We start from the raw sequence: 72089 nt of genomic DNA, 5'->3' as shown, positions 1-72089 counted from the left end.
TTTTCTGAACAGTATAGAAAGGGGGAGAACGAGGGGTCATCCATGAAGATTGCAAGAATGTGGTGAACAAGGATGTTAGGACTATATTAGGTTATGAATGGGCGGATTGAGTTGCCTGAGGTAGTTGCGAATGAATTTAATACTACTACTACTAATAATATAAACAAACGACATTTGTCATATTCTTGACGTTGCTATAGCAACCAACCATTTGAGTAATCAAAATTGTTAAAGCTTTTGGTTTCTTTTACTGTTATAAACCACTATGTATCAAGAATAGCGATTTTCATTAAAGCCACTTTAATTTCATTACGTGTTCCGTAGACGAGAAGACGTTGAAATAGAATGTCTACTTAAGATCTTTTATTTGCTATTCGCTTGTTCAGAGACGCACTTTTCAAGTCAAAGAAATCACCTCGCTAAGATTTCTTTCCCCAGTTAATTATTTAAAAAAAAAAAAAAACCTTCCTAAAAAAAATTCCCTCTTGTAGTTTTATCTAGTAATTGTATTAAACGGTCTCTCTGTCAGCAGTCAATCTCCCATGAACCTCCTCGGTGAGCATGCGCACTTGTTCCACTAGCGAGAAGTCAATAATGGCAGATTCATATCTTCGTTAGCGAATAGAGATTGTGTTTACGATAAACGTCAAATATCACAGTACACATAACAATTATGAATTCTAACACAGAACCATTGAAATTATTACAACTATCGGAATCTAGTAAGTATAATAAATCACATACTGTCTGCATTTTTTTCTTTAACATAAATTTATCATCGGACACATCGCAAATGCCGATCATAACTAATTACGTTACGAAAGCGAAACTGATAAAATTTTAATATACAAGAGAAAATTGTAAAAATATTCCTACTTATTTGTCTTTACAGAGATCCAAACATTCCTTCAGAACAAGGACAAGCCCTTAATTCGAATTGGCCAATTTATTCCAAAGACCGCAAGGAATACCTGACACTCAACAACAACTTCGAAGTGGGAATTGGTCCGCGCATCAAACCTTGCACTTTCTGGCGCGACTATCTACCTACGCTGATGAATATAACACGTAAGTTTCCTTGATGTTAAATGTATTTCGAGAACATAACAGACACACTATGTAAGATTTGGATTGAACTTTTACTAACAAACTAAATTAATCCTAACTTCGATTTTTATTTATTTCTATTTTATTTTATTCAGGAAGTAACGACGACTGAAGAAGTTTCACAACTTTGAATGATGGGAGAATGTTGTGATGTGGCGCCATCTAGGTTTTGATGTAAAATACTAGTTGGAATATTTTATATGCCTTTAATATTTCTTAATTAGTCTCTGTAACTGAAGAAAACAAATGAAGGAAGTTGCTCTAGCTTCGTTTATTTTTCTTATGCTATTCACAATAAAGGCATCCCAACAATAAATAGACTTTGTTTTTATTTTAACTTTCTTTTTATTTTTTTTTAAATAACAAAAATAATAGATTTTAAGTATAATTTATGAAGAAATACCTAAAATAGAAAATACACATACATAATGTATAATAGCTTGAGGTATAATTCTATTTATATTTTGAATTTAAATGTCAATTCAAAATTGAATCAGTCATAGGCTAATGATAGTAGATTTCTGGATGACCTCCAGGGAGAAACAACGAGATCGGAACAGTGATATCAGCTGAGTGATCCTAAGACGAGGGCTGAGATCTCTCTTTTAAAAAACGTACTAAATCAAAGGGACGAATAACAATATCGAAACAAAAGAAAAAAGTTTTTGATTCCAACATTCATGTGCACCTAGTTTACAGTAGAAACACCTTTTCCACATTACGTAAGCAAAGTTGGTATTAGATCCAACATGTAATCATTATATCATGTTCAATATTATGATTCTAATATATTAACAAGTACATACCATGTTCTGTGAGCCCTCATAGATACAGTTACTCAATTTTGCTGTGACTCTATCGAGCTAATTTATATTCTAGTAACCAGTATGGCTATGACCCTTGGTTACACACATGAAAAAAAAAATAATAATAAAAAACTCACTAACTTCCTTTAAACATTTTTATAAACTATGAAAACTATTTGATAATGTATTTTATTTTGCTTGTGTATATAAGAAAAATATTTCTATTTGTAAATAACAAAATAATCAGCCAAAAATAAATGCAAAAACAAACCAACAGAAAATATGATAGTAATACTTGAATTTTATATTTTAAATATCGTGTGTACGTGATGAGAATAATAAACTTTGTATTACATTCTAAATACAGAACGTATAAAAATATTGAAAGAAAAGTCTGTTTAATTTAAGCCTCAGTTCTAGTAAAGTACCAAATAGAGTGGAAAGAGGGGAAAATAATTCCACTGCACAAGGAAGGCTCCAAGACTGAGGTTGCAAATTATAGAACACTCAATATATCGGAGTGGTGGTTGTTAAGATTTTGGAGAAATTGGTAAAAATTAGAATTCAGGACTGGGTGGACAGCAATATGATACTTCATAAGGGGAAACATGGTTCTGTGAAAAGTAGGTCTTGCCTTAGTAACGTGGTTACTTTCTATAATAAAGTAACAGTAGAGTTGGATAAAGGAAATCCTTACTCACTGCTACTGCTGGACTTTGCGAAGGCATTTGACAAGATTCCACACGGAACTCTGTTGCATAAATTAGAGCAAATGGATATGGATCTGAAGCTGGTGATTTGGATTGGAGTATGGCTGGTGGATAGATACAAAGAGTGGTTTACGGAGGAGCTGAGTCTAGGAGAAGGCAAGTGACTAGTGGTGTACCTCAAGGCTCAGTGCTTGGTCCTCTATTATTTAATTTGTACATCACTGATATTCGGAATACTTTGGAAGGAAATATCCACTTGTTTGCTGATGATGCAAAATTGGGAAGAGTGATAGTCAATTCAGATGATGTAGATATCTTGCAGGATGGCTTAAACAGGCTGACGGTATGGACTAAGGTAAATGGCTGTCAGTAATGTGGCTAAGTGTAAGGTGATGCACTTCGGGAGGATGAGATCACATGCTGTTTACTATATTAATGGAACTGAACTGCAAGAAGTTGACGAGGACTTGGAACTTGGGAGTTATTGTGGGCAGAGAACTTAAGTTTAAAGAGCATATTGTAAAGATTGCTAAAATATCACATCAAATTACATGGTTGTTGAAGAACACACTAACAAGCACAGATAAGGAAGTTATCGTTCCACTTTATAAAGCATTAATAAGACCACATTTGGACTATTGTGGACAGATCTGGTCACCTGGATTTCTTGGTGATGAAGAAATGGTGGAGAGGATTCATAGGCGAGTTACAAAGATTGTTGCAGGTCTGTGGGATGTTTCTTACGAGGATAGATTGAAGATCTATGGGCTCCAAAAACTAACTGATGGACGTAGGAGAAGAGATATGATAGAGGCATATAAATTATTAAAGGGAGTTTATAGGATTGATACTGATGACATTTTTAAGACCAGTGCAGGAAGGGAGAGAACGAGGGGCCATCCCTGGAGATTATGTAAGAGTGTGGTTAACAAGGATGTTAGGACTAGATTTTTTACTTCGAGAGTTGTGAAGGGGCGATGCGTTGCCAGAGGTGGTTGTGAATGCTTCGTCTCTGAATGAATTTAAGGAGAAGTATGATAGATATTGTGTAAATAATGGTTAGTGTGTCAATGTGGGGGTCTCCCGTGATGAGTCTTTTGACTCCATGGAGACACCGTTATAATAATAATAATAAAAACACAAAAGAGAAAATGCAGAAAAATCATCTTTATATAAAATTATTCGGTTATTATTATTGTTATTATTACTATTGCATTGAGTGTTGTAATACAGCATAGAACACTCAACTGTACGCACATTCGTGCTATGTAGTTAGCTAGTTTTAATAAAATGAATATTATGTTTATAAAAATTTAAGGAGTCAGCATTTTGTACTGAGAGAGAGGAACGGCGACTAATTAGTAGGTTTCAAACAAAAAAGTAAGACTAATGAATCTAAAAAAAAAAGTCCAGACTGGAATACGAAATTTGTGTACTCGAACAAGCTGAAAAGGCACACATGTCGGTGATTTGTGTGTTTACCTAAAATTTATTTTTCATTTAAATTTCGTAAGAATTTCAACTTTAAAAAAAAAAATACTGGAAATTCGTAATTATGTTTACTTTTTAAATTAAATTTTTTTTTTTGCTTTGAGCAGAGTTCTGACGATGAACATATTTATTGTATCGGGATTCAGGGGGCGCTTAATTCGTTTTTTATATATCTGAGTAGCCTTTTATATTTGAAGAATGAATGGAAATTTATTTATTTTTCTTTCTTCTCTGTGATTGAACAGCATTAGACATGAATAACTGGATTTAACCTAGAAAGAAGGGAACACATCAAGTTCGTTTAAAATGGAAGTATCATTTTGATATATAAGCTGTTTTTAATCAGTTATTTAGTAGTGAATCCTTAGCAGATGTGGGGCTATAGCCTTAAAGGTCACAAAATTGTTCTGTCTGTTGTGCAGTCAGTTCTCTTACGGCTTATTTCTGGAAAATTCTTGTAATCATTCCATATGCCGATCTGAAAGCAACTGTGGACGGTGGTGAAGTGAATTTTTCAAAGGACCGGCTTTCTGCACTCCAGATAAACAGGGTTCAGTGGAGATTCACGAGAAATAGTTCCTTCTTCTATCATCTAAATCATCCTATGTAGGTAGCCTGGTATCATTAGGAGAGCCTTCCGTATATCGCTTGTTGCTTGTTGTTGATATCACGATAATAGTTGTTAGGGGACAGGGGTGCATCTGGAGCGCCTACCATTCCTTCAAATAATTTTCAACCCTTCGATTAAATACTGATGGCGCGATGCAGTTTTATTTCTGGTTCTAAAATTTCTCGACTACGATGTTTGGTAAGACAAATGCATAGTCAGAAATGAAGTGGAGAGTAGTGTAAAAATTTAATCTCTGTATTCATCGGAACGATACAGAGATTAGGACTCTTGGAGAATGAAGGGTACCAGTGTTAGCAGAAATGAAGCCATAAGCGGTATAATACATGACAATTCAGCGATCCAGGATATGCTAGTAACATGTTCGAAGAATGCTCGCCTGGTGCAAAAATTATTTTAGCGATGAAGAAAAACCAGAATGTGAAGGGATAGCAGTGGTTGATATTAATGATCTGAGAAGCGTCGGGTGGCAATGTTAGAGATTGTGCAGCAAAAACGTTCCTGGTTTTGACAATGCAGAGTTAAGCAAAAGAACGGTGATAATGAATATGATTGCAAGAATGAGTGTAGGATGGTGTGGACGAATGGTCTTGCTAGATGGAACAGGTGGCAGAATGACCAAAGCGAATGATATTGTGGAATCTTAATGGATACGTGATTAGACTATTTCATTTTGGCAAGTCGAGTCTTATTCCAAAGGGATGGAAAGCGTTCGCTGATTAGAAATAAGTAGATTTGGAAGAAATTTCAAGCAGGCAGGGCCGTGTGTGGGCAGATCCTGCCAGCCTACACACGGTTGGCGTAACACAAGAACTTCTCGTCACCTTCGGCTGGGAACGATTCCATCCTCCCCCACATAGTCCTGACCTCGCGCCAAGCAACTTTCACCTGTTCAAACATCTGAAATCTTTCCTTGGTGGCCGGCGGTTTGAAGACGACGACGAGGTCAAAGAAGCTGCCAATACATGGTTTGCGTCACAATTGGCAATCTTCTACGACGAAGGTATACAACTCTTGATGTCCCGTTATGATAAGTGCCTGAACAAGGGCAGAAATTATGTAGAAAAGTAGAGAAAGATGTCTACTCTAATTTCCAATAGTTTTTTTTGTAGGTATATTTTTGTTTCTCTGACAGCCCATCGGAACTTACTTTCTGGACGTCCCTCGTATATATTTATATTTCTGTATATTTGTGTATATTATGGTAACATTATATGATATGGTATACAGATATGGTAAGTTTCTAAAGCATTTGATAGGATATCACACGAAAGGCTGTTGCGTAAACTGGAGAATATCCGAGTGGAATATAAACTCTTGACTTGGATCAGAGGAATTTGAGAAATAAATATAAAAAAGTGATGTACAGTTGATGTGAATCTGCAAGATTTAAAGTGTAACTCAGGGTTCAGTCATTCGGCCATTATTGTTCACATACATTAACGACATCAGGCAGGATCTAAGATTGGATGTGCAATTATTTGCCGATGATACGAAGATAGGCAGGGCAATCAGGAATGCTACTAATATTCAGCAATTACAAAATGATTTGAATAGACTGGAAATCTGGGCAAACGAAACTGGCTGTCAGTTTAATGTTAGTAAAGTTATGCACTTTGACGTGATTCGAGTTCCAGCGGCACATACAAACAAATCGGCCCTTCAGAACACACGCAATTTACAGACAAAAATAGCAGTGGTGGTGGTGGGCGGTAGATGGCGTTGATGTAGGTGATTGGTAGTAGAGACTCTGTGTAGTAGTGGAGATGGAGAGTTGTACAGTTGGTGTCCTCCTGCGATGAGTCTTCGGACTCCTTGGAGGTGTCACGAATAATAATAATAATAATAATAATAATAATAATAATAATAATAATAATAATAATAATATATTAGCGGGGATATGCTACGAGAAACTGAAGCAAGAGGCTAGGGATCTTGGCCTATTGATAGATAAGGAAGTCTTATAAAGCTTTGATAAGAGTATTCTACACCTGTATTCTTGTGCGCAGATTTGGTCTTCAGGGTTCCAAGGGGATAAGGAAGTTCTGGAAAGGGTGTAAAGAATCCGGATTATAGGATTTAGATTATGAGGACAGATCGTGAGCATGTGGATGCAAACCTTGGCTAACAGGAGAAAGATATGATATGATAAAGGTCTACAAACTTTGAATGGATATTATAGGATATGAACTGATGAAATTTTTCGTAATATGGAAGGTGGGGAGAGAATACGGGGGCATCCATGGAAGTTAAATTTATCTGCAGTCAACAAAGGGGTAAGAGGTAGGTTTTTCTCTCAGATTGCAGTGATTGAGTGGAATAATTTGCCTTTAGGGATAGTGAGTTCATCTAGGGTGAATGAATTTAAGGAAAGATATCAGAGCTGGTTTTGGGTGATATATAGTCGCACTTGACTCCCTGAAGAACTCAGATAATAATAATAATAATAATAATAATAATAATAATAATAATAATAATAATAATAATAATAATAATAAAATTAGCATTAAACGTGGAATTTTTCAAGGTGATTCCTTTCCGCCATTACTCTTCAACATTTCTTTGATATATTTGTCTATGATTCAGAAGAAAACAAAACTTGGATATGAAATTCCTAAATATAATATTAAAATTTCCCATCTGTTGTACATGTATATAAATGACTTGAATTTATATGGAAAATCGGCCCAGAAAATAAACTCTTTACTGAACGCAGTTCGTATTTTCAGTCAGGATATCAAAATGGAATTTGGTTTAGATAAATACGTAATTTTATCTATTAAACGAGGAAAAATTAATGACACTAGGAATCTTAATTTTGATTAAGAGAAATATATAAAAGCAATTTCAGCTGACGAACACTATAAATGCCTAGGAAGATTAGAAGCCAATGACATTCTCCACTCGAAAGTTAAACAACAGGCAGCAGCAAAATACACCAAAAGAGTTAGAAATATTCTGAAAACAAAACTCAATGGATTGATCACAATTAGAGCAATGAATTCTTGAGCAATTTCAGTGATCCGATACACAGCTGGCATAATAGATTGGACAAAAGAAGACCTGGACAAACTAGACCGCAAAACTAGAAAATTAATGATTGTGCATCATACATTTCAACCACGAAGTAATGTTGACCGGTTGTACCTACCAAGGAGAATAGGTGTGCGGGAAAGTAGGGAGAATAGGAAAAAAAAAACGCGTTTTTTTTTTTTCTCCGAAGTTATCAGAATCAGTTGGAAGTGACATCGCTAATAGATAGCCGCAATGAGAGCTCACTTATCTCCACTAGGGCAAGCGGACATCTTCTGGAGGAGGGGATGGGAGAGGGGGAGGGGGAGCATTGCAGGGAAGACCACTGTCACCCTCTGGACTACCCTTTCACCAATACCACCACCTAATGGTATATTTTTTTTTGCATCCTAACAATTTCGGACATATGAGGGAGAGAACTAGTCACATGCTCTAACATCAAAAACGCTGTTTGAGGATAAAATACTTAACATAATAAGGACAAATAATATAGAATACCCTTCGAACCACAGAGATAAGGTTTGCCCAATGATGTCACAAAGTAAGATAATCTCACATCAACATCATATCCAACAGTATGCGGAAACATGTCTGTGAGTCATCTGTGCGAAAGTTTCATTTTGGAAGGAACGGTCAGGCTAAGGGTCAGGTAGACAGTACTATAAGGAAAAACAATCGAGTCGAGTACCTTTTCAGTTACGGCAATTCGTTCATCCAGTGCAGCTATCGTATCGTGTTGTGGTGTTTTGCGTCCAGTAAAGTAAAGTCTGTTTTTACATGATCTCTGATTATATAAAAATAATCACAGTCTAATTATGTTATCATTTTCGCTATGTTCATACATCCTTTTACATGCATTATTTCCGGAGCTACTCAGTCAGGAAAAACAACCTTCGTGTTGTCTCTCATAGAACATTGTACAACATTAATCAAACCACCACCGGAGCGAATAGTTTACTGTTACAGTGAAAATCAGGATAAATTAAAAAAATTAACCAACATAGAATTCGTGAATGGTTTGAAGTTACCTGAATTTGATTCTAATGTGAGAAATTTACTCATAATCGATGATTTGGTTCACCAGGCAAAGGACAGCACGGAAATAGCTGATGTTTTCATAAAAGGTTCACATCACCGTAACCTAATTCTACTGACACAAAATTTATTCTGTCAAGGAACACATTTTCGGACAATTTCTCTCAATAGCCATTATGTTATTGCTTTTAAAAATCCCCGAGACTATTTACAATTTTCTTATTTAGCTTCCCAAGTATTTCCAGGACAAACGAACGTGTTAGTTCAGATTTATAAAGATGCAACACGCGAACCCCACTCATATTTACTTTTAGACTTTAGACAGGAAACATCTGATATTTTACGCTTAAGGTCGCGGATCTTGCCAGGAGAAGAACCCAATACAGTGTTTATTCCTGAAAGGCTGATAGACTCAAACGATATGAATATCTCATCAAGTACTTATCTCATTCCTCTCTCAAACAAGCAAATGACTTTAAAACATTGCACCTCCAGCCAAATCATGACGCTGTGTGAAATCTGCAAAAATGTTATATCTGGTGATATTCCACTAAATAACCACAAGAAGTCACACTAAGGGGAAAAAAATAATAAGAGCACTAAGCAACAAATCGCTTCCCTTCATTACTAGAAGAAAACTGGTTTTACAGCACGGCGGAGCATTAAGTTCCCATTATTAGGCAGGATTGTTGTTCCTTTATTGAGTTCACTTATTAGAAAATAAATCATATGTTTAAAAATTTTCTGCTCCTCCAATCACCAGAGGAACGTGAACTGTACACACGAGATGATGAGATGAGTGCCATTTTAAAAATGAGAAATAAACATCCAGATGAAAAAGTAAAAGCATACTTAAATACCTTGCAAAAGTATTTAGGTTTGAAAAATCAATTGGTTCACACAGAAGGAGAGCAACAGGAACACAGACTGTCACATCCGGAAGCTACACTGAGCAAACCGAATACCCAGACCCTTTCCCATCAGCCATCAACATCAGCCAGTCCCAGTGAGGAAAATGCTTCCAGTCCACGCCACGCCCGCAGGAGAGCCCAAATACCAAGTTCGTCTTTTTATCTCCCCAAAAGCTACTTGGGAATAAGAAACTGATGTGGAAAAAATGGTAAGTGAAAAAAAACATTTTTAAATTATTTTTCAATTTCAGTAAATGATCTGTTGCAGCATTTGTGACTACCATTTCATTTAGCCACAAATCCTTAGAATAACATTTGCTAATAATATTTTGCATAGAAAGTCCACGACATCTCAATATTAAAAAATACACACAATGCAAACCACACGCGACAGATTCCTTAGCTTGTACAGGTACACTATTATAATGCCATTGATTAGTGTTGATATTCAGAAAGTTAACAATATCGTTTTCGGGTGGACGACCGAAGCTATCGAAAAAATAATCGCCGTGTTTGTCTTTGATATAGATAGCTTGCCAATGTTGTTCTGGCAACCAGGTCGGATCTGTGTTCACGAACGAACATCGACTGTCGTTGTCTAATCGGATGTTGTGGCAATTTATCACGAGCATAAACTCCTAAACCCACTTTTCTCGTGGTGGGTTCTAACTCTAGTATGCTTACTAATTGTTCAGTGTTCATAGTCCAGTAACACAGAACGATCCTTTGTTACGGATAACGTACACTCAAATTCTGCATAAAGAACCACTGTGATGTTTTCAGGAAGAGGTTGAGCAAATTTAACTTCCAGTCGCACACTTCCTCTTCTTAACAGGCTGACATGGGGGGCAACGGCATTTTGATCTGGCGATAAGTCAAATCCACAGAGAACGTTTTCCTTTACGTATTCCTCATAAGAAATGTCATCACCACAGTCTCTGTTCCATTTGCCTAGCGATGTGAACAGTGATGTAACATGTAACATCTGCTGTAATGCTTTTCTTTGAAGTTCGGAGTCAAAGGTTGCGAAGGATACTGAATACTGTCAGCTGTCACCACAAGAAAATTCAGATTGAAATGATAAAAATTAAATGGATTTCTGTTGAAAGTGCCATTAAATCCATCACTAGCGACCAGTCCAATAATTAATCTAGATGTATTTCACCTAGATATAGATTGTCTCGTGTGGCATCTGATATACTCTTGGGAATCGAAAAATAAGACACTTGAACTCGATTGATGGGATATACCATGTTTGACTTGTTTAACACAGACAGGTGAGCCAGTTGAATCTTTGGGTTTGTTTTGACTTTGCGGACAAAAAGTGTAGCCTCTTCAATTTGCACTTTAGCCTTAGCATCAGTATTTGCAGTCAGTAAACAAAATTCGGAGAACTGCGAACCAAACGAACACGGACAGAAATATTGTTGATCAAGTACCGGTCTTGATGCATGATGTCAGCGTGTATTCGCCCAAGCATCTTGACACTTTTCGATTGGTTAATTCGAGCTTGTCGTCTACGCACCCCACATTCACTTTTAGTAAACATATCACTAACATTAGCCACATCATCTTTAACAAATAGTTCATTTGTCAGTTGACTGTTTTTAGCATCTGTGTCATAATTTAGCAGGTTTTCAATATAAGCCCTATAAGGATACGTGTCTGATGCCACATTCACTAGTTCATCTTGGAGAAAAAAGTCAATTTGACTGAACAGGGAATGGAAAAAATTGTTCACGACACCAACTGAAGAATCTTCAATAGGCTTACCATCATTGTCAGTGATGCGCACATGAACGCGTAGGTATGATTTTCCCAAATCCAAGTATTCTTCAGATATACCTGGTTTGCAACATTCCACGGGACCTCCACTGTCAGTACTGGATATTGGTTGGTAGGTGACATAAGAACTTCTTTCCACACACAAGTTGACACGAGGGTGGTAAAAAAGATCTAACTCTAACATCATATCCTCAGCCAAAGATGTCATCTCGCTTGCGCTTTTTAGTATTCGTTTTCTTCTTCTTGCTTCCTTGACCTCTCTGAAGTAATCGGCTCTGAGCCTTTTCAGCTATGGTTTTCCCAGCTTCTGATGCTCTGTTTATAAAGGCTCGCCGTACAAGTACCCCTTCCAATACATCTCCTATCATATACCGACCGGCTTTTAAGGCTTGACGACCGACAAATTGAGCTGCAGGTTTTAAAAGTGGACTTAGAAAGGAGAAGGTACTTCTGAAAATGCTATCTAATCCGTACCCACGCTGTATTGGGGCCCCGTAAACACTTGAGTCCCACCTGCCAGTAGTGTGTAATATCTGAGATAATCAGTCATCCTTCAATTGTCGGAAGTGTAATTTAATTATTGTCTTGCCGCCACGAAAGTGGAACAACTTGCCGCTGTCAGAACGAATTTCAATGCTAATTGACTGAAATGTTTATTTTCGTAACGGATAATAATCAGCGTGAGCAGAAACGAAGGAACACTTGGTGCTGCACTGAACAACTCGTAACAATGGTTCACATGCATTACCAACTATCTGTTCTTGGATTAAATCAGAATAAACAAAATATGCGACTACACCCCCCTTTATATCAACTGGATATTTCCCTGTGAATGTACCTTTCAGTTTAACACCAATCTGATTAAAACCCAGTAGCCCAACCCTGGGGCCTCGTTTGGAAACAACAGGTTGTAATCTTTTGGGACTGTCAGAGAAATGGTGTTGTTGGGGTTTTTTTCCCCAGTAATCACAGAACTCGCATCAAACACTGCTTGAAGAAGTTCAGAGGGTGAATTGTAACTGCCATGGGGAATCTTATACACTTTGTAAAATCCTTCTTTAGACTTTTCGAAAACTTTATTTCCTGTGATGTTGTTGTTCTCGATATTGTTGACACCTCCCCCAATTACACGTATCATATGAAACTCATCGTAGCCGGAATCGACGTTATTAAATTCTCCCGGGGAAGATGAATTTCGGCGAGAGCAACTTCCCATTTACCTTTAAGTCTGATCTCGTGTGGTAATTCCACTTGAAATTTCGTTTGCGTGTTTGTAGGAAACATTTTCATACTGGCATTACTGGGGAGGGTTAAGTAAAACATCTTCGCTACGAACCCAAGAATTATACGATGAGGGATAACCGAGCCACTTAACAAAATACTGAAGCTTTCCTTTCTGTTTGCGCTGCTTAAGTACTTGTTTGATTAGATACACGTCTTCCGGAAGTTCATTGGGCATATTAGCCTTTTGCACTTGAGCTTCATAGAATGTTCCCTCCACTATCTCTCTGTCCCGACTGTGAACTCTATATACTACAGGGTTTCCAATTATAACCTGAGCAATAGTGAACAATTCTCGTGTCCAGTTACCCCAAAACCCTTTTCTAAATTTGTGGGGATCATCACTTAAAACCACACAATCGTCTACGTGAAATTTTGATTTGCTAGCATCATCTTGGGTTCTGTACAAATATTTCCAAACACGATCCTCGTTTTGTAGGTTAACTTCCAAAGGAGCCATACCGATAGTGCGGTGTGGTGTGAGATTATAAGTATATGTAGAAGGATCGGAAAAACGTTCGCATAACTTTTACTTTTAGTATACGTCATCCATTTGTCGATCTTTGTTTTCAATGTTCTGATAAATCTTTCTGCAATGGGTGCTTTCATTTCGCTCCTGGTCATGTAGAAATGAATATTATGATTCTTAAATAATGCACAAACTTTCTTGTTGCAAAACTCTTTTCCTTGATCAGTGTTTATGTAACATGGCACTTCTTTAAAAATGGACTCGAAAGCATTAACAACAGCGTCTGCTGATTTCTTCTTCAGTGTTCGAACCCACGCAAATCGGGAAAAACAATCAATGCACACAAGAAGGAAACACACGCCCCCATTCTCTTTTGCATGGGATGACATATCTGCCAAATCACATTGAAAAGTGCGTAAAAGTGTCGGGACTTTGATTTGATTGCGTTTAAACTTTCTTCTAATGGGTTTATGTCTCACATAAGTAGGTTGTGTTGCTAACCAACTTTTCACGGTTTAATGTGGCAAATTTATATGTTTCTGTAAAGCTTTGATATTTTCAAAACTAACTACTGTATTAGGATTATAGTAATCTACTAACTTTTCCATCAGTATCAATGTTTTTTTTTTTTGCAGCTGAAAATCAAGAACCATCACGAAAACAACCGAGTGTATTTATACTAGTGCTATTTTTGTTAATGACCTGTGAAATTTATATCTTAGTATGGGAAGCCGTATCAATGTTAGCCAATCGCTCATGTCTCATCAAAGAAATGTTACGACAAGAAAAACACCACAGACAGTGGTGATGTCTGTAAATTCCTATTTTTGCATATTATATTGTAAATAATATCTGTGCAATAAAATGTGTAAACTTAAATGAACAAATGGTGTTGATGATGTGTTATGCATATTTAAGTAAGATCACTTTGGAAATCACAGTGCATTCACACACAGTTTATTTATTTAATGAACTTTAAGATCTTAAATTTAGACAAATCAAAATATTCGGATGAGTTATAAATAAAATATGAATTAGAATATGAATTATAGAATAAAATATAAATGAGCTATGGGGGGGAAAAAAAGGAAAAAAGTGTGTGTTTGAGTGACACCAGCATATAATTAAATTATTCAGAAAAGCTCGAAACGCTGCCGCCACTAGACTCTACTCTACTCTAAGAATTCCCACCCTTTAACAGGAAAGAAATACCCCAAATTACATTTGAAAATTAGTACTACCATCTATAGACAACCAACACAAAACTTGACAATGATGGATGTTTGTCGCCCTGGGAAAATTCCAAGATATCTTATCTCAAAAACATCGCCCACAATTCCATAGGCAAACCAAAACACCATGTGATATCACAGAGAGACATATATTCCCCAAAAATTTCCAAACACAAAAAACGTCACGATTCCTTATTGTTGTCTTTTCCTATCCTCGTTCTAGTTCTTATAGCAAGCTTACCACTAATCTTTACTTATTTTTCCTTTCTCTCTCACATATGCACATAAGTCTTTTGTCTCTTATCAAATTAATTTATTTCTTAGGATCTCTGCAGTCTTATTGGCCTCTCTATGTTCTAAACGTCAATTTATCACACAACAATCTGATGGAGTTCACCCTATAAGTATTAACACATTTATTTTTTTTGCTGCGCCAGCTAATACTTAGAATAGAAAGGATTCTTGCTCAGGGTGACCCCTTCAGAGAGACAATGATAATTTGATCAAGATTAATCTTATCCCTCCGCTTGGTTATTTCTTTCTCACAGTCGTGGCTCGCTTAATATATTTATACTCATGGGTTTATCCTGTTTAGTTCGTTAATGATTTTATGAGCGGTAGTTTTGAATTCATATAACATAAGCAGATCTGGCAAGTGAATGAAACAATTTAATGCGCTTTAAGGTGATACACAATAATACAATTCAAGCAGGTTAATACGGTAGCACTCAATTTAGTTCAAAGGCTCTAATTAATTTGTACTAATCACACATACTAAATTGCAAATAACACTAATACAATCATAAAGTATAAAATTCATAGGCCATCATCATGCCATTCTGATACACGTGACCATCAGTTAACACAATAGCACAATTTACACATTAAGTGTAACATAATCAGATATCTACTCGCCCTCGTGGGCAAACAAATCTTAACACTGTTTCGGACCTATGCCTAGTTGTAGGCTACTCTTACAGTCCCTTAAGTTCAGTCCAATATAAATGTTCTCAAAGGGAATTCACTCTCTTCTATAACTGGAATTAGTATTTCAAAAGTCTACATTACCATCTCTGTCCTTGAATTCTTAAGACTTGTTCCTGCCTTGTCTGGTCAACAAGGCCTTCAATATAGTCGCTTTAGAGGATATCATCCGTATCTGTGCGAGTAGAATCTCCGCGGGAAAACTGGGAGGTGGCACGGTCACGTCGCCTTGAATGGACAGTTTCAATTTTGTTCCTCCGTCGCACGGCAACGCACAGCGATCCTAGAGCACGGACATAGCTTGGCCCAATACGAACGCTACGACAGACGAACTAAATGCCTTCCGCGACTGGCCAGGAATCTTCACTGACGACGAGCTCGACCACTGTCCGAGAGATCAGGAACCAGGAATCCAGGAAAAAAGATTTGGAATCGTGCTTGCAAGGCCTTTTTGTTTAACTCTTTCCTCTCGGCAAGAGAGGAAAAGTTAAACAAAAAGGCCTTGTTCTGATCTTCAGGATTCGTGCCAACTCGGTCACGTGTGCTAACGTTGGTTACCTTAGCTCCCTCTATTTTTTTTCGCACGTGTGTCTGCCTTCCTTTCTTGGAAGACGCTTAGGTTTCCTTTTCCAATACTTCTCTCCCTCCTCTCTCTCTCATAATGCAGGATGGCAAAAGTGACCCTTGAACCTTGACTCATAGGCCTTGCTAATTTAGTACTAGAGACTGGCTTTTTCAAATGGATTTGCCAGCTTACATGGATCTCTATATCTGGTTCACACTTCATACAGATTATATATAAAATATAAAAGCTTTCTATACAAATTCATGAAATTCTTAAATTTTAAGTGTTTTCTACTTGTAAACAGCTTACACTTATCCTATTGTCAACATTCCATATTCTCTGCCTTAGTTGTATTTAAGGTTGTGACCTGAATAATTTACATTAAACATTTCTTAGCCTATTCAGGACACAACATTATCTCTAAACATCACACACAATGCTTTAAGTGAACCAAACACATCACGTGAAGTCCCTGACAGATGACGGGCCCCCAGCGAAATTCCAAACATTTCCAAACTTTATCTTATCACTATCTATCACCCATAATGCCATAAACAAACCATTTACTTATCTACAAATCATAACAATACGCATCCAAGACAGACGTTGCTTCCCCATTCACCTCTATTTTGTTCATAGTGTCCCACCAATCACGACACGAATGCTTATCCACTAATATCTTCCTTTTCCATTCAAAACAATAACGTCACTTATTTACAACTAACAAATTGCGTCACTTACCTACATCTCATAACAATACACGCCTACGTCACGATTCCTTATCTTATCTTGATCTTGTGAGAAGTGCACCACCAATCACGACACGAATCCTTATCTCTAATCATCACCCATAATTCCATAGGCAAACAAAACAAACAACGTGATGTAACACACACAGATGCTCCTTCTACATACTTATAATCTCACACCACACCGCATTATCGGTATGGCTCCTTCGGAAGTTAACCTACAAAATGAGGATCGTGTTTGGAAATATTTGTACAGAACCCAAGATGAGGCTAGCAAATCAAAATTTCACATAGGCGATTGTGTGGTTTTAAGTGATGATCCCCACAAATTTAGAAAAGGGTTTTGGGGTAACTGGACACGAGAATTGTTCACTATTGCAGGGGTTATAATTGGAAACCCTGTTTTATATAGAATTCACAGTCGGGACAGAGAGATAGTGGAGGGAACATTCTATGAAGCTCAACTGCAAAAGGCTAATATACCAAATGAACTCCCAGAAGACGTGTATCTAATCGAACAAGTACTTAAACACCGCAAGCAGAAAGGAAAGCTTCAGTATTTTGATAAGTGGCTCGGTTATCCCTCATCGTATAATTCTTGGGTTCGTAGCAAAGATGTTTCACTTCTTTCATTCCATAATTTATAATGTTTTAACTGTTTTGAAAGGGGGTTATGAATCGAAGTCATGACTCCTGCTTGTGCTCTTTGGTCTCTGTCAACTCCACTGTATATCACATTAAAAGTTTCGGTTCTCAAGGTTCCTTTTAATATCTTTTTTGTTTCAGTGATTACTGCTATTTGAAAATTCCTTTCATTTAATATTTGATCTAATTCTATTTCTTTGTACGCTATTCCTCTTACGTTCCAGTTTGCTATGTGCATTATATTTTGTCGTTTCCATTTTTGTTTTACCTTTTCCACAGATTCATTCCGATCACTTTCCTCTGTCGGCTAAACAGTAGAATAATATTCTCCATGTCAGGTGACTAGTCTGGCGATGGATAGTCCAGTTGTAATGCTGCTACTTTAAAGCTTCTGAACTAGCCTTTTTCCAAATTTAAATCCATAGGAGGAAGACGGGATATTGAAGGGGAAAGAGTAGATTATAGTAGACGTGTATAGAGGGGACCTAGATATAAGGCCAGAAATGGAAAGATCTCATGGCCTTCGAAGACTCTAATAGCATAAGGATAAAAAAATACAAAGAAATGGCTCATAAGGCCTTATAGGAAAGATTAAAGTGAATGGATCTTCCTCAAAAGTAGAGGAAGAAAAGGGCAGATCCAGTTAGGGGACCATGGGGGTGTCACTTCCCTTACAGTCAAGATGATTGCCCTTTATGGCCGTGTTGGTCCACGAGTCCTTATTTCGGACCACCTCACCATATATCAATGGCATCGTCTGCCCATTTAGGTTGGGTGTGCTGTCGTGTGGCTTATGCAACCCACGTTACAAACTTCATGTCACTTTGACAGTATGATGACATTTCTATCGATGTATGAAAGTTTTGTGAGTGCGTAGCCCATCAGTGCTCATCTTAATCGAAGCGGAAGCCGCAAACATACGTTAAAAGCTACTAGACGACAGAGAATAAGGGAACGACAGACACCCAGATGTAAACGAGAAGTGTCAATATAATTTTAAATATGGAAAACATAAAAGTCAATTGAACAATAGCTAAAGTTAAAAGTCTTTAAATGTCTAAAAGATGATCATACTCACAGAGCACATTTCCGTATAATTTCCCCGATTAGTGAATCTTCAGAGTCATTATGACTTCTCATAGGAAGCTCTTGCTTAGCCAAATAGCACACAACATCAATTCATCTTTTTAAAATGTCTCCATTTTTCTTTACCTGTCCATTATAATGAGGAAGTTTCAGTTTTTCTTTGTCAAGGAGAGTGTCAATTCTTTGTTTTCTAAACATCTTGAGATTTAAAAATGATTGATGAACATGTGACTGGGAGCGCTCATGTTTTTGCACTGCTGCAGTTAAATGGTCAAGGTCAGATTATTCATGCTTATTCCAAATGCGTTTCTCTCTGGCGAATAATAAGCAAGGTCAACAAAAAAGTCTTGACTGCACTTCGCCTCCAGTTAACCATTCTATAGTACGCCCACACTTTGTAGAGCTTCGCTTGGATTTCTGCGAAGAATAGTCGATTACTAATTGGTCGCCAACATGCGAAATCACGTGCTTTCCGACCTCTAATAATAAACAAACTCATCCCACGAAACGCGTTGATTACCCTATTATCGGAATGGATTCTCCTTTTTGTGACATGCGCACAAGTGTCGAAGGATCTCGAATCTGTGGGCGTACTAACTGTACTGTAATGTGAAATAGAGACGTGTTTCATATACTCAATTTTTGCATCTTTGTGCGTGCTCTATACATTTTGGAAGGGCAGAACGAGGCTTACCTCCTTCGACGACAGTCATACAATCTACAAAAGTTCTGGCAGAAAAGGGGACATTTAGTAGATCGTCAACACTGTTTCCCAATGTAAATATGGACAAACAAGTGATAAATTTAGGGAAATTTATATATGAAAAACCACGTCAGTTCACACTTCACGCACGCAAAACAGATGAAACTCAGAAAAAAAAAAAAAAACTTATTATAAATGACAGTCCGCGCGGTTAGCCTAGTGGCTATGCGCTTCGCAACCATATGCCTGGGGAAGGAGTGTCCTAGGTTCGATTCCCGTCGGCGACGTGAGCAGCTGAAGGATCTTCCTCAGCCATAGCCAAGTTAGCCAGTCTTGGGCGTGGACAACAGGGTTTTTTCCCCAGTTTATTCTGGGGTTTTTCATCCCGCAAAGCAGGAAAACTGGCCTTGAGAACTCAACACTACAGGCCATAGGATACACCGGGGCATAAGGCTGACCACCTTATCCTGTAAAAACGGAGTGAGGTCCGATGATCAATGGACCCTTGACACCGCAAGGTAAAGAGGGTATAATGAAGATAAATGAATGATTATAAATGACAATGATCAATAGGATTGGTTGACACAATAACCAATCACAGCCACTAAGTGCCATTGTCTCTGAGCTCACCCAGCCTCGCCTTCTGAGCTGTTTATAAATAGAGGTTTAAACTATTTTAAAAAATACTAGAACGCTAAGAATTTGACTTGCTGCGCCCTCTCTGCATATTTTCAAAGGACTCAAAGGTGTATGTATTTTGAAAGCACACCCGGACTATTAACGCGAATGTGAGCAATGTTTACGAGTCAAAAAGTGCCCTCTTCATGAGGGCAACGAAGCATTAGCATATTGTGTTTAATTTAAAAACAGTTAGGAGAATCTTTAATGGGAATAAATGCAAAAATATAATATCGTTAATAGTGATAATTCGTGAATGAGCACCGCACACTTATCCCACCTGAAATATTCGCTCCTTATAAAATCCGCAACCCAGGAGGAGACGCGCACGCTCTCTAAAGGTTTTACAGGATCCCCCGAAAGTCAGTTGTAATTTGAAAATAAAAATTTTCAAATTACTGTGGTAAATGAAATTGTTAAGTGAAATACTTTTTTTAAAAAAATTCGATTTATGCGGATGAAGTGTTTGGAGTTTATCCTTGTTTCCCTTTAGGGCAAATCACTGAACTGTTTTGAAATGCAAACTCAGTAAAGGAATTTAAAAAACAAAAAAAGTTGTTTCGAAACGAAACGGGTGCAATAGGCGCTTGTCACTGAGCCCTTGTCGTTGTTCTGAGTAGGATGGCTATTCTTCGTTGGAAACATACTTACTGTCACGTGATATGTGAGGTCACATGAGGAATAGTAGCCAATAGCAGCTAAATGAAAGTTCTTCCTGCTGCTAATGGAGCTGTTGCAGGAATGTATGTCACTTTTACTGGAAAACGTGAAATGCGGTACAAAATTCCAAGAACCAAGTCACTTTCCTCACTTCTGGTAGTAATATAAGTTCCATCAAAATATCACGGGATGAAAATATTTGCACTTGTTCAGGAATTATCGCAGAAAGTAAGTTACCTGTTGGAAGCCTAACGAAGATTTACTGCTAGTAAGTAGAAAAGTTTGTTTAGAATGCTTTTACACATGCAGTTGGTTTTGTTCAATACTTTGACCTGAAGTTATACAAAAAAAAAACGTCACAAGATGCAAATCCGTGTTTCATTTGCTATAAAATAATAATTTTATTATTATTACTTTCAGTAAGTTAGAAAATTTAATGATCTTTTTAGTTATCTTACATTAGCTACTTAGCAAGGCCTTTTCGAATTTTCAGATATTATTTGATTAATTTTCTACTGAAGATGCCTTTCATACTCAGGCGCAAATTATACTACAAAATGATAATTTACGTGAGTTTATTCCGATATTATACTTTGTTTAAATATGAATATTCACGGATGAATGTTTCGATATGTATTTCCTTATTGAAACACAAGTTGCATTTCTGCGAGAAGGGGTCAAAACCGCCGCCAAAGTGTATGAGGACACTGGGCCGTACCTGTAGTACGGTCCTTGAACAACCCTTTCGTTTGCGGTTGGCAGTGGACCTTCTAACAGGACTTAGCCTCCTCATACGAGCTGAGGACCACACAACAGTGCTTAGAGGCGAACGTGAGCGACCACCTATCACCATCTGATTGGTCGTCTGGAAGCCCTGAAGTGAATTAATCAGACTTCAAATTGCGGTCGGAGCTTGAAAGAGTAGCCTAAAACGACACTCCGGCATCGCCAAGCTAAAGGTGCGTTTGGAGCGAGCAGTGCAGTCAGATGTTGTTTCGACGGGATGTTGTGTATGCACCATGCATATATGGCCTAACAGGTTTCAGGAACGCGTGCGTGAAGGTAAAAGGGAGATATTTCTAACATTGAATGCTGTTCTATGCACGTTATACACGTGGTTTGGATGTGTCAATGATTTATTGATAGATTAAAAGGTTTATGTGCTGAAATTCAAGTTGCAACAGTATTTATGGCTAAACTAGCCATTTTCAAGTGTTAATCTATTGCTTGAAGAGCTCAGTCTGTAGGGACAATGTGATTTTTTTGAGATTGGAATCCTATTTCGGAAGCAAAGCCCTTTTATTTATAAAGGTTTCCTAACCGGAGGGGGGGGTATAACTGATTTTTTTCTCCCTGGAAAGTTTGATTTCACATCGAGCGAACTGGCAAGAAGAAATATGCCAAAATATATTTCTATTTAAAGCATGAGACTAAATATCGTTCCTATTATGATGAATGCGTGGAATCCGTTGTTATATTTGATAGGTCGTGAGATCTACGCACCGCAGCTGAATGACGGCATCGTTCGTATTCACACATTCACGCGGGCAGGACACAGATTGTATTTGGTACTAGTCCTTGAACGGGAGGGAAGTAAATGAAAATTGACCTTTAGGTTTGCCTTCTGTTTGGCACGCGGCGAATCGTCACGTGTACTTTTATGCAACAACGAAGGTCATGTTGGCAAGATAAACACGTTTTGCTTTCTGCTTGTGAAATTAAGAGAGATTTAATCGTTGTGTAAAGGTGTGGGTATTCTCTAAGACGGTCCCCTGGAGGAAGCTCGTTTGACTTGTTTCCAGGTGAAGCAAGCTACTCTTATATCTCGTGTGTAATTATCTTTGTTTATTTTATTGTCGACAGTGCCATTCTTAATTTTTCTGTATACTCGGGATTGTAAGCATTCGAGACAGTGCATTGGCAAAAGATCCAGCAAGGGTAATCAAATAAAACAAGCTTACTGCTAACTTGTAAGAGGTTACAAGCAGGGCCGTCGCCAGATTAGATAGCGCCCTGAGGCAAAGAATTAAATATCGCTACTGATGGATTAGAAGACAAAAAAATAAGAAAATCTCCAAATGCTATTTTGTTTTTATTACAAAAGAAACATTAATGCAAAATGATTACATAATAATATTCATTAAATGTTTGCTCTACGGGGATATCTCACAATAAAACTGTTTCTAAGTTCTTCTAAATTTAAATTATAAGCTATGTCCCCCTCTATCGAAATAATTTCTAGACTAACCACCCTTTCTTGAGTCACTGCTGTTCGCAAATAATTTTTAATCAGTTTATGCCTGGAAAAACTTCTTTCCGCACTTTTCTTGTTAGAATTGTTAGCGACGCCGTCTACCACAATATGGCTGAACGAGCACGCTGATTAAGCCATGCCGTGAGGCAGGCTGCCTCTATGCTACACCCTGTCAACGGTGCTGGTTACAAGTAATACATTCATGACAAGGAAATTACTTCTCTTGACCGACTGAATCAGCGTAACACACATTTATCTGCGAAACACATATTTTTCCCGTAACTTTAGGATGTTGTTCAACAATTTACAATAAAGGAAAAGGTTTTCTCCTTATTTCTAATCTTATTTAGTTCTTTCAATTCTTTGTATATAATCATAGCCATATCACTTTTGCATATCTACAACTCTAAAGTCAAATTCACGCTACCTCCTAGTTGTAAGCACAAATATCACTTATACTAATCTTATCAGTCTACAATTAAAAGAAAAAAAAACATTAACAAAGCGTGTCCACGTTACATTCACATGAACAAAATCTCATTCTGGATTTCCTGCCCATGTTCCTTTGCTCTTAACTAGGCTTGCAGACGATTCCAACTTCCTACGCCTGTTTTTACCCTCGCTGGACGGTCACTTGGTTATTATCGGGGAGAACTCACATCCAAGGGGAGGGAAGGCTTGTCCTGGTAACATCTGATGATATCGGGGAGATATCCTGTTGACAGAACCGCTACGATCTTCCATCGGGTCGCTAGGAAATAACTGCCGATCTCTGTACGTCCTCGGGTAGTCGCCTTCTCCTCTTCCTTTCTTGCATCGAAGCAGTACCCCCCCCCCCCCACACACACACAGGTACGGCCCCAGTCGGCACTGGATACTCTGAAAAGGAAAAAGAGGGTTTCGGTTCCCTCTCAGTACCCTTAAATATTTGGAGCTTCCTCGATTGTCCCTTGGTATGATGACGTCACTTCGCCTCTCTCCTTATATGTAATGTGTGTGTGTGTGTGTGTGTGTGTGTGTGTGTGTGTGTGTGTGTGTGTGTGTGTGTGTGTGTGTGTGTGTGTGTGTGTGTGTGTGTGTGTGTGTGTGTGTGTGTGTGTGTGTGTGTGTATATACAGGGTGTTCGGGATAAATTTGACAGTTTCGTAAGGAAAAAGAAAATCTTCTTTGTATCTATTAAATTTAATGAATTGACAAAAAAACATTACAGGCAGAGTTAATTACAATACTATCAACAAGATTTACTCAAAATAACCACCATTAGCATCGATCACAGCTTCAATTCTGCTTCGGAACCTCGAACAAGCTGATGCTACAGTCTCCCTGGGAAGGGCCGCAAAAACTGTTTTAATTTTATCCATTAACTGGGCTTTTGTATTACTGGAAGTGCGATTGGTGTCTTTTTCAACTGCGCCCCATACAAAATAATCCATGGGGTTAAGGTCTGGGGAGTTTGGAGGCCAAACATTTGGACTGGTGAAGTCGTAGAAATTTTCAGACAACCATTTTTGACTTTTCCCAGAGGTGTGGCAAGGGGCCGAATCCTGCTGCCATACATACGGCCTACCATTGGCTACCCTTGTTATCCAGGGCTTGACTACAGTTAGCAACTCCACGAACAAAGCCCGAATTCCAATGCCAGGGTTCTTCAACACCTGTTCCTGCAGATTTGCGAGGAATTCTGCTGTACGAACGCAATCAGATCGTCTGCTAGGGATCTTTCTTCTTGCTACATCCTCGTAGTCACCATTGCAAGTCTCTAGTTCATGCCTGATTGTTTTTACTGTATTCAGGGAGCATTGGGCAGCAGTCGTAATATCCTTATTTTGATGGCGGGCACGAATCATCATGATACAAGTTATTCGCTTCCATGATTCAGGTGGGTTCCAGCTATCCATCCTTTCTGACATCTTGTATATGAATGAAGAATGGTCCAAACTTTTAAATGAAGAGAAGTGTGTGTTAATACATGTAACTTACGGAAAAATATAATTAATTATAAATATGTCAAATTTATCCCGAACACCCTGTATATATGTATACACACAAACACACACACACATATATATATATATATATATATATATATATATATATATATATATATATATATATATATATATATATATATATATATATATATATATATATATATATATATATATATATATATATATATATATATATATATATATATATATGTGTGTGTGTGTGTGTGTGTGTGTTTGACACCCGTAAAACCGAGCAAGATAACTTTAATAATTTAACATATCGTGAGAGATTTTACACTTGCACCAGATGCGCAACACATGACAAACATATCCAACTGTGAATGTGCTAATAAAGTATGTTATTCTTATTAATATACTTTTATTTCTTTATGGCTGTTTTTATTTCTATTTCTGACATTGACAAAGCAGTTCCAATTCCCGGAATTCTAAAGCTAACTCTCGTGCATTATGTATACACCCAAACACGAATAAAGGAGTGAAATGAGTCATTGAATTGGCACTAATATATGTACTACACTTGCTTCCGGCCAAGTAGTTTGGTTTGTCTAACTACATACTGCCATTTCATTACAGAACGAATATTTTCATGAATAGCAGGATAAAATAAGAAACTTTCTTAAAATGTCAATGTCTGATTTTTTTTTATATAAAAAAAATATAATCGACCAAAATTATATATATATGATAAAGAAATACGAATTAATTCATTTCTCAGAATTATTGCATAATCACGTGAAACAAATATCCTCATTCTATTACGCCATTCTGTTTAGCACGATTCAATAACATCTCAACTCGTCACCCCCAACCTACACATCGTGGCCCAGAACACCAAGGTGACATTAATATTTTGGAAGGTCTTCAGTTAACAAAGGATTTTCATTGCCACGGTTCTTGTTGAAGGCATAAAGTGGCTTGAAAAGGAACCACATTTTGTCTCAAGAGTATGATTTCCCAGATGATCTAGTCTAGAGATATTAAATATATCATCGTTTTTAGTCCTTTGTGGGGAGGTACTGCCATTAAAAAGTGATAGTGGTTTATTTTGCAGTAAATGAATTCTGCTAAGCGCAAATCATCATTTTTATAAACCAACTTCAGATTTATTGTAAATCTTGTCTGCAAATCGATCGCCAGTTTCACATGTATGCAGCAAAGTACGCATGCATTTATTAATTCGTTTACTGTCTGTCTGTTGTACGAATATGACATTTCCGTTGGGCTGGACAAATTTCCATGGTATTTTGAATTTTTACTAGAATGTATTGGGTCATCTCAATTTTCGTTTAATTCGGACTAGTGCCCATTCACAGAATAGCTGGTCCAAGACTAACGATGATTTTATTGGTATCCGGGGAGGAGAGTGCGGCAGACATTAAGTGTTTTGTAATTGAATTTAAAGTAAATATACTGTTTCCCGGACATTCTTTTTTGATTATTATAAAAATAGTATTGATAAAAAATTAACATTTCTGACGTTATCAATATATAAAGTTTTCTCAAAACTTTCAAAATTATAAATATATATATATATATATATATATATATATATATATATATATATATATATATATATATATATATATATATATATATATATATATATATATATATCTGCTTATTTTTTCAGATAAATTCTTCGTTATCCAAGACAAAGATATGAAGGAGGACAAAAGTGTTCTCAGCCTATGTGTCACCAAGATGCTTCTGGTGACAGGTTTCATGTGTATCTTGAACCAATCACTAGATGCAAAGATGATCAGAGAGGCACCCCTATATGAAGAAGACCCTATTGTACAGACTACTAAGGGACCAGTTCGAGGTAGAATTACGGAAGCATTCGATGGGAAATTCGTGAACGCCTTCTTTGGAATACCCTATGGCAGGGAGACCACAGGAGTTAACCGTTTTCGCTCTTCTCAATCGCCAGATCCATGGAGCGAAGTGCTGAATGCCACAGAAAAACCACCAGCATGCTTCCAGCAGAGAAATGTTTCAAAAACGGAAAACTGTCTAACCCTAAATGTGTGGACACCCCGTCCTTGTCCAACAGGAGCAGTACTGCCAGTCATGATATGGTTTCATGGCGGAGCTTTCCGAGCTGGATCTTCAAGCTACAATGCTTATGACGCTCAGGGTTTGGTATCAGAAGGTGATGTGATTGTAGTGACAGTGAATTATCGTTTGGCGTCCTTAGGATTTCTTTATCTTGGAATTGAAGGAGCCCCTGGAAATGCAGCTTTGTTTGATCAACTGTTAGCAATTCAGTGGGTGAAAGATAACATCCAGTACTTCGGAGGGAACCCAGATAGAATCACTTTATTTGGAGAGAGTGCTGGTTCAGCGTGCGTGGGTTACCATATGATGTCTCCTCTCAGTAGAAACCTCTTCCAGCGGGCCATACTGCAAAGTGGTACACCAAATAACCCACCGAGTTTTCTCGATGAAGAAAGAGCAATCAACAAATCCCTCACGCTGGCCGAAGCTGTCGGTTGTCTTCATGATCGTACTGACAGAGAAGCTGTTCTGGAGTGTCTCCAGAGGTCAGATGCACAAGAACTGATGGACAGACAAGAAGTCGTAGAAGGAATAATGGACGTTGGATTCGTTCCAGTAGTTGATGGAACTCTAGTTGTGGAAAGTCCACAAGATTCGCTTCGGAAGGGGAACTTTAAGCGAACAAGTGTCATGCTGGGTAATGTCATTCAGGAGGGAATTTTGTTTGCATATATTTATTTTCCTGATATTTTACAACTGGTTGATGATTTGAATATCACCAGCGAACAGTTTCTGTATATGGTGAGGCAGTTAGATCCCTACAAAGATGAAGTCTCCACTCTCTCCATCGATTTCATGTACAGCAAGTTGCCAGGCATGACATACCTTAACGAGAATGTCGATGGCATCGATCAGTTAATGGGAGATTATTACTTCGTATGTGATAATAATGAGATGGCTGATGTCTTTTCGCAAGCTGGGAACAACGTCTATAAATACGTGTTTGCTCACAGGTCCGCAATCAGTCCATGGCCTCGTTGGGTGACAGCTGCACATGGATATGAAATTCGTTTTACTTTTGGAGGAGCTCTGAACAGGAGTACGGGTTTTCAGGACGATGATGTTCAATTAAGTAAACGCATGATTAAGTTATGGACGAATTTTGCCAAAACTGGGTAAGTACTCTACACCTTTAAAAAAAAAAATTGAAATAAAGTCCAAATATCGTTTTTGACATTCTGTTGTAAGAAAGACTCGTTAAGAATTGAATTCCCCCCCACCCCCATACCCATGTATATACTGTATACCAACAGCTTATCAAATTAAGAATTTACTATTTTTTTAGCATTAAAACTTGTAATTTATTACCAGTAGCCTTTTTTTGAAACATAAATAAATTTCAGTTTGAATTATATCGATTTTTTTAAAATGGATCGATACCGAAATTTCTATTACTACCGATATATTATTATAATTATTATATTTGGACATTTATAAGTGTTTATTAATAAACTGATAACAAATTTATTTCTTATCAGTTTTGCAAATTCGCATATTACCCTTTTTCCATGTTAAAAAAAAAAAAAAAAAAAAAAACTTTTGCTATATTCCTCTTCGTTGCTATGGTAACCAACCATCCGAGTAATCAAAATCGTGAAATATTTTATTTTCTTTTGCTACGTTATAAACAACTGTGTATCAAAAACAGAATTTTCAATTAAGCCATTTTAATCCATTTACTTGTTTCGAAATAAAAATAATTGAAGTCAGCAGTGTTCTTGAGAGACAGAAGAAGAAACTTTCCATTTTGCGTTTTAAGAAGACCTACTCAATATCTGCTTTTAATTTGCTCGCTTGTTGGCAGTCTCAATTCTTTCATTCAAAGAATTCACCTTGTTAAGATTCTTTTTCAGAATCCTCTTGTAATATATTCCCAATAGTCAATTTATTTACAAAAAAGTTACTAAAACAAAATTCTCATGTCTGCGTTGCCAAACTTCTATTCTCTCTATTCTTGTTTTCGTTCTTTACCCGGATACCGAAAGCTCGTCAATTTTCAATTTCTCAGAAACCATCTTGGTGCGCATGCGCCCTTGTTCTGCTAATCGGCAAGCGAGAAGCCAATAATAGCAAATCATCTACTCAACTCGACCCCCCCCATGATTTAATCTTGGGGGGGGGGTCGAGTTGAGTAGATGATTTGAGAATACACACTACGCACTGCATTCGACCTACGACCCAGCATCTGCAATGATCGCCAAAATACATGATATCCATGATCTCTTCTGTCCCGGCTTGGGTAAACGATGTAGCTTATGGGACCGCTAATTCATAAGCAGTGTAGAAATAGCAGACACGACACAACAGAAATAAATTAAAAAATGAATTTTAATTAGGAAGATATTTTTGGAAAATTTTCTAGTGATTTTTCCTTTTTCTTTTGGGAGGCACGACCCCTTGCACCCCTGGATGCGCCACTGATAAAGAACAATTGAAATGATTAAAACTATAAGAAACAATATATATTGCATACAGTGTATTATTTTTGACTTAAATTTATCATCGTACACATCGCAAATGCCGATCATACGTGATTACGTTACGAAATCGAAACTAATAAAATTCTAATATCCAAGAGCAAACTGCAAAAATATTCCTAATAAGAAATCATATCTTATTTGTCTTTACAGAGATCCAAACCTTCCTTCAGAACAAGGACAAGACGTCACGCCGAATTGGCCGGTTTATTCCGAAGACCGCAAGGAATACCTGACACTCAACAACAACTTCGAAGTGGGAATTGGTCCGCGCATCAAACCTTGCAGTTTCTGGCGCGACTATCTTCCTACGCTGATGAATATAACACGTAAGTTTCCTTGCTGTTAAATGTCTTTCGAGAAGATAACAGACAACACAATATGTAAGATTTGGATTGCAGTATTACTAACAAACTAAATTAATACTAACTCCGATTTTTATTTATGTCTATTTTATTTTATTCAGGAGGCAGTGGAGTAACCGAAGTTTGAGCAAGTTTCACGTCAACTTTGAATGATGGTAGAATGTTGTGATGTGGCGCCATCTAGGTTTTGGTATAAAATAAGAGTTGGAATATTTTTATGTCTTTAATATTTCGTGATTAGTCTCTGTAACTGAAGTAAAAAAAGAAGGAAATTGTAACTAGCTTTATTTATTTTTTTTTATGCTGTTCACAATAAAGGCATCTCAACAATCGTTTTTATTTAAACTTTATTTTCATATAACAAAAATAACCGATTGCAATTGTAATTAACGAAGAAATAACCTCGAACTCGTATTCAAATGACAACCACAGTTTCAAATAGGGATTTGAAATAGATCTTCAAACAATTCTCGCAACGTAATAGGGCATTTTTCGTGAGAAAGAAAATAAGAATGAAGTTCATCAAACATTCTTAAGATTCTGTTAATTGATGGACTCAAGGTCAAAAATCTTGTATTGACATGCTGTAACAATTTAGAATAATTGTTTCCTGCAAAGTCACAAGTTTTTCATTTCTTCAGTATATTGAGGTACAGTATTTGTATGCTTTCACTGCAAAAGATTCAATCTCGATTGGTAAACAGTCGACAGAAGCAGAACAGACGCCTCGTCTAAGACGCACAAGTGTTAAAAACATGTTTTTTTTTTTTTCTCTGAAAAAAATTGCTGCACATTCGATATTTAGTATCGAACAATGCGACTCCATGGTTATATAAATTACTGGTATCCATGATATTGATATACGATTAGAGGTTATTAAGAATAGTTTATGATTGGCCAATATTAATGTATATTTACAGTTTTTATTAAAAATGGGACGAAATTGACATTTTATGAAAACGACGGGAAGGCCGGGAAATATGAAAAAAATGGTACTGTCCTTCAAAACGGTACGTATGGTCAGTCTGTATAGACGAGCCTTTTGGTTTCAAACACATAGGTTCGTTTCCTGTCTATGATGTCAGGTGGTTTCAATCAAATGGAGACGTCGTCGTTCTCATACGGACAAGAGGGTTTTTTCCCTGGAAAACTCGAGTTTTTCGTCTCCCAGACCAGGCAAACCGGCTGCGTGAAAATCACATCTACATATACAAGGCATGTTCAAAAAAAGACCGACTTTTTACTATAAAGACTTTTTTACTATAAAGACGTCCAATGCTCACAGCAAAACTGAGCAAATGACAGTTTGTTGTGAAAACTTGCAGCTAGGTGCGCTCTCTGTGCCGGTTGGAGCGTGTTTTTTTTTTTTTTTTTTTTTTTTTTAATCGGTATTTTTTGAACACGCCTCGTATATATAATGTGAAGTACCCTGAAAAAAACTGGAACACACCAATTGCTGCTAAGAGCTTGAACGATTTTTTTATGAAGAGTTGATGGATTAAAGATAATCTGGAAGGACAAAGCAGTAATTTCTGGAATAAATATTTAAGAAACCAGGATGGTACAGCTACAGCCAAAAGGCGCAAAATCATTCTTTCTCTTGTCGTTAAAGACAACTGGAAACTGGAAATCCTTAAATTATAAATTATACGCACAGTCGAATAAGCCAATGCTATAGGTGGCGCGCTGCACTAAGATTGCGTCACCACCACCAGACAAACTTGGCAGAAGAACGATTAGGAACAAGCCAAATAATTTTGTAAATCCTTTCTCTTAGCAGCACAAAATTGAAGTTTTTGTTTTCTGTTTTGTAGCGTGTATATTTAAAAATGTTTATATAGCAGATGGCACAAGGACAGTTAGATGGAAATTATCATATAATATGGAAGAGAATCCCACTGGGAAATTGGTAGACCACAACTGTTTACTGTCAGTAAAGATGGGACATTTTCAATCATTAGCGCATTTCTTGTCGGTGTGACAATATTGTTCATGCTGAATCCCTGCTTGCACTCTGCATTTCTCACTGGTATTATTTCAACACACTCAGAAGTATCTTCATGGCGTCTAACACATGCTTACCTCCACTGTGCTTAAGATCCCTATAAGATTGAATGACCTCAGGATAATACCGACAAAACAAATCCGAGATCTTCCAATTCTTCTTCACCATAGTCCACGCCAATATAATCCGACCAATACTCAGGTAAAACTACTTTCATTGTTTCTGAGTACTTTGTGTCCTTATCTGTCACGCAGCGACAGGTCAAATTTGTGATTATACTCTCATAAAATTGTCCTTTATTTATTTCCATCGTGTTATTCCTACCCCAAATATTTTCTAGGGAACGCATTGCAACGGATTGGAATCCTGTGTTTCTGTGGATTTGTTACAGACTTCTTTCTCTTCAGGAACTACACACAAACAGTCATTGCAATCTCGTTTTGTATTATCGCTGTCATCCGAGCTATATTTCCGTTATAAGAAGGGACCAATGTACTACTTTTCCATGGTTGAAATAGTAGGCCTACATAAATACAAAAATATTACACGATTTTCTTTGTGCTTCTCACCATCACGAGCTCTGATAAACAACTGCGAATCTGCCGTTCTATTACTGGTACCGACTGTGTTGCCAACCAGAAATGACAAAATATCGCTACGAACCTGTCCAAATTCCGCTACACTACGCTGCAATAATGTTTGCCTGTCAATCGCGGCAAGATAACGTATTACAGGAAGCTCCAAACCTCCCCGTCCTTTTCATCACGCGTTCGTAATCAGGCGACTGTTCATGTTGACTTTATATACACGTTCAAAACTGTAAACAATTGTTGATTAATAAGAAGTAACGCAGGCATAATTACCATAAAGGGAGAAAAGTCACGAAACAGAAACATTTTCTGGGTCCGGTGAATTTCTGTCGGACTCCCATCTTCGGCAGAATTCAATTCAATCACCACTCTATACTGTACCCGCATCTAAGCAGCCACCATTTTGAACGACTTGTGTAGTTCTCATGTGACCGATTGCAGCGCCAATCACGGGGTTGGAATTAGAGATTACCAATATCGGCTGAGTGACCCATAAATTCTCCTGAACTCAAATTGAAACAAACAAACAAAAATTTAAAAAAAAAAAAATATATATATATATATATATATATACACATGTATATAGGAGGCATTACTTTCGTACCCCCCACACTCATAAAATATCTTTCCATGTATCTGTAGCACATGGAACTCAGAATATATGGCAGTTGTTAAGAAAACGACCTTTTCAAAATAGCCAAGGCGACATATTTATTTTATTATTGCATAAAACTTAAATTACGTGCACACATCTTGGTGTAAGTTTTTAAAATTTATAAAGCAGCAAATTGCATTAATTTTTGTTGAATGCAAACGGTGGCTGTGAATCGCATTTTTATATCTCGCGATTTCTTGTACTTTCTTTATTCAGTTGTAATTTTATCATCATCATCATCATCATGCCTATCAAGTATATAGGCCTGCAGTGGCCTGTTTCGGCCTTAGAAGTCATCGTTGAATCGTTTAAGAGGACGTCCTGGTTTTCTTTTTCCTAATGGCTTGTACTTTAAGGCTTGTTTTGGTAATCTTTCTGTTTTCATTCCTTGAACGTGTTCCATCCATCTATGTTTATATTTTTTAATTTTTTCAATTACTGGTTCTTGGTTTAATTCTTTTAGAATTTCTTCGTTTCTTTTGTGATCAAATAGGGTATACTTTGCAGTTTTTCTCATAAACTTCATTTCTGCTGTTGTTAATCTTTGTTTGTCTTTTTGTTTTATTGTCCAGATTTCGCTTCCATACATTAAGACCGGTAGGGCTAATGTATTGTATACTTTTAGTCTGGTTTGTTTTTGAACTTTTTTGAAATGTTAAATAAAATACTTCTTTTAACTTTACGAAATGGTTATCGAAGTCAATAAATGCAATATGTGTTTCTAAATTGTCTTCTCTTCTTTTCTCTATTATTAATTTTAGGCAAAAGGCCGGGTCTACACATGATCGTCCTTTTCTAAATCCATTCTGTACTTCTAAAATAAAGGCATTAGAATATTTTATTAAGTTCTTATTTAAAATTCTGCTAATTATTTTATAACAGGAATTTAGAATACTTATACTTCTATAATTTTTAGGTAATATCTACTACCTTTTTTTTTAAAGACAGAGATCACAATTGCTTTTTTACATTCTATTGTTGGGTTACTTATTGAACAGATTTTATTCAAAAATAATTAGTCTTTCTTTGAACCTTGTTCCTGCATATTTATATTTATATAATTCTGAACTTAGCTTATCTTCTCCAGATGATTTTCCATTTCTTGTTTCTTTCAGGCTGATTTCTAATTCTTCTTTATTTCCTTTTCGTTTTCGTTAATTGTTTGCCAATTGTCTTTTTATAATATCTGTCAGTCCACAATTCTGTATAGAAATTTAGAAATTCTTCTAATCTAATATTGATTTCCATCCTCTTGCTGCCCAAGTATATTTATGTATGTCTTTATGTTTATAGAAGGAATTCATTATTTTTAGATTATTATAAACTACAAAGTCGATTAATTTTTTACCATTCCTGTTTAGAGTGTGTTGTCCATGTATTCCTATATTATTATTAATTTTCGTGTTTCCAATTCTTGCATTTAGTTCTCCTACCAGTATTACATAATCATTTAAATTTATTATATATATATATATATATATTGTAATTGATCGTAAAATTCAATATTATCCTGTTCTCTTCTTTCTTTGGGGGAATATAAACCAGTTATTGTTAAATAACCTCTATCTATTTTTATTCTAGCTTCTATTATTCTTTCATTCCATAATTTATAATATTTTAACTGTTTTAAAAGGAATTACGAATCCAAATCATAACACCTGCTTGTGCTCTTTGGTCTCTGTCAACTCCACTGTATATCACATTAAAATTTTCGGTTCTCAAGGTTCCTTTTAATTTCTTTTTTGTTTCAGTAATTACTGCTATTTGAAAATTCCTTTCATTTAATATTTGATCTAATTCTATTTCTTTGTACGCTATTCCTCTTACGTTCCAGTTTGCTATGTGCATTATATTTTGTCGTTTCCATTTTTGTTTTACCTTTTCCACGCCAGGGTCGTTTTCCACAGATTCATTCCGATCACTTTCATCTGTCGGCTTAACAGTAGAATAATATTCTCCACGTCAGGTGACTAGTCTGGCGATGGATAGTCCAGTTGTAATGCTGCTACTTTAAAGCTTCTGAACTAGCCTCTTTCCAAATTTAAATCCATAGGAGGAAGACGGGATATTGAAGGGGAAAGAGTAGATTATAGTAGATGTCTATAGAGGGGACATAGATATAAGGCCAGAAATGGAAAGATCCCATGGCCCTCGAAGACTCTAATAGCATAAGGATCATAACATACGAAGAATTGGCTGATAAGGCCTTATAGGAAAGATTAAAGTGAGTGGCTCTTCCTCAAAAGTAGAGAAAGAAAAGGACAGATCCAGTTAGGGGACCATGGGCGTGTCACTTCTCTTACAATCAAGATAATTGCCCCTTATGGCCGTGTTGGTTCACGAGTCCTTATTCTATATATTCGGACCACCTCACCAGTGGCGTCGTGTGGCTTATGCAACCCGCATTACAAAATTCATGTCACTTTGACAGTATGATGGCATTTCTATCGATGTATGAAAGTTTTCAAAGTGCGTGGCGCATCAGTGCTCATCTTAATTGGTCTAAAGCAATTTTAATTGTAAGATAACATTGAATAATTTAATTTATCACTTAATTGTAACCAAATCTGCGTAGAGTGGGTGGAAATAGACTGTTTTTCTTTTTCTTTAGGATTTATTAGAAAACAACAATGAAGGAGAATGCTCTATTTAGTTGATATATTTGAAATACTCAAAGGTGAAAATATGTTAACCATCATTTATAAGACATGTGAGAATAGGAAAGAATACGTGTGAATAGAAATACTTTCATTAATGGCAAATGAACTATTAATAATTAAACATTTGCGATATGTGTGTCCTATAAGTTACTGGGTAGAGCGAATAGCACGAGCCTATAAAGTCTAGACATGAATAAGTGAATTCATGAGAGCGTAATTAATTAAAAAAAATTACGAGGAGACAGAAAGTATGACAAGAGTAAATATGGTTTGATGGAGCAGCCAATCATCTCGTAAAATTTTTGCGCATGTTATGGTTATTTCTCTCGTTTGCGTATATTTCGGCTTCGTTTTCTAAGAATTTTCTTTTGTTTACTGAGACTCGGTATACATTTTATGCAAAAAAGGATACGTAATATCCGATCATTATCAGAATTATTCACACTTTCGGGAATCCCACATTCATTAGTTTATTTTTTTAATAATGTCAGCAGCTCTTCTGTTGTCCTAACATCCACTTTGAAATTTTCAGTTCCAGAAAATGTGTGTAACAGCTGTTTATAATAGCCATTGGATACAGAAAGCGCTCAATTTATGAAGGGCAAAATGAATGAATATATATATAACTTGACATCATTTTGAGTTGCATTTCAGATATTGGATATCATCCAGACACTTAAATGCTAACTTCGTTTAAGTGTCTGGATGGAACTAAAGCTTTGTGAAAATGCGACGGCTCGAAGAGGAAGTCGCATACTCACGTTAAAAGCCAGTAGCAGCCAGAGAATAAGGGAACGACAGACACCCAAATGCAAACGAGACGTGCTGAGATAATTTTAAATATGGAAAACATAAAGGTCAATTGAACAATAGCTAAAGTTAAAAGTGTTTAAATGTCTAAAAGATGATCATACTCAGGGAGCACATTTCTGTATAATTTCCTCCATTAGCTGAATCTTCAGGGTCATTATGACTTCTCACAGGAAGCTCTTGCTTAGTCAAATAGCACACAACATCAATTCATCTTTTTAAAAATGACTCTATTTTTCTTTACCTGTCATTATAATGAGGAAGTTTCAGTTTTTCTTTGTCAAGCACAGTGTCAATTCTTTGTTTTCTAAACATCTTCAGATTTAAAAAGGATTGATGAACATGTGACTGGATGCGCTCATGTTTTTGCACTGCTAAAGTTAAATGGTCACGGTCAGAATATTCATGCTTATTCCAAATGCCTTCCTCTCTGGCGAATAATAAGCAAGGTCAACAAAAAGTCTTGACTGCACTTCGCATCCAGTTAACCATTCTATAGTACGCCCACACTTTGTAGAACTTCGCTTGGATTTCTGCCAAGAATAGTCGATTACGAATTGGTCGCCAACATGCGAAATCACGTGCTTTCCGACCTGTAATAATAAACAAACTCATCCGAGTTTGTTTATTATTACACGAAACGCATTGTTTACCCTATTATCGGAATGGATTCTCCTTTTTGTGACATGCGCAGAAGTGTCGAAGGATCTCGAATCTGTGGGCGTACTAACGGTACTGTATTGTGAAATAGAGACGTGTCTCATATACTCAGTATTTGTATCTTTGTGCATGCTCTATAAATTTGGAGGAGCAGGACGAGGCTTACCTCCTTCGAGGACAGTCATACAATCTACAAAAATTATGGTAGAAAACAGGACATTTAGTAGATCGTCAACACTGTTTCCCATTGTAAAAATGGGCAAACAAGTTATAAATTTAGGGAAAGTTATATCGGAAAAACTTGCCTACCACGTCAGTTCACACTTCACGCACGCAAAACAGATGAAACTCAGGGAAAAAAAAAAAAACTTATTACAAATGACAATGATCAATTGAATTGGTTGACACAATAACTAATCACAGCCGCTAGGTGCCATTTTCTCTGACCTCACCCAACCTCGCCTTTTGAGCGGTTCAAAAATAGAGGTTTAAACTATTTAAAAAAATACTAGAACGCTAAGAATTTGACCTCCTGCGCCCTCTTTACATATTTTCAAAGGGCTCAAAAGTGTATGTATTTTGAAAGTAAACCCGAACTATTAACGCGAATGTGAGCAATGTTTACGAGTGAAAAAGTGCCCTCTTCATGAGGGCAACGAGGCATGTAGTATATTATGTTTAATTTTAAGTATTACGCGAAGGCAGGAAACATTTAGAGGATTCTTTAACGGGAATAAATTCAAAAATATAATATCGTTAATACTGATAATTCATGGATGAGCACCCACACGCAGCACACCAGCAATGTTCGCCCCTGATATATGATGGGCTCCTCTATCTGCCACCCAGGAGACGCGCCCTCTAAAGGTTACAGAAGCCCCCGAAAGTCAGTTGTAATTTGAAAATTAAAATTTCCAACTCTGTCTTGTACATACTGTGATAAATGGAATTTTTAAGTGAAATACGTTTATAAAAATCCGATTTATGCGAATGAAGTATTTGGAGTTTATCCTTGTTTCCCTTTAGGGCAAATCACTGAACTGTGTTGAAATGCATGCTCTGTAAAGGAATTTAAAAAACAAAAAAAGTTGCTTTGAAACGAAGCACGTGCAATAGGCGCGTGTTACTGAGTTCTTGTTGTTGTTCTGAGCAGGATGGCTATTCGTCGTTGGAAACACACTGTCACGTGATATGTGAGGTCATATGAGGAAGAGTAGTCAATAGCAACGCAATGAAACTTCCTGCTGTTATGGGAGTTGTTGCAGGAATGTGTGTCACTTTCTGGAAAATGTGAAATGCGGTACAAAATTCCAAGAACCAAGTCACTTTACACACTACTGGTAATAATAGAAGTGTCATCAAAAATCGCGGGATGAAAATATTTGAAGAAGTTTAGGAATAGTCGCACAAAGTAAGTTATCTGTTTCTTGGAAACCTAACGATGATTTACTGCTAGTAAGTAGAAAATTTTGTTTAGAATGCTTTTAAACATGCAGTTGGTTTGGTTCAATACTTTGACGTGAAGTTATACAAAAAAAAAAAAAAAAAACGTCACAAGAAGCAAATCTGTGTTTCACTTGCTATAAAATAATATAATAAATAATAATTTTATTATTATTACTTTTGGTAAATTAGAAAATTTAATAATCTTTTTAGTTATCTTACATTCGCTACTTAGCAAGGTCTTTTCGAATTTTCAGATATTATTTGATTAATTTTGTACTGAAGATGCCTTTGATACTCAGGCGAAAATTATACTACAAAATGATAATTCACATTCAAAGGGGGGGGGGAGGGCTCATCCTAGTAACATCCGATGATATCGGGGAGATATCCTGTTGATAGAACCGCTACGATCTTCCATCGGGTTGCTAGGAAATAACTGTCGATCTCTGCACGTCCTCGGGTAGTCGCCTTCTCCTCTTCCTTTCTTGCATCGAAGCAGGACCCCCCCCCCCCCCAAGGTACGGCCACTGCCGGCTCTGGATATTCTGAAAAGGAAAAATAGAGTTTCCTTTTCAGAGTATCCTTTTTGAGAGTAAATATATATATATATATATATATATATATATATATATATATGTGTGTGTGTGTGTGTGTGTGCGTGTGTGTGTGTTTGACACCCGTAAAACCGAGCCCGATAACTTTACTAAATTAACATATCGTGAGATATTTTACACTTGCACCAGATGCGCAACACATGACAAACATATCCAACTGTGAATATGCTAATAAAGTATGTTATTCTTATTAACATACATTTATATCTTTATGGCTGTTTTTATTTCTATTTCTGACATTGCCAAAGCAGTTCCCATTCCTGAATTGTAAAGCTCTATGTATGATTTATGTATCTATGTATGCATTATGTATACACCCAAACGCGAAAAAAAAAGGAGTGAAATGAGTCACTGAGTTAGCAGAAATACATGTACTGCACTTGCTTCCGCCCTGTAGTTTGATTGTTCTAACTACAAACTGCAATTTCATTACAGATAGAAAATTTTCATAAATTGCAGGATAAAATAAGAAACTTTCTTAAAATGGCAATGCGGGATTTTTTTTATATAAAAAAATATAATCGACCAAAATTATATATATATATATATATATATATATATAACAGGCTTTTCATTGCCACGGTCCTTGTTGAAGGCATGAAATGGCTTGAAAAGGAACCACATTTTGTCTCAAGAGTATGATTTCCCAGATGATCTAGTCTTTAGAGATATTAAACATACCATCGTTTTTAGAACTTTGTGGGGAGGTTCTGCCATTAAAAAGTGATAGTGGTTTATTTTCCAGTAGATGAATTCTGCTAAGCACAAATCATCATTTTTATAAACCAACTTCAGATTTATTGTAAATCTTGTCTGCAAATCGATCGCCAGTTTCACACGTATGCAGCAAAGTACGCGTGCATTTATTAATTCGTATACTGTCTGTCTGTCGTACGAATATGACACTTCCGTTGGGCTGGACAAATTTCCATGGTAGTTTGAATTTTTACTAAAATATATTAGGTCATTTCAATTTTGATTTAAATCGGACTAGTGCCCATTCACAGAATAGCTGGTCCAAGACTAACGATGATTTTTATTGGTATCCGGGGAGGAGAGTGCAGCAGACATTAAGTTTTTTGTAATTGAATTTAAAGTAAATATACTGTTTCCCTGAACTTCGCAAACTGCACGTGAAGTAAACAATTTCTAGGTGTGAAATAAGTATTTGGTATCAGTTCGATGAAAAAAACGATATGAATTTATCATTCTATACGGAAAATGTTGACCCGATACAGCTGCAAGCTCTTATGAGCTTTCTGATGGGCAGTGTGATGTTCCAATATTTCCATAGGGTTTTGTATATCAAGTTTTCCCTGAATCAACTGAACTGTCAAATATTAACTACGAACTAAACGTTGTTTACCAATTCGATTTATAATTTAGCGTTTACTATGACAAAGCTTCCTAATTATTATCATTTTGTCAAGGAGAAGCGAATTTTGAAGCTTTTTATACGAAGGATTATCCGCTTTAATTCCGAAGTGAAAACGTTTTCTAAAAGGTAAAATCCAAATTTCTTTCGAAAGTCGGTTAAGTCGCCACAATCATATCGTCAAACAAATTCCTAACGTGTTATACCCGAGAATTCTCTAAGCACGTTTGGATTAAAGGTCGACTAGCTGTTTATTCTTGTATTATAATCACACGAGATTACTTTTGAACAAAATGGCTATATTCTGCTTTCATTGCAATATTTATTTGATTATTTATTGTCTTCGGTTATTATCCAGAAAGCGATTTTCTCTCTATCTGTTTGGAATATGTCACGTGCTGCACGCAGTTCTTTTGAAATTGTCGTCTGTTACTGTTCGTAAAATAGATTGGTTAAGACTGTCACGTGATGCAGCGACTCAAAGGTTTATCAATTGAAAAAACGCCTGGTGTTAATTTTTCATTTTAATTATATTTCACGTCTGCAATATTCGACAAGATTTCATAATTCTCTGGTCATTAATTAATCTGGAAGTTTGTCATTACAGACTTTCGATAGAAAATACGTGGGTGGTCTGTAACGTTCTCGCCGTCGACCATAGATGGCAAGACTATCGGCAAGATTTTTTTTTATAAATCGGAATAAGCATCTAAGTGAAAGTCATTCTATCAAGCAGTTTGTTTTATACAGCTGTGGGAAGCGAAAGTGTTGTTTGTATCCCTTGAAATGGATAAAATTGAGTATCGTGCAGTTATTACATTCTTTGTAAAAGAAGGTTTAACGCCAAAAGATTTTTATTCGAAGTTCATAAAAGTTTATGGGCACTCTTTTTCGTTTTCAAAAATGCTTCGCTTTTTTTTAATGCTATTTATTAAAACACACAAAAATTCACATAATCAAAGTTGGTTTCTAAATCCATTCTACATATCCAGCTAAATAAATTATCCAAGCACAGTTGATGGATAGGAAGTCTCAAGACAATAAAAATAAATCCGAATCAGTTTATTTAATTTGTATTTTCTGCCGCCGCCCCTACTTACACTGAACGTTTGAAAAATAATGAAAATAATAATAAATTTTAAAAGTAATAAGAATTTTTAAAATTATAAGATGCTATTTTTATTATTATAAAATAATATTGATAAAAAATTAACATTTCTGACGTTATCAAAACATAACGTTTTTCTCAAAACTTCCAAAATTCTAAATATATATATGCTTATTTTTTCAGATAAATTCTTCGTAATCCAAGACAAAGATATGAAGGAGGACAAAAGTGTTCTCAGCCTATGTGTCACCAAGATGCTTCTGGTGACAGGTTTCATGTGTATCTTGAACCAATCACTAGATGCAAAGATGATCAGAGATGCACCCCTATATGAAGAAGACCCTATTGTACAGACTACTAAGGGACCAGTTCGAGGTCGAATTATGGAAGCATTCGATGGGAAATTCGTGAACGCCTTCTTTGGAATACCCTATGGTAGGGAGACCACAGGAGTTAACCGTTTTCGCTCTTCTCAATCGCCAGATCCATGGAGCGAAGTGCTTAATGCCACAGAAAAACCACCAGCATGCTTCCAGCAGAGAAATGTTTCAAAAACGGAAAACTGTCTAACCCTAAATGTGTGGACACCCCGTCCTTGTCCAACAGAAGCAGTACTACCAGTCATGATATGGTTTCATGGCGGAGCTTTCCGAGCTGGATCTTCAAGCTACAATGCTTATGACGCTCAGGGTTTGGTATCAGAAGGTGATGTGCTTGTAGTCACAGTGAATTATCGTTTGGCATCGTTAGGATTTCTTTATCTTGGAATTGGAGGAGCTCCTGGAAATGCAGCTTTGTTTGATCAGCTGCTAGCAATTGAGTGGGTTAGAGATAACATCCAGTACTTCGGAGGGAACTCAGACAGAATCACTTTATTTGGAGAGAGTGCTGGTTCAAGGTGCGTGGGTTACCATATGATGTCTCCTCTCAGTAGAAATCTCTTCCAGCGGGCCATACTGCAGAGTGGAACGCCATATAACCCATCGAGTTTTCTCGATGAAGAAAGAGCAATCAACAAATCCCTCACGCTGGCCGAAGCTGTCGGTTGTCCTCATGATCGTAATGACAGAGAAGCTGTTCTGGAGTGTCTCCAGAGAGCAGATGCACAAGAACTGATGGACAGACAAGAAGTCGTAGAAGGAATAATGGACTTTGGATTCGTTCCAGTAGTCGATGGAACTCTAGTTGTGGAAAGTCCACAAGATTCGCTTCGGAAGGGAAACTTTAAGCGAACAAGCATCATGCTGGGTAATGTCATTCAGGAGGGAATTTTGTTTGCATATATTTATTTCCCTGATATTTTACAACGGGTTGATGATTTGAATATCACTAGCGAACAGTTTCTGTATATGGTGAGGCAGTTAGATCCCTACAGAGATGAAGTCTCCACTCTCTCCATTGCTTTCATGTACTCCAAGTTGCCAGGCATGACATACCTTAACGAGAATGTCGATGGCATCGATCAGTTAATGGGAGATTATTACTACATGTGTGATCATAATGAGGTTGCTGATGGCTTTTCTCGAGCTGGGAACAACGTCTATAAATACGTGTTTGCTCACAGGTCCGCAATCAGTCCATGGCCTCGTTGGGTGACAGCTGTACATGGAAATGAAATTCGTTTTACTTTTGGAGGAGCTCTCAACAGGAGTGCGGGTTATCAGGACGATGATATTCAATTAAGTAAACGCATGATTCAGTTCTGGACGAATTTTGCCAAAACTGGGTAAGTAATCTAGAACAATGTTTAAATTATTAAAATAAAATAGAGTCGAAATATCGTTTTTGACATTCTGTTGTAAGAAAGACTCGCTAAGAATTGAATTCCCCCACCCATGTATATACGGTATACCAACAGCTTATCAAATTAAGAATTTAATGTTTTATTAGCATTAAAACTTGTAATTTATTACCAGTAGCCTTTTTTTTGAAACATAAATCAATTTCAGTTTGAATTATATCCATTTTTTAAAATTTATTGATAAAGAAATTTATATTACTACCGATATATTATTATAATTATTATATTTGGACATTTATAAGTGTTTATTAATAAACTGATAAGAAATTTATTATATTTCTTATCAGTTTTGCAAATTCGCATATTACACTTTTTCCATGTTAAAAAAAAACAACTTTTGCTACATTCCTGTTCGTTGCTATGGTAATCAACCATCCGAGTAATCAAAATCGTGAACTATTTTATTTTCTTTTGCTACGTTATAAACAACTATGTATCAAAAATAGGATTTTTATTAAAGCCATTTTCATCCATTTACTTGTTTCGAAATAAAAATAATTGCAGTCACCAGTGTTCTTGAGAGACAGAAGAAGAAACTTTCCATTTTGGGTTTTAAGAAGACCTACTTAACATCTGCTTTAATTTGCACGACTGTTGACAGTCTCAATTCTTTCAGTCAAAGAATTGACTGAAAGAATATTCTTTTTTTCAGATTATTTTTCCGAATCCTCTTGTAATATATTCCCAATAGTCAATTTATTTACAAAAAAAGTTACTAAAACAAAATTCTCAGGTGTGCATTGTCAAACTTCTATTCTCTCTATTCTTGTTTTCATTCGTTACCCGGATACCGAAAGTTCGTCAATTTTCAATTTCTCAGAAACCATCTTGGTGCGCATGCGCCCTTGTTCTGCTAATCGGCAAGCGAGAAGCCAATAATGGCAGGCATGTATCATTTAACGAAAAAGAGAATGGGCCGAGCATACATGATTTAATCTTTGGGTAGCCACGTTGAGTAGATGATTTGAGAATACACCCTAAGTATTGCATACGACCTATGACCCAGCATCTGCAATGATCGCCAAAATACATGATATCCATGATCTCTTCTGTCCCGGCTTGGGTAAACGATGTAGCTTATGGGACCTCTAATTCATAAGCAGTGTAGAAATAGAAGACACGACACATCATAAATAAATTAAAAAATGGATTTTAATTAGGAAGATATTTTTGGAAATTTTTCTAGTGATTTTTCCTTTTTCTTTTGGGAGGCACGACCCCTTTCCCCCCTGGATGCGCCACTGATAAAGAACAATTGAAATGATTAAAACTATTATAAGAAACAATATATATTGCATACACTGTGTATTATTTTTGACTTAAATTTATCATCGGACACATCGCAAATGCCGATCATACGTGATTACGAAATCGAAACTAATAAAATTCTAATATCCAAGAGCAAACTGTTAAAATATTCCTCATAAGAAATCATCTTATTTGTCTTTACAGAGATCCAAACCTTCCTTCAGAACAAGGACAAGACGTCATGACGAATTGGCCAGTTTATTCCGAAGACCGCAAGGAATACCTGACACTCAACAACAACTTCGAAGTGGGAATTGGTCCGCGCATCAAACCTTGCAGTTTCTGGCGCGACTATCTTCCTACGCTGATGAATATAACACGTAAGTTTCCTTGTTGTTAAATGAATTTCGAGAAGATAACAGACAACACAATATGTAAGATTTGGATTGCACTATTACTAACAAACTAAATTAATGCTAACTTCGATTTTTATTTCTTTCTATTTTATTTTATTCAGGAGGCGATGGAGTAACCGAAGCCTGAGCAAGTTTCACGCCAACTTTGAATGATGGGTGAATGTTGTGATGTGGCGCCATCTAGGTTTTGGTATAAAACACGAGTTGGAATATTTTTTATACCTTTAATATTTCTTAATTAGTCTCTGTAACTGAATAAAAAAAAAGAAGGAAGTTGTAACTAGCTTTATTTATTTTTTTTATGCTATTCACAATAAAGGCATCTGAACAATAACTAGATTTCGTTTTTATTTCAACTTTATTTTCATATCCCAAAAATAACAGATTGTAATTGTAATTAATGAAGAAATAGCCTCGAACTCATGTATTCTAATAATTGAAAAGTTTAATTTTGGGACAAAGAGAAGGATGGATGAATTTTCAAATGAGTGTACTCCCAAAAGGAGACAGTGTAGGTCAACGAGCTATATTCCTGTTGCCTTTATTTCAATATACTCAAATACAATGGAGTGGTCAGTTATGTCCACCTCTTCACTACGTGGAAGTCCAGCTATTAATCAACAAGTTACAGTAATTATGTAGAGTAATAGTGAATCAAAGAGATGTGGAGAACTTGCAGTACGATTGAAATAGGTATGAGCAAAAGTTAATAAGCATCAATTTAATAGCGAGCAAAACTAAATTGAATGAAACTAAATTGTAAAATTAAAATATCAATGAGAAAAGGCAAAAAATCTAGTCCTCGCACCCCTATTGATCATGCATTTATTCAACTTCTAGGGATGACCCCTTTTCGGTCTTTTTACAACAAATGCGATACACTGGTTGTAATCTGTTTATCCCATTACAACCAGTATAGCATTGATGATACTGTGTGCTAAGAAATAGATGAAGCTAGATATAGCTTCATCTAGCTATATCTAGCTTCATCTATTTTTTTCATCGCGATCTTAAGGTAGACCATAAGATTAGTTGGTTACTGAATGTTTTGATACATCCACATCTGGATTACTGTACTGAGATCTGATCTCTTGGGTTTTTTGGGGATGAGGAATCAGTGGAGAAGATTCAGAGGCAAGTGACCAAGATGAGGAGTGGCCTGTGGAATGTTCCCTATGCGGATAGAGTGAAGGTGTGTGAATTGCAGAAGTTGATTGATAGAAGAACAAGAGGGGATATGATAGAAACATTTAAGTTTCTTAATGGATTTTATAGGATTTATGAAAAAAAAAAAAATCAGCTAACGCCTATGTTGTTCCCGTATAGGGAGTAGGCCTTTTCATAAATCCTATCGAAGTTAGATAGGATTTATGAAAGGGAAATATTTCGTCACTTGGCTAAAAAGACCGAAAAGGGGTCATCCCTGGAAGTTGAATAAATGTGTGGTCAGTAGGGGCGTGAGGACTAGATTTTTTGCCTTTTCTCATTGATATTTTAATTTTACAATTTATTTTTTTATAATTAATTATGTGAATTCACAATTCACATTATCAATCACTTTTTGGTTAACATGCAGTAGATAATGCTAAATAAATTCATTTCACTTTTCAGAATAATAATTATAATAAAAAAAGTGGAATTCATATAATATAATAATAATGATCGCAGTAATGGTTTGCAAATATAGCTCACAGTTACACAAGGTGGTTAATATGATTACATGCTTCATTTTACACTGTATATTTATTTATTTCCTTTTTTGCTTGACAAAGGTTTATTGTATGAGTACTTACATTTAGACTATTCAAATATTGTATTTTCGGTTGATACAGAATCTTATATAATAATAATAATTATAATTATTATCATCCTTATTATTGTCGGTTAAGGTATTGTGACTTTGAAGTTGATTGGCTAATGAGGATTATTTGATTAATAGCAAGTGCTATATTAATTGTGTTGGTATAGCTTCCATAGTCATGTTTTAATGTTAGGATGTGTGGTGGGTCGTGTTATGCGACACGTTTTTCTCTGTTGTTACGATAGGTGTTGTTGAAGTAATTCCTTAGTAACATTAAGTAGTGTTTCAGATTTTTATGATCAGGATTTTGTGCATTGCCATGTAGGATTCGGTTACTGGCTGTTGTATGTGAGTCCTCCAAATCACAGTTGAAATAATTTTCCGATGTAATGTTTCTATTTTCGCTGGATGGCTGTTTGATTTGTTCGCGTAAATTGTTATGCCGTACGTGAGTAACGATTCGCAGATACCGTGATATAGGAGTTTTCGTATGTTATATGGCATGGGTGTTCATCGCGATCGACCGGTCGATCGCGGAGCGATTTTTGGTCGATCTCTTGTGTATTCCTCCTTACTTACAAATTTAATTAAAACTGAAAACGTAATATTTTATTTATCTTTATTTCGTATTATTTTTAATTCGCTTTAAGTGTATTGCTATTGTTTATTTATTTTTTGTTAAAATTGTCAAATCAATAATTTTCTTATAAGTTCGTGTAAATGAATTAATTTGGATCAGTGGAAGTCAAACAGCGAGCTGAGTGAATACGATTATAAGCAAAGTGTAAAAACTCGATTGTAGCTTAAATAGTAAATATTCTAAAACACATTACATCGATTTTTTACTTAGGTTAAGTGCCATGTGAATATCGTAAAAAAATAAATTTTGTTTGTCTCGGTATAGTTTTGTATTAGATGTTTTTGTAAATAACTCTTTTGAAGCTAACTGTATATACTGCTTCAATAAGAATATGTTAGAGTGTTACAAACAAAGGCAATGTTTTTGTCGCCGAAGCTGTACATGGCCGCATTAGAAGAATTGTTATTGAAACTTGTATGTATGAGAAAGGCTTGCAGGCTCTAAGTGTAAACATCTCCGAAGTCAGTCAGAAAGAGTTCAAACAACTTTCCGATGGCCGGCAACTTACAATCAAAAGAAAGTGGAGAAGAACAAAAGGCGTGTCAAACTTGAAACTTAAGATGAAAGACTCATACCGATTCTTTGGGGGTTGCCAAACTTCATGCGAGGTCTCAGAGGAGGGCTAATAAAAAGGGATTGAAGCAAGCAGAAGGGGTCCCGGTTCCAGAATTGCTGTCAGAGAGGAGGCCGCCCGGTACAGAGTGACCGTCAGAGAGACTGCCCGGATTCACTTTGCTTGAGAGAGGAGTTTTCCGCTTCCAGAAAGGAGCTTCTCGGTTCGAGACGTCGCTAGAGAGAGACTACTTCTAGACCGCAGACAAGGTTTCAAATTGCCGAAAAGAAGAGTTCCAATTGCCAGAGAAACGTTTTGTATTAATTAATGATATAAAATTTTTTCTTGATGAAAAAGATATTTATCCACAATTGAGTGATAAAAGGTGGTTGTTACACTTATCATTTTTAGTAGATTTCTGTACGAAATTAAGCAATTTAAATTTACAGTTACAAGGTAGAGAAAAAATTTAATTGACATGTTAAGTTCAATAAAAACTTTCCAACAATACTTAATTTTATTAACAAAAAATATAAATGACCGCAAATTTAGACATCTCCCATATTTATTAAAATTCTTGGAACAAAATCAAGAAATGCTTCGCTATGATTTAAAAGAATTTATTCGTGAAATAGAATTAGTTGAGGAAGAAATAAATTCAAGATTTAAAGATTTTAATAAAACTGAAATGATTGTATCTTTTATCAATAATCCATTTCAAGAAAACTTGAACATCACAGAAATTTCAAATAAAATTAGTGGGCTGTTTGATATAAACCAAGCTAGAACTTGAGATAATAAACATTCGGAATAGTTTACATTTAAAATCAATAAACAATGAATTAAATCAATAAACAATAAACAATGAATAAACAACAACAAAACAATGAATATCGATTAAGAAACCAAATTACAAATGATCATTTGGATGATTGCCTACGATTGACCACTTCTTCATATCAACTTGACTATGAAAATATTGCGAGGTCCAAACAATGCCAAATTTGACATTCACTTTTTTTTTTTTTTTTTTTTAAATCAACCAGCATTTCCTGTAACTTGTGAGTTTGTAATCGATCTGTTGGGAGGGGGAAGGTGGCATAATGAAACTGGAGCTGAGACAAAGTAGTGATTGGCAATTTTGACGTTAATTACTGATGATGTATATGCATAGATGGGAGCCCGTATGTTGATATGATCAATGCATGATTGTGCTAGTGAAATGTGAATATTTCTTCTCTACTTCGGGTGTTTATGGTAAGGTTTATGTTGTACTGGCTTACTTATATCAAGGTATGTGTTAGAGGTTGAAGAAGCATAGTCAAGAATATTTATGTTAATATCTCGTACTAGGATGAGCCGATGTGTAGTACAGGGTTCAATAAATATATATATATATATTTTACTTAGACACAGTTCACAGTTTATTATCTTTCCAAGAAATTAAATGAGTTCAGGGTACATTTTGTTGCATGTTATTAATATTATTATGATTAGGACAAAGTAATACTATAATTAATGTTAAAAGTAATAGTAATCCTAACTAAAACAATTTACACTTACGGTTTTACATAAAAACAGTTAAACAGCAATTTTTGCATTTTGTCATTTACATTTTAATTTTACAATTCACTTGTATTCACAATTCATACCAACAATTAGTGTACGCTCACAGATGCGAGACCCTTCGACACTTCTGCGCATGTCAGAAGAAGGAGAATCCATTCTGATATTAGAGTAATCAATGCTTTTCGTGGGATGAGTGTTTATTATACGTCGGAAAATTAGCTTTTCTTTTATGAAAATTCTAGTTCTAAAGCGGTAACTATTTTGCATATACAACAGTCGGAAAATTTACGTATAAAGCACGTGATTTCGCGTGTTGGTGAGCAATTCGTACATCCTTTATTTCTTTCTTCCCTTCAGCATGAATTACCTATTCTTGGCACATTGCCAAGGTCGGTTCTACAAAGTGTGGGCGTAAAATACTTTTTGGTTAACATTGAATAGTAATGCTAATGCATTCATTTCACTTTTAAAAATAACCCACTACCCCGTGTCCACATAATTGAGCGAGCCGGTTCTGCTGTGCGCAGAGAACATTTGCGTGTTTATCAGTAGAGAGAGAGAGAGAGAGAATATATATACCCTCTTCACATATGGGAAGAATTTCACCATTGAACAGTCATTTACAGCCAGAACAAAGTTTTGGCAGTTAAACGAGTTTGTCTCGTGTGGTCGCATATAATACGTATCATAGCACGTAGGTTCAGAGGGGTCATTACATCGTGTCACTGATTGTTTGGTAGCGGGTGAATATCAGGTGGGGTATTCAAGTTGCATTTCTGCGAGAAAAGGGTGAAAACCTCCGCCATAGTGTATCAAAACACCCTGTTAGAACCTGTCGTATGGTTCTTGGACAACCGTTTCTTACGCGGTAGACAGTGAAGCTTCTAACAGGACTCAGCGCATGCACACAAGCTGAGGATCACATATCACCATCTGACTGGCCGTACAGAAGTCCTGATCTGAATAAATTGGACTTCAAATTCTGGTCGGAGCTCGAGAGATTAGCCTGCAAGAAACGCCACCCCAGCATCGCCAGGCTAAAGGTGGATTTGGAACGAGCAGTAACAGCATTTCCCTTGGATATTGTGTGTGCCACCATCCATATGTGGATGCACAGACTTCAATCGTGCGTGAAGGCAAAATAGGAACGTTTCGATCATTGAGAGCTGCTATATGCATGTTTTACATGTGGTTTATATGTGTTGAAAGCTGTAAATGATTTACTGATAGAACAAAGCTTTATGCGCTGCTCAAGTTAGTATTTATGGCTAGACTAGCTATTTCCTCGCATTAATCTATTGCTCGAAGAGTTCAATCGGAACGGACAATGCCCTGTTTTTGAAACATTGGGATTGAAATCCCATCTCGGAAGCGAACCCCCTTTTGTTTATAAAAGTCTGTAAACCGTAGGTGCCAACAAACCAAAATGGGGAGGGTTTAACTCTTTTTTTTTTTTTTTTGCGACATCGGTATTTGGATTGAGGCACTGCAGATGATCTAGCTTCATGGAATGATGTAATTTCTATATTACCAGTATATTATTTGTATTTGGGAATATTTTATATGTGAAGTAGATTTTATTCACTACACCGTAGTTTCGTAATTATAATTTCACTACGAACTGGCAAATTGTATACAACATAAGAAGCCCTCAAAGTTTTTAAATGTGATCAGTACCACATCATATCATTGAAAGTGCTCAATGCTAAAAAGTTAAACATCTCAACCTACATCATTGCGAGAGTACTGATTTTAGAAAGAGCGATGCACAAACGTTTTCTTGGTTCAAAAAAAATTACCTTCTTTCCAAAGCACTTTTTGTTTCTAACTACAGCGTTTACTTCGTGGCACGCACTTGAACTTCACGATTCATCATAAATAATATATCGGAAATATATCACCTTCCCCTATAAATAGGTTCAAAAAGAGGTTACAGATGTCTAAACAGAGTTTCTTCACACTTTCCGTGAATTATTTGGAAACAACACCTTGCATAAACATTAAAAAGTACAATTAATTTTGAGTGAGTTCACAGAAAAATCGCAGCGTGTGACATCTGATTCATAGTAACCTTCCTGTTGACGACAATGCTTATGTGGGCTGTTTTCAATATTCTTACCAGTTAGTCATTATTTTGAATATTCATGAAATACACTCGTTTGGACTTCCTCAAACTGTGTTTTTGATGGGTTTCTATCCAGTCATGTTAGCAGCAAAAATAAACCATTTCACGCTGTTCTTTTTTGTGCGTGGAGACAATACGGTTTTTATTTTTTTTTATACTTTTAAATCTTCGTACTGATTTACGGGCAGTACTACCCAGTACATCTCATCCCGAAGGAAACGATATAGGCCGAAGCCTTCACAAGAATCTAACCGATGCCAGCCCTTGCCATCCGACTAGTTATTTGCTGGTGGAAACGCCAGGCCATCAGTGTACCCTGCAGGGCTCTCAAGGAGATAATTTGAAAGTCTTTAGATGTTAGACCTAATGGACGTAAGTCCCTATAGCTTGCGGCACTCCAAATGCCGCTGAGAAAGATAGTAGCGCTTGTAAAATGAGCAGCCACCCCCTCCAAACTCCTCATCTGTCTTACAAGGTCTATATTTCGCTCATAGTAGCGCACCTTGTTCCTATGGGAGTCGGTAAGTGGGTGCCCCGAACCCACTACCTGGGCATCAGTGACCCATACATCACTCACTCTTCTCATTGCAAAGTCCGGTTTCCTTACCCCAGTGTTGGTCCTCTAGTGTGGCTCTATCACAGTCTCCCAACCTTTGTTTCTGAAACGGTTATTTAATATGGAGACCACGGCATCATGCTTTCTCACCCGGACACCATGTGTGCGGAAGCAACACTGGGCAATATGATTCAAAGTTTCGCTGTAGGGGCAGTCAGCCCTACAGCGGGTGTCGTCTCTGCCCCATCTCGCTGTTCCGGCCCTAAAATTTGAGCACTAAAATCAGGGCATTGGTTTTAGTGCTCAGAATATCAATGAATTCATGACTTGGTAGCATTCTGGTGCCATCCCTTACCCATTGATACTGAGGGGCCACCATCCACAGAGTTGTGTAGCAGAGATGCCCACATCTTGCGCTCTGCTAGCTCAGTCAAAATCAGGGAGCCCTGATACTGGGTCCAGCCCAAGGGTTGGACCCAGTAGGGAGAGAGAGAGAGAGAGAGAGAGAGAGAGAGAAGATAAGTGATATTATAATAATAAGAGAGAGAAATTTTGTATGTAATAATTATTTTCTGTTATATAGCGTATATATTTATTAAATGTTTATATAGCAGATGGTACAAGGATATTTGGATGCAAATAGTTTGTTAAAAAGTTAACTAATTCATTCATGTTTAAAAGGATGAAAATAAATCGGAGGGATAATTTTTAGCAAATATCAAATTAAAAAATTCGTTACTTCCATAGAACAACAAAGAAATACATTTCGCACCTCACATAATCAACAAAGAATAGTGCCAAACACTTCCTTGTATTTAATATCATCGATATTATTTCTCGCTAACCTGAAGCCGGATATTTTCTGTTCGAGATCGCTACGTACGATCAAGAGATATCTGAGTACATAATACCACACTGGGCTGCCATTTACTGGCACTTCGGCACGTAAAGATTTGATTGTGGTAATTAAATATTTTATTTGCTAAAATAAAGAGTCAAAAGGCTTCAGTTCGGCGATGAAAAATTATATAAGCTCAAGCATCTATATATTCGCTTTCTATTTCTCTGGTCAACTTATTTTTACGAAACTTTCATGGTTTCTACATTTGGCTTTGAAATAATGCTGGATTTAATATCCACTTGATTTTTATAAAAAAAAAATATTTTATTTATTAAAATATATTTAAAATACGAATTTGTTCTCTCTCTCTCTCTCTCTCTCTCTCTCTCTCTCTCTCTCTCTCTCTATGTAATAATAAAATAAAACACTGTTATACTTGGCAGAAATGATTCTGTAACATTATAGATAAAACACGTACAGTTCGTACATCTGACTAGTATTGAAATTCCCTTCCACGTTGTTTGTATGTCTGTTTTTAAACCGGTAAAGTGACCTTTGCAATGCTGTCTGGCTTTCAAGGTCATCACACTAGGTCATGGACAGATGGGTAACAAATTTCTGGAATAGCCGGGAAAATGTCAAATACGCAGGGCAGTTTCAGTAAGGTAGAGTACAATCTTCCATTTTTTTCTTTTTTAATTTTTAGATTTATTTGATTTATTTGCTTGGATGATGCTAAACATGGATATGTGAAAAACGTCTTCTATCTACATATTCAAAACATTGTGAAATGAAGTGCTTTTTGCACACATTTATCTTCGTTTACTTATGGTAAAATGATTATGTAATGCTAAATAATATTCTGTTACAATTCTAGCGCTAATTGGTAACTTACAAATTCATAATATATATATATGTGAATAAATTTTATAGCATAAAATATGAAGCAAATTTACATAATATTTTAGCAATATTGTCTTTTTTTATTATCGTAAAGAAAATTCAAATATTAACTGAATAAATGTTCGGTAAAAAAGAAAAAAAGAAAAAACAACAACCGGAGCTCCGATTTGCGATCGTATTAAACTGTTTTTAATAATCTAAATATTTTGGGAAACGCCCTGCTTCAATACGAACATACAAAATGTGGGCATCGAGTTATTACGATAAGTGCTCAACCTTCAAAAATAGAACCAAAAATTCAAAAACATTTAAAAGTAAAGGATAATTGTGGGATAAAATAATGATTCCTTTAAACAATATACAGGGTGTTCGGGATAAATTTGACATATTTATAATTAATTATATTTTTCCGTAAGTTACATGTATTAACACACACTTCTCTTCATTTAAAAGTTTGGACCCTTCTTCATTCATATACAAGATGTCAGAAAGGATAGATAGCTGGAACCCACCTGAATCATGGAAGAGAATAACTTGTATCATGATGATTCGTGCCCGCCATCAAAATAAGGATATTACGACTGCTGCCCAATGCTCCCTGAATACAGTAAAAACAATCAGGCATGAACTAGAGACTTGCAATGGTGACTACGAGGATGTAGCAAGAAGAAAGATCCCTAGCAGACGATCTGATTGCGTTCGTACAGCAGAATTCCTCGCAAATCTGCAGGAACAGGTGTTGAAGAACCCTGGCATTGGAATTCGGGCTTTGTTCGTGGAGTTGCTTACTGTAGTCAAGCCCTGGATAACAAGGGTAGCCAATGGTAGGCCGTATGTATGGCAGCAGGATTCGGCCCCTTGCCACACCTCTGGGAAAAGTCAAAAATGGTTGTCTGAAAATTTCTACGACTTCACCAGTCCAAATGTTTGGCCTCCAAACTCCCCAGACCTTAACCCCATGGATTATTTTGTATGGGGCGCAGTTGAAAAAGACACCAATCGCACTTCCAGTAATACAAAAGCCCAGTTAATGGATAAAATTAAAACAGTTTTTGCGGCCCTTCCCAGGGAGACTGTAGCATCAGCTTGTTCGAGGTTCCGAAGCAGAATTGAAGCTGTGATCGATGCTAATGGTGGTTATTTTGAGTAAATCTTGTTGATAGTATTGTAATTAACTCTGCCTGTAATGTTTTTTTGTCAATTCATTAAATTTAATAGATACAAAGAAGATTTTCTTTTTCCTTACGAAACTGTCAAATTTATCCCGAACACCCTGTATACTTTGCATACATTTTTGAATGTTCAAGAGCAGCCAAAAATATTATTTTAAAATTGTATTTATAAATAATAAAAATACACCTATATAGTAGTCCTACTTACCAAAGAAGCTCAGTAATTTTAAAGAGGGTTTTATAACTTTCACAAATCAATCTTAAATATTTATTAATCAGGAAAGCACTTATCTACATTACCCTACACAGTAACGGATTATGTTCCATTGAGGCCATAGACGAAACTTTGTTATAAGGTCTTTTTTTATATTAAAAAGACAATAAAATCTTTAAATAATAAGTTTTTTCTTATTTATAATTATTTATTGAATTTGTTCTAGTTAGTATTACAACTTGCAATGTTACCTTCCGTGCTTTTAAATCTGCAAAATGAATCGATAATAACCATAATTAACTATATCATTTTCTATAAACATTATAGATAAATTATTTAAATGAATCATTTTGATGCCCCCGAGACAACGAGGCCCTCGGCGCACGCCTATTGGGTTATGTTATGTTCCTCTACCACCACAAGCGAGTAACTTGTGTGTACTGCATGAAGAGTGATGACGCTGAGTCCAGGAACGGAGGCGGTGAGTAATGTCATAGTAGTCACTTTTGGAACTAATTTTGGCGGGAGCGACACAGGTCATCAAATGTCGAAGCACTTTTTTACCAACCAAATACGATAATAAAATCCACGTTAACAACCCTTTTGACAGGTACCATTTAAAAGTTTAAAAATTTAAAGTTTCAAAATATGTGTTTTTTAATTATCTTAAAACATTTACAGAATAAAATATTCTAATATTGGTACATACTATACTACTATAGATTATTAATATAAACGTTTAGAAAAAATGGCAATGAACACCAATATTGTCTCGGGAGCCGCAGTTTGCCGACTGTTGTTCTCGACCAGGGCAAACTTTTGAAACGGAAGAGCCAAACCTGCCCCTCACAACAATTTAAAAATTATTCGAAAGTCATAAATATATTTTTACAAATAAGAAAAATGTAGTAATATTCAGTCACTTTGTTTGGCTGCCCTGCCTACGATATGCTCAACCATCCCTTCCACTCCCTCTGTATACTCCCCTCTCCACGACCTCGCTTTTCCCTCCCTGACATCGCGCATCTCAGTACCACGAAGTTTTGCGAGACCTATAAAACAAATGAAATCATCATTATGTGAATAAAATCCTTTAAAAATTTTATAAATGAAACTATGATAGTTTTATTTCCATTTTCAATTTTACTTCAGAGCCAAATGTACGTACCGAAAGAGCCGCAGTTTGCCGACCCCTGTTCTAGATCTTATATTTCTTCTAGAACACGATCGCTGTGACTTTTTCCACAGAATACTATCTTTTGAATTTCTTTTTGTACGGTGATTTGAGGTGATTCCATTTCTTCGACCAACTCCTACTTTCATGGTCATAATAGCGAACTCATGTTTCACCACTTATAATTATGCGCGATACCATCTTTGGTACCAACACTAACAGTGATCAAGTCAATAGTACAGCCTCCATATACTTTTTTTTTATTTTTTTATATCAGATGGGTGTGAATTTCAATCACCACCATAAGTAAGGAATTCAATCACCACTCTATACTGTACCGGCATCTGTAACAGCCACCATTTTGAACGACTTGTGTAGTTCTCATGTGACCGATTGCAGCGCCAATCACGTGGTGAAATTAGAGATTACCAAAATATAGGAGGCATTTTTACGTACCCCCCCCCCCCACACACACACTCATAAAATATATGTCCATGTAATTGTCAGCTGTATGGCAACGACATTTTTAAAACAGCAAAGACGACATATTTATTTTATTAGTGCATAAAACTTTAGGTACATCATCTTCTTTGAAGTTTTTAAATTTTATAAGGCAGCAATTTTCACTAATTTTTGTTGAATGCAAACGATGGCTGCGAATCACATTTTTATACCTCGCAATTTCTCGGACTTGGTTTACTCAGTTGTCATTTGAAATCTGAAATCTGAAAATTCCAATTTATGCGGATGAAGTATTTGAAGAATTCACCTTGCTTCCTTTCCTTTAGGGCATCTCACTGAACTGTTTTGAAATGCAAACTCAGTAAAGGAATTAAAAAAAAAAAAAAAAGTTGTTTTGAAATGAAACACGTGCACTATGCGCGTGTTACTGAGTTATTGTTCTGAGCAGGATGGCTATTCGTTGTTTGGAAACACACTTACTGTCACGTGATATGTGAGGTCATACGACAATCAGTAGCCAATAGCAACTAAATGAAACTTCTAACCTGCTGCTCTGGAAGTTGTTGCAGAAATGTGTGTCACTTTTACTGGAAAATGTGAAATGCAGCACAAATTTCAAAGAATGAAGTCGCTTTCCTCACTTCTGGTAGTAATATAAATCTCATCAAAAATGACGACATGAAAATATTTGAAGTCGTTTAGGAATAGTCGCAGAAAGTAAGTTACCTGTTTTAAGCGTAACGAATATTTATTGCTAGTAAGTAGAATATTCTGTTTAGAATACTTTTAAATGTGCAGTTGGTTTTGTTCAATACTTTGAAATTGTACAAATTCACCTCTTCCGTATGTGAAACACGTTGAATTTTCAAAGGTTTCTGTACCTCACGTTTTGCTAACTTCGGGATTTTTATTAAATTAATTTATTAATTCCTACAGCTAAAGTATGTTTTAACACTAATCATTGGGATTAATCTCAGTAATCTGTGCTATTCTTAAAGGTTTCAATACTGGATAAACCAGTACATCAATCAAAAATAGTATAATTCACATAAAAAATATTAAAAATAAAATCTATGAGATCCAATCTAAGTTCTAATCAAAGCAATACAATATTGCCACCATTTATACTTTGTGCAATTAAGGGAAGAGAAAATTGAAATCGTGTTTTACTAGTATAAGAGCTGCTTAAACCAGTTGGTTTCCGACCAGAGCTCACTCGAGCAAAAACATACTGAGTATCAAGGAGTGTCATGTTTTACAGTTGTATTTTACATAAGGGAACTCGTGCTCGTGATTGGTGCTTAAATCATAACTTCGACCCATTTCTTCTATAATGTATTTACATTTAGTAATTTTAGCGCTGCCATTACATTCCCCCCCCCCCATTTTTTAATTCACTTGTTCTGTTATTATTGTACTTCCGTCCACCACTGTGAAGTTCACAGAATTGAGCGAGCCCGGTTTCTTGAGTGGCGCTGTAGCAAACATTCGATGTTTATCAGCAAAAAAAAAAAAAAAAGAGAGAGTTGTCTAGCAGTACGAGTTAGCATGCAGTGGCAAGTTTACAAGAACCGTGTGGCTATAATAGCACTTCCAGGTTGGAATGCAGACTCCTTTTATATTGTTTTAATAAGGAAATACCGTGAGCACACACACACATGAATTCCAAAATATAATAACATAATATAATGACTCCTACAGGCCATTATATAAATGCTGAATCTCATCACCATCCAAGTCAAAAGGCAGGAACTATTAAAACACTGGTTCATCGGGCCCATTCCTTTTGTTCTTCGGACGATCTCTTACAAAAGAGCTGCAATATATTACTTCTTCCTTTCTGTCTAATGGATACAAGAATTCCTTCATCAAAAGAGCTTTGAGTAGTTTTAAAATGTCTTCCTCTTCAAATACAGAAGAATTAACACGCATTCCTATCCCTTATGTAGAAGGCATTAGTGAACGCAAAGTTTTAAAACCACTGAATATTTTTGTTGCCTTTCGACCGTTCAGAAAAATCTCCACCTTTCTCACTTCTCCAAAGGACAAGCCTTCCGCATCTCAGTTATCCAGGTGTCTACCAGATTCCGTGCTCTTGTGGATTATCTTATTTCGGACAAACAGGTGAATCTGCCTTTATTCGGCCAGAAGAACACCAGTCTTATATTCAATAACTTGAAAACAGTCTGGACTTGCAGAATATGCCATTATCACTAGACATAGAATTCATTGGAACAAGACAAAAGTCGGTTCCTCATGGAACAGCTTTATAAAGAAACATGTGAAACTCTACTTCACTTAAACAGATCCGATGGTTTACGTCTATCCCCTTTATGGGAGATAGTACTAAATAAATCAGCTAATCTTTTCATTGCATATATATATATGAAATAAATTTTTTAACTTGGGGATACTGTATATTAGGGTTGCCAAGTAATTTTATAAGCTTGGTTATTTAACTCCTAATCTCAAGTATGCAAACAATTAAGTTTGCGCCTGAAACAAAGTTCAAGTCTGAAGATGGTACAACACCAGGGCAACTCATTGTAAAGGTGGGTAAAGATCTGATCACTATTCTTATTATTTTCCCATAATGTAAAGCACATCTCACTAGAAGATGTATACTGCAAATGCATTATGGGTGGGGGTCACTACCCACCAAGGTTTCAACCTTCTTTGAGGTCTCCTCAGTGAGTAGCTAGACCCTAAATACCAAGGTTTTAGTAATACGGAGCCTTATCAACTTTATCTATACAAGTTACTACTCACTAAGGAGACCTCAAAAAAGGTTGAAACCGGTTTGGGTAGTGACCCCACCCATAATGTATTGCAGTATACATCTTTTAGTGAGATGTGCTTTACATTATGGAAAATACTAAGAATAGTGATCAGAGCTTAACACACCTTTACAATGAGTTGCCCTGGTGTTGTACCATCTTTAGACTTGAACTTTGTTTCAGGCGCAAACTTAATTGTTTGCATATTTGGGATTAAGAGTTAAATAACCAAGCTTATAAAATTACTTGGCAACCCTAATATATATATATATATATTTTTTTTTTTAAATTAAATTAATTTTTTTTATTTATTTTTTTAGTTAGGAAATTTATTGACCTTTTTAGTTATCTTACATTAGCTACTTAGGTGGCGCCTTTTGGAATTGTCAGTTATTGTTCAATTAGCTTTATAAATGGACTGAAGATGCCTGCGATACACAGGCGAAAATTATACTATTAAATAATATTTTACTATTATTTAATAGTATAAATGTATAAAAATATAAATGAGTTATTATATTTTTGAATTAACCTGTTATTTTCAATAATCTAAAAGCACTCGGGGATCTGTAGGATGTTTGTGTATCGGACTAATTACCGTCATAGCGATACCGAAGACATCTGACCACCAAAGAATAGACGTATCGTGCTGCGTTAGGAGGCAACTCCTTGTTAGGGATGAAAAGGCCCGCCTCCGCCGTAATTCTGTGAGAATGCAGGAAGTGATGTAGCCAGAGATGAACGCTCTCTCACGATAGTGAGAGAGCCTATCTTCGTTCTACTGGACACTTCCTAACACCACAACGTATGCGGCAGAGGGTGATAAAATCAAAGGCACTTCTCCGGCGGTACACGACCAGCAGAACATAGAGATACTCTCTTCACATATGGGAAGATTTTTCACCATTGAAAAGTCGTTGAATCATCAAAACGATCGGGTATATGTCTCCGATGGCCGCACAATACGTGTAGTAGCACCCAGGATTCAGGGGTCATCACCCTGCATCAGTGATAGTTTGGTGGCGGGTGGCGTATCGGGAGGGATACTCAAATTGCATTTTTAAATAAATTATAATACCGAAATAAACCCCCGTAAAATATTATTTTTTTAGCATAATTTTCGTCTTAGTATTAAAAGCATCTTCGGTACAAAGCTAAGAGAACAATAACTGACAATTCCAAAAGGCGCCACCTAGTTAGCTAATGTATGATTGCTATAAGAGGTCATTAAATTTCCGAACTTATAAAAAAATAAAATTAATTAATTAATATATTATTTAGTTAATTATTTTTTATAAAGGTAATTAAATTTTCATTAAAAGGTCATTAAAGTAAATAATTAATTAAATAATATATTTAATTAATTTTTAATTTTTTTAATAAGTTTGGAAATTAATGACCTTTTTTAGCAATCGCACATTAGCTAACTAATTTGGAATTGTCAGTTATTGTTCTATGAGCTTTGTACTGAAGATGCCTTCGATATTAAGGCGAAATTTATACTCATAAAATGATATTTTACGAGAGTCTGTTCCGGTATTATAATTTATTTAAATATGAGTACTCACGGTATTTCCTTATTGAAACAATTTTCATTTCCTCGAGAAAGGTGTCAAAAACTACATAAAATGTATCAAGCTACCGTGCTGGAACCTATGGAACGGTCCTTGAACAACCGTTTTCTTTTACGGTAAGCAGTGGAACTTCCATCAGGACTCAGTCCTTGCACAAGGTAAGAACCACAGAACAGTGGGTGGAGGAGAATGTGTGTGACCACACATCTGACTGTCGGTCTGGAAGTCATGATCTGACTCTGTTGGACTTCAAATTGTGGTCGGAGCTTGAGAGAGTGGCCTGCAAGAAAGAATCGATACCCCAGTATCGCCAGGCTGAAGATAGATTTGTAGCAGTGGCACACCCAGGGTTGGGAGTCCAAGGGGCCCTGAACCCACAAAAGAAAAAACACTAGAAAATTTTCCAAAAATCTTTTCCTAATTAAAATTCATTTTTTTATTTATGTTGTGTGGTGTCTTCTATTTTTATAGTACTTATGAATTAGCGGTCATATAAGGTGGGAATACCCTATATAGCTCTCGGGAATCACTGCCACTGTGAACGCAAGACGAACGAAGCAGTGCTCGGGTGGGCCGAGCCCTATTTCGTTTGCCCGAGCCGGGCCAGAGAAGATCACGAGTATCATGTATTGGGTATTGGCGATCACTGCAGATGCTCACTCATTGGTTATATGCAATGTGTAGTGTCTATTCTCAAATCATCCCCCCTTCCCCCAAGATTAAATCCTTAGTGAGCCACAAATTTGCAGCGAGCAGTGACAGCGTTTCCGTTGGATGTTGTTTGTGCCACCATCGATATATGGCGATTTCGAGCGTGCGTGAAGGCAAAAGGGAGACATTTTGAACATTGAGTGCTGTTCTATGCATGTTATACATGTGGTTTAAATGCGCTGAAATCTGTAAATGATTCACTGATAGAATGAAACTTTCACTGACTAAAAGTGCTGCTTAAGTTTGAAAAGTATTTATGGCTGGACTTGGTATTTACTCGTGTTAATCTGTTGTATGAAGAGCTCAGATACGGACAATGCCCTCCTTTAGAAAGCTTGGGATTGGAATATGATCCCATCTCCGAAACGAAGCACTTTTATTTGTAAAGATTTGTTAACCGTAGGTGGCAAACAACCTCAGTGTGGGGGGGGGGGGAAGAAATGACCGGTTCTTTTCCTCCTGGAAAGTTAGATTTTCCACCCAGCAAATTAGCCGAAAGAACAAGTCAAAATATATTTACAGAATAAGACTAACCATCCTACCTATTATATAATTAGTGTGATGAAACCCTTACGATATTTATTAGGTCGTATGTTTATGTTTATCAATATACTTTGACATCTTTATGGCTGTTTTTATTTCTACTTTTGGCCTATTGGAAAAGTAGTTGCTATTCCCGGAATTGTAAAGCTAACTCTCTTGCATTATATTTATACCCAAACAGGAAAATTTCCTGTTTGGGTATATTGTTTATACCCAAACAGGAAAAGGAGTGAAATGAGTTACTGAGTTAGCAGGAATGCATGTACTATACATACTTGTTTCCACCTACATAGTTTGATTTGTCTAACCGCAAATTGCCATTTCATTATAGAACAAAAATTTTCATACATAGCATTACAAAATAAGAAACTTTCATATCACAATGGGCGACTTTTTTTTTTAATATAATTGACCAGAATTATATGAGGGTAGAAAATAATGAAAGACGAATTAATTCATTACAATTATTGTATCATCATTCTATTACGCCTGTCTGTCTGATTAGCACGATTGAATAGCATCTCAACTCCTCACCCGCAGCCTGGATTGAATAGCATCTCAACTCCTCACCCGCAGCATACAACCAATGAGTGGAATACCATCTCAACTCCTCACCCGCAGTTTGGAGTTCTAGTCCACATTGTGGACTAGAACTCCAAACGGACATTAATATTTTGGAAGATCTTCAGGTAGCAAATGCTTTTCATTGCCATAGTGCTTATGGGAGGCCTGAAGTAGACAAACGTCCATGCTATTTGGAATTTTTACTAAAATTTATTGGGTCATCTAAATTTTGGTTTAAATCGGACTAGTGTCCATTCTTGGCCAATCATAGAATAGCAGGCCCAAGACTAACCATGATTTTAATTGGTATCCGGGGGAGGGAGGGGTAGGCTAACATGAGTATTATTTATTTATGTATTTTTTTTTTTTTTTTGTAATTCAATTTAAAGTAAATATACTCTTACCCCGACCTTCACAAAATACACGTGAAGTAAAAAATTTTAAAAGTGAAATAAGTATTTCATATCAGTTCAAAGAAAAAGCCATATGAATTTTTCAATCTATACGGAAAATGTTGACCCGATATAGCTGCAAGCTTCTAAAGCCTGTTGTTGAGCCTTTCGTTGTGTAAATTTTATGCTATCTTTATTAAGGGTAATAGTGTTAAAAGACTATTAAACTGCCATTTATCAAGGTAAGTGTAATATTCGAATATTTCGGTAGGATTTTTGTGTATTAAATATTATTTGAATCAACTGAACTCTCAAACATTAACTACAACTTTAACGATATTTTCCCATTTTTATAATTTAGCGTTTACCATGATATTATTTTGACATTACGATGACAAAGAAAAAGCTTTCTAATTATTATCGTTTTATATTTTGTCAATGAGAAGCGAAAAGTATTTTCAAGCTTTTTATAGAGGCTTATCTGCTTTCATTCAGAAGCAAAAACTTTTTCTGAAAGGAAAAACCCAAATTTGTTTCAAAATTCGGGTACTGGCTTTTTAGAAAAATTGACAAATAGATTGCCAAACAAATGAATAAATATCTGAAAGTTTTTAGAATATTCTTCAGCAAAAGCTGAAGAAACGAAACTTGCAAGTAGTAAGAATCATATCGTCAAACAAATTCCTAACGTGTTATTTCTCAAAGCACATTTTGATTAAAGATAAGTTTATTCTAGTATTATAATCACACGAGATTATCTTGAAACAAAATGTCGATATTCTTCTTTTATTGCTATATTAATTTTATTATTTATGGGCTTCATTTAGAGCGATTTTCTCTTTATCTGTTCACGAAATACTTCGTTTAGAATAAGTCACGTGCTGCACACAGTTCTTTTGAAATTGACGTCTGTTACTGCTCATAAAAGAGATTGGTTAAGAATCCGTCGCGTGATGCAGCGACTTAATGATTTGACATTTGAAAATCACGTGACGTTGATTTTCTTTTCATTACGGACTTTCGATAGAAACGAGCGTAGAAAGTACGTTAATATACCAACTAAAATGCATCGCTTTTTACGAATGAGATTGCAAAAAATTTTTTTTTTTAAATTAAGATATGAAAGTTGGTTTCTAAATCCATTCTACATATCAAGCTAAATAAATTATCCAAGCACATTGATGGATAGGAAGACTCAAGGCGATAAAATATAAAATAAAAATTCATCAGAACCACTTATCGAATTTCAATTCTTTGCCCCCGTTCTTAGCCTAATAACAGAAATTTAAAAATAATGTGGATTTTTAAAATTATAAAAATTAATTTTTTTATAATTATAAAAAAATATAACAATTAACATATTTCATGTTATTAATATATAATTTTTTTTTTTCAAAAATTTCGTATATATATATATATATATTCTTTATTTTTTCAGAAAAATTCTTCGTAATCCAAGACAAAGATATGGAGGACAACAGTGTTTTCAGCCTGTGTGTCACCAAGATGCTTCTGGTGACAGTTTTCATGGGTATATTCAACCAATCAGTAGATGGAAAGATGATCAGAGATGCACCCCTCAATGAAGAAGACCCCATTGTACAGACTACTAAGGGACCAGTTAGAGGTCGGATTATGGAAGCATTCGATGGGAAATTCGTGAACGCCTTCTTTGGCATACCTTATGGTAGGGAGACCACAGGAGTTAACCGTTTTCGCCCTTCTCAATCGCCAGATCCATGGACCGAAGTGCTGAATGCCACAGAAAAACCACCAGCATGCTTCCAGAGGGAAAATGCTGCATGGTTTGGACAAAATTTTTCAAAAACGGAAAACTGTTTAACGCTAAATGTGTGGACACCTCGCCCTTGCCGAAAAGAAGCAGTACTACCAGTCATGGTATTTTTCCATGGCGGATCTTTCCGTTCTGGATCATCAATCTATTATATCTATGACGCTCAGGGTTTGGCATCAGAAGGTGATGTGATTGTAGTGACAGTGAATTATCGTTTGGCATCGTTGGGATTTCTTTATCTTGGAATCGAAGGAGCTCCTGGAAATGCTGCTTTGTTTGATCAGCTGCTAGCAATTCAGTGGGTGAAAGATAACATCCAGTACTTTGGAGGGAACCCTGACAGCATCACTTTATTTGGAGAGAGTGCTGGTTCAGCGTGCGTGACTTACCTCGTGATGTCTCCTCTCAGTAGAAACCTCTTCCAGCGAGCCATAATGCAGAGTGGTACGCCAAATGCCCCATGGGGTTTTCTCGATGAAGACAGAGCCATCAACAAATCCCTCACCTTAGCCCAAGCTGTCGGTTGTCCTCATGATCATAATGACAGAGAAGCTGTTCTGGAGTGTCTCCAGAGGGCAGATGCACAAGAACTGATGGACAGACAAGAAGTTGTAGAAGGTATAATGGACGTTGGATTCGTTCCGGTGGCTGATGGAACTCTAGTTGTGGAAAGTCCACAAGATTCACTTCGGAAGGGAAACTTTAAGCGAACAAGCATCATGCTGGGTAATGTGATTCAAGAGGGAGCGATTTTTGCACATATTTATTTCCCTGATATTTTACCATTGGCTAATGATGTGAATATCACCAGTGAACAGTTTCTGTATATGGTGAGGCAGTTAGATCCCTACAGAGATGAAGTTTCCACTCTATCCATAGATTTCATGTACAGCAAGTTGCCAGGCATGAGATACCTTAACGAGAATGTTGATGGCATCGATCAGCTAATGGGAGATTATTACTTCGTGTGTGATAATAATGAGGTGGCTGATGTCTTTTCCCACGCTGGGAACAACGTCTATAAATACGTGTTTGCTCACAGGTCCGCAATCAGTCCATGGCCTCGTTGGGTGTCAGCTGTACATGGAAATGAAATCCCTTTTACTTTTGGAGGAGCTCTGAACAGGAGTGCGGGTTATCAGGACGATGATGTTCAATTAAGTAAACGCATGATTCAGTTCTGGACGAATTTTGCCAAAACTGGGTAAGTAATCTAGAAATATTTTTAAATTATTATCTGTTGGTATACATTATATGGTATATATAATGTATACCAACAGCATATCAAATTAAGAATTTAATGTTTTATTAGCATTAAAAGTTGTAATTTTATTACCAAAAGCCTTTTTGAAAATAAATAAAAATGAATTTCAGTTTGAATTATTTAGATTTTTTTAAAATGGATTGACAGAAAATTTTATTATTGCGGACCTACTATATTATTTATTATATTTGGACATTTATAAGTATTTATTAATAACGTCCGCTATATTTGTTATCAGTTTTGTAAGTTCGCATATCAACCTTTTTCCATATTATAAACAAATGACATTTGTCAAATTGCTGTTTGTTGCTATGGTAACCAACCATCCGGGTAATCAAAATCGTGAAATATTTTATTTTCTTTTACTACGTTATAAACAATAATGTATCAAAATAGGGCTTTTTATTAAAACACTTTTCATCCCGTCACTTTTTGCAAATAATAATAGTAATAATTGAAGTTACCTGTGTTCTTGAAACAGAAGAAGGAACTTTCCATATTGCGTTTCTTCGAACGTTGAAACAGAATGCCTGTTTAATATCTCCTTTAATTTTCTCGCTTGTTGACAGTCAAAGAATTCAATTTGTTAAGATTCTTTTCAGAATCATCTTGTAATATATTCCAACAGTCAATTTATTTTACAAAAAAAGTTACTAAAACAAAATGCCCTGGTTTGCTTTGTCAAACCTCTGTTCTTGTTTTCTTTCGTTACCGAGGTACCAAGCGCTCTCTCGTTAGCTGTCAATCTCCCAGCAACCTCGTCGATGCGCATGCGCACTTGTTACACTAATCGACAAGTAAGCAAATAATGGCTGACTCGTATCATTAGCGAAAAGAGAATGTCTTTACGATGAACGTGAAATATCACAGTACACTTATATATGAATTATAATACAAAAATATTGAAATTATTGCAACTATCGGAATCTAATAAGTACAAAATATTGCACGTTGTATTTTTTTTTCTTTATCATAAATTTATCATCCGTCACATCGCGAATGCATCATACGTGATTACGCTACATAAGCGAAACTAATAAAATTGTAATATACAAGAGCAAACTGTAAAAATATCGCTAATTAAAAATCATGTGTTATTTGTCTTTACAGAAATCCAAACCTTAATTCAGAACAAGGACAGGACAACAAGTCGAATTGGCCTGTTTATTCCGAAGACTGTAAGGAATACCTGACACTGAACAACAGCTTAGAAGTGGGAATTGGTCCGCGTATCAAACATTGCAGTTTCTGGCGCGACTATCTACCTACGCTGATGAATATAACGCATAAGTTTCCTTGCTGTTAAACGTATTTCGAGAAGATAATAGACAACACAATATGTAGGATTTGGATTGCACTTTTACTAACAAACTTAATTAATGCTAACTTCGATTTTTATTTATTTCTATTTTATCTTATTCAGGAGGCGGTGTAGTAACCGAAGTTTGAGAAAGTTTCACGTCAACTTTGAATGATGGGAGAATGTTGTGATGTGGCGCCATCTAGGTTTTGGTATAAAATAAGTGTTGGAATATTTTTTATGTCTTTAATATTTCTTAATTAGTCTCCTGTAACTGAATAAAAACAGAAAGTTGTAAGTAGCTTCATTTATTTTTTTAATTCTATTCACAATAAAGGCATCCCAAACATAACCAGATTTCGTTTTTATTTCAACTTTTTTTTTTTCATATCACAAAAATCACAGATTATAATTAATGAAGGAAATAGCCTAGAACTCATGCATTGTAGTATTCGCAAAGTTTAATTTTGGGTCAAAGACAAGGATGTATGAATTTGCCTCTCGCTTGTGACATTTCATATCATTGTCATTTGTAAATAAACAACAGTCGTTTGTTTATATAATATATCCAAATCAGTCGTTTTTCATTGATTTAGAAATATTATATAACAAACGATTGGAGTTTCATATAGGTTAGGCCTAATTTACACCACGTGTATGAGTACCATTGTATTGCTGGTAAAGACATACAACTTAGGTGCTAGGTGCAATTTTACAATTTGTTATTGGTTAACTTAGGGGGGGGGGAATATTAGATTATGAAGATGGAAGCTCACCAAATCTTTAAGAAGAAATAATCACCATGTCAATGTCTTAACTGCTTTTAATGAATTACTTTTTACTGAAACGTTTATAAATGTGACTGTAGTATGTGAAGGTAAGAAACTTAAAGCACACAAGATAGTGCTGTCTGCCTGCGGTACTTTCTTCTTTGGCATATTTCTTGAAAACTCTTGTAAATATCCAGTTGTTATTCCCAAAGATATAAAATACACGGATTTAAAACAGATAATAGATTTTATGTACAAGGGCGAAGTGATCATTTCGTAGGACCAACTTGTTACGCTACTTAGTGCTGCTAAAAGCCTGAATGTTGAAATCTCTACAGAGGTTGAACATTGGGATACTTCCAATATTGGTATTCAGGAGAAGAGTGAACATGACTCAAGGAACCAAGCCCTGTTACTTGCTGAGGTGCAAACAAAATAACACAGCACAGAATTGCCACTGTTAATGAAGAAGAAAAAAAGGAAGACCTTGGAGTAGATATTATTATTATAGTCGGACCCTAAAAACGAGAGCTGTTGTTGGAAGACTGCCAAGAAGAGTCAATTCACGTTGAAGGGCGGAAAAAATAAGGCAATGTACGAATTGGTCATCAACACGCGAAATCAAGTGCTTTATACGTAAAATTTTCCAACTGTTATACAAGTAAAATAGTTACCACTTTAAAAACTACAATAATCATAAAAGAGAAGTTAATTTTCCGACGTGTAATAATAAACACTCATCCTACAATACGGATTGATTACCCTATTATCGGAATGGATTCTCCTTCTTTTGACATGCGCAGAAGTGTCGAAGGATCTCGTATACTACAACGAACCCCAACCACCATCTACACCAATGCCATCTACCGCCTACCACCATCCCTAGTATTTTCAAAGACAATCACAAACATCCATGTCCATGGCGGGATTCGGACCCGCAGCCTTTTGGCTGGAGAGCGAATATGCTAACCACTCGGCCAACTAGGCCGGCATATTTTCGTGGTTCTTAGAGTAAAGGCATGAATACCAATGTGTCATTAAAATAATTGAATTAGACACACTGGAAGATACCAACAGGCCAATAAAGTTGTTCACAAGTGAAGGAAGTTCGGAACTGTCAGGAACTATGCATTATATATAAGTTTCTGTTTCTCATTCAAATATATACCCAAGTTCAACCCAAAACTTACTTCCATCTGTACGGAGTTAGTTCAGTGTTGGTAAAAGAATTGCAACAAAGTGAAGATACAATAATAGAAATGGTGGAATCATAGGCGGTGACAACAGCTTTTGACAGTTTGCCCCAAGATCCAATGTTAATACCATTAATGAATACGACGCCTATTCTTAATACTGTTGAGCTAATCGAAACACACTCAAATAACACAGAATCAGGGCCAAATGGAGAAGGACTTGTTCTGTGTCACCTGCATTATCCACTTCTTTTTAAGGTGCGCAAAGTAGGATAAAATATATCGAACCTGGTGTCTCACTCTTATTACCTGGAGCTGCAGTTTCGCCTTTTGCCTGTTCTTCACATCAAGATAGTAGTAGTTCCATGATGATGATGTCTTGGGATATATCCAGGCCTACTGCTTTTACGCCAATGAGTCGTTTATTAGAACATCATTTTTGAGGTCTGCTGCAGATGCTGCACAACCAAAAATAAGCAAAGACATAAGATAAAATTACATGACACGTGAATCTTTCTGTTATCGTATACTGGATTCGAACATGAAAGCAAAGTTGATAAGGCAAGAGATGAAGTGTATGCGAAATTAAATGAAAAGAATTACGGGCATACATGAAAGAATGAAAAGTGTAGAAGGAAAGATGGCATGCAAAAGATGTAACGAATGATTCGAGAGTGGCTCTCTATGGAGATTTCAATATTAGAGGTATGGTGAATGAGAAGGTGCATAAGGTTTATTTTCCTGGTGGCAGAATAGAGAGAATGATTGAAGCGTTGGACATGAGGAATAAGAGAGCAGAAGAGTTTGTGGTTGTAGTAGGGACGAATGATTTGGATGGGAACAAGGAATATGCCAGATTGGATATAAGGAGATTATTAAGGAGAGTAAAAGATAACTGTGGTAGAAAAGGTAGTCAATGTGTTTCTAAGATATGATAGTGATGAACTGAGGGGGCCAGCAAAGATTATGAATGATATGTTAGAGCAGTTAGGTGAGGAGAATGGAGTGCAATTTGTGAATATTGGGATGAACTTGAGGTATGAATGAGGTAGGAATTGTAATAAGAAGATGGGCTGCATTTAAATGGTTTTGTCTCCATTTGCAAGTGACCAAACATTTGTTTACCTACAAATGGAGAGGTGAATGTCATGAATTAAGTAAATGAGAGAGTGGAAGCACAACACAAACAGAGAAACGGCGTGGGAATCAGGATGGACGCGGAGACACTTTATGAAACATGTGGATGCTGGATTCACAGGTGTAGGTGTTAGCGAGCAAACACAGATTGCGATGGCCAGGATGGAAGGGGGAGGGTTTGGGTGTGAGGAAAGTTGTAGAATTGGCGGTAATATAGAGGAAGAAATTGGGAATGTATTGAAGAGCCATATGGGAGAAGTGATGTTCGTAAGACTTGTATAACCAGTAACGATTTCTTATGTTTATTTACTAACGCTAGAAGTATTCGAAATAAGGGGAATGAAATTGTTACTTTGAGTTTATTCGCCCCAAAATTGTTGGTATAAGCGAGACATGGTTAAGTGACGATGAAATTCTGACAGGAATAGAAATGAACGGATTTTCCTGAGGTCAGACAGGGAAGAAGGAGAGGAGGAGAGTACTGTTGATGGTGATAGAGTTGTGCCCATCTAAGATAGATTTGCAAGGTGCAAATAGTGGCCAGGATGAAATATTTATTTGGGTATTGCTATAGACCTAGTAAAATGGAGGGTAATGAGAAGGAAAAGTATAGACAAAGTGGCCTAGCTAGCTAGCAAGAAACGAGTGATCATTATGGGTTACTTTAATTATGGTAATATAGACAGGAAGCAAGAGACTGCATCTGGGGTAAAGAAAATGAATTTTTGGAGTTTTTGAAAGACAATTGTACACGAGGATCAAGAGTATTGGATTTGATCATCTCATCAGGTGATGTTATTATAAATGGGATGTCAAATCTTCCACCAGTTGGTGAGAGTGAACACGAGGTGAACGCTCGCAGGGTGACCAGTCATTCGAGGACGTCTGTTGGAAAGGGATATATGTGGAATTATAAGAGTGGTAATTATGAAAAGCTCTGGAAACAG

General features: G+C 36.3%; 4 protein-coding genes across 6 annotated transcripts in view; all 4 read left to right on the top strand.

Annotated features, from left to right (window-relative positions):
• Window positions 1-1414, top strand: part of LOC150093296 (acetylcholinesterase-like) — a 14168-nt gene extending 12754 nt beyond the window's left edge. Inside the window, exons 3-4 of the mRNA XM_090413787.1 lie at window positions 893-1068; window positions 1203-1414. Coding sequence (XP_090269913.1) covers window positions 893-1068; window positions 1203-1219 — 193 coding nt within the window. The 3' untranslated portion in view covers window positions 1220-1414. The remainder of the gene's footprint in view (window positions 1-892; window positions 1069-1202) is intronic.
• Window positions 1415-20741: 19327 nt separating this feature from the next.
• Window positions 20742-30045, top strand: LOC150093295 (acetylcholinesterase-like). The gene is made up of 4 exons (XM_090413796.1): window positions 20742-20826; window positions 26455-27997; window positions 29513-29688; window positions 29826-30045. The coding sequence occupies exons 2-4, from the start codon at window positions 26484-26486 to the stop codon at window positions 29849-29851; spliced, it is 1716 nt and encodes a 571-aa protein (XP_090269922.1). The 5' UTR covers window positions 20742-20826; window positions 26455-26483; the 3' UTR covers window positions 29852-30045.
• An 8358-nt stretch (window positions 30046-38403) lies between these two features.
• On the top strand, window positions 38404-45415 carry LOC150093294 (acetylcholinesterase-like). Of its 2 annotated transcripts, none has more exons than XM_090413847.1 (4): window positions 38404-38515; window positions 41831-43373; window positions 44901-45076; window positions 45214-45415. In XM_090413847.1, the coding sequence occupies exons 2-4, from the start codon at window positions 41860-41862 to the stop codon at window positions 45237-45239; spliced, it is 1716 nt and encodes a 571-aa protein (XP_090269973.1). In that variant the 5' UTR covers window positions 38404-38515; window positions 41831-41859; the 3' UTR covers window positions 45240-45415. The 2 variants fall into 2 exon arrangements, with proteins under 2 accessions (XP_090269973.1, XP_090269974.1); XM_090413848.1 differs by having other exon boundaries at window positions 38485-38559.
• An 8404-nt stretch (window positions 45416-53819) lies between these two features.
• On the top strand, window positions 53820-68386 carry LOC150093293 (acetylcholinesterase-like). Of its 2 annotated transcripts, XM_090413872.1 has the most exons (4): window positions 53820-53862; window positions 55814-55967; window positions 65122-66682; window positions 67853-68386. In XM_090413872.1, the coding sequence occupies exons 2-4, from the start codon at window positions 55889-55891 to the stop codon at window positions 68046-68048; spliced, it is 1836 nt and encodes a 611-aa protein (XP_090269998.1). In that variant the 5' UTR covers window positions 53820-53862; window positions 55814-55888; the 3' UTR covers window positions 68049-68386. The 2 variants fall into 2 exon arrangements, with proteins under 2 accessions (XP_090269998.1, XP_090269999.1); XM_090413873.1 differs by lacking the exons at window positions 53820-53862; window positions 55814-55967 and adding an exon at window positions 57792-57839.
• Window positions 68387-72089: the final 3703 nt, after the last annotated feature.

This window comes from Typopeltis vanoorti, chromosome 24, assembly GCF_054136105.1.
Source record: "Typopeltis vanoorti isolate ZY-2024b chromosome 24, IOZ_Tvanoo_1.0, whole genome shotgun sequence".
NCBI classification, from domain to species: Eukaryota; Metazoa; Arthropoda; class Arachnida; order Uropygi; family Thelyphonidae; genus Typopeltis; species Typopeltis vanoorti.
Note: the sequence above shows the minus strand (reverse complement) of the source record. Positions and strands in the feature narration are given on the sequence as shown.

What these genes read in the sequence shown, in the direction of transcription:
- LOC150093295 (XM_090413796.1), top strand. Translation starts at nt 26,484, where the DNA reads ATGAAGGAGGACAAAAGTGTTCTCAGCCTATGTGTCACCAAGATGCTT. An exon ending in ACGAATTTTGCCAAAACTGG is followed by an intron (nt 27,998 to 29,512) that starts GTAAGTACTCTA and finishes TTGTCTTTACAG; the next exon opens with AGATCCAAACCTTCCTTCAG. An exon ending in TACGCTGATGAATATAACAC is followed by an intron (nt 29,689 to 29,825) that starts GTAAGTTTCCTT and finishes TATTTTATTCAG; the next exon opens with GAGGCAGTGGAGTAACCGAA.
- LOC150093294 (XM_090413847.1), top strand. Translation starts at nt 41,860, where the DNA reads ATGAAGGAGGACAAAAGTGTTCTCAGCCTATGTGTCACCAAGATGCTT. An exon ending in ACGAATTTTGCCAAAACTGG is followed by an intron (nt 43,374 to 44,900) that starts GTAAGTAATCTA and finishes TTGTCTTTACAG; the next exon opens with AGATCCAAACCTTCCTTCAG. An exon ending in TACGCTGATGAATATAACAC is followed by an intron (nt 45,077 to 45,213) that starts GTAAGTTTCCTT and finishes TATTTTATTCAG; the next exon opens with GAGGCGATGGAGTAACCGAA.
- LOC150093293 (XM_090413872.1), top strand. Translation starts at nt 55,889, where the DNA reads ATGTTCCTCTACCACCACAAGCGAGTAACTTGTGTGTACTGCATGAAG. An exon ending in TGAGTCCAGGAACGGAGGCG is followed by an intron (nt 55,968 to 65,121) that starts GTGAGTAATGTC and finishes TTATTTTTTCAG; the next exon opens with AAAAATTCTTCGTAATCCAA. An exon ending in ACGAATTTTGCCAAAACTGG is followed by an intron (nt 66,683 to 67,852) that starts GTAAGTAATCTA and finishes TTGTCTTTACAG; the next exon opens with AAATCCAAACCTTAATTCAG.